Source organism: Ciconia boyciana, chromosome 2, assembly GCF_034638445.1.
Source record: "Ciconia boyciana chromosome 2, ASM3463844v1, whole genome shotgun sequence".
Lineage (NCBI taxonomy): Eukaryota > Metazoa > Chordata > Aves > Ciconiiformes > Ciconiidae > Ciconia > Ciconia boyciana.
Genome location: NC_132935.1, coordinates 133241796 through 133313884, shown reverse-complemented (window position 1 = coordinate 133313884; position 72089 = coordinate 133241796). Strand labels below are relative to the sequence as shown.

Sequence of the window (72089 nt, the reverse complement as noted above, 5' to 3'; positions counted from 1 at the left end):
GGGAGAAGGTTCACGAATGCAAAATTATTGTTTTATTTCAGGCAGGCAACTGAATATTGCAGCACTGGCATTCACAGACTCTTGCTGATGCTCTAACTGGCTGCTCAGCTTTAATTATAGGCAGACATGGCAGGAACATGCATGAAAATGAAATCTTGGTTGTAGGGGTGGTTGGAGAGCAACTGTTCCAGCAGCAATCACTAGCAAGTGGCAGCCACCCCTAGAAAGATGACACCTTTCCAAAGAAGCTGGAGCCAAGAAGCCAGTAGGATACCTTGCAATGGGAACATGGGCACAGAGAAACGTGAGCTTTTCCTCCACACTACTTACTCCTGGTGGACAGTCAAACATCACTCTGGGAAGAAGGTGTTTGAGAGGGAGATGAGATAGCTCAAATCTGAAGGTCCACTGAGCCAAACCACTAACTTTAGCATCGACACTTGGTACATAGGCAGCTATGTACTGGCTTGCACAACAGCCTTCTCATTTTGTGTGCATGGCTTTTACTATCTCCCTCTGCATACTACCTAGTAAATAGCCACCATGCCATTTATGTTTACTACAGCTTTTGACAAATTGAATCCTGGCAAACACAGACACAATTCTTCTGAAAAAGTAGAACTTTGCCCATTGAGGAAATTTCCTGGCCATTTCTGTGGCACCCTGCAGGCTCTGCTGGAGGGATCAGGAGAAGGAGATCCACAGTGTCACACAGCTTATCACATCAGTATGAGTTCAGATAATGCCTAAAGGAACATTACTCTACTAAGAGCATGCTTTATGAATATGTATTGTAGAGGTGTACTGCAATGTACACACGCACTATGTACTCACGGTAAACAACGTGGTGGGATTTCTTTGACAGATGTACAGCACTGCCATCAAAAACCAGCTCCTTTCAACATGGTGTGGAGGTTGCAAATAAATATCCCATCTCACCTCAAGCATTTGACATACTGCCAATCTTGAGCAGGCATTATTATCCCCAGTGCTGTATTTTTAAAACAAGTTTTCAAAAGCACATTGCCATCACATTGCCAAGGTTCACAGTTCATAGAATCACAGAACCACTGAGGCTGGAAGGGACCTTGGGAGGCACCTAGACAGCCTCTTGTTGAGGTTTCTTATGACTTTGCCCAGTCAGGTCTTGAAAACCTCCAGTGACAGAGATTCCACAGCTTCTCTGGGCAACCTCTTCAGTTATAACCATTTTCAGGTTTCCTCTTTAAAAAAAAAGACTTAAAAAAGACTTTCCTATTCTAGGCAACAGAAAACATTTTTTCTCCTGATTTGCTGAAATAGTTTCAATAGATCTGACAAGGGTCAACCAGTCAGGAGCAAATTCCAGCAACAGTTACATAAATGCCTGAAAACAGGCATGTTTAGAGAGGGAATGCCGATGCTGAGCCACAGCTGTGTCACTACAGGTATTGCCAGACTTAAGAGAGACAGTACTGCATTAGTAACTCTCATCTGAACAACTCCAGGTCAGTTCTAGTTGGATGAGATGTACATTTAAATATCTTCACATCAAAGAAAAGGGAGAAATAATTACACCTACGTCCACCACTTTCATTTTTAAACCAGTTAATGCACTGTGGTTGTCTCTAAACAAAATGCTACCTCCAAAAAACTTTGCACCAGATATATTTTTTTTATAGCAGGCAGAGCAATCCCTTCCTCCTGTTGTGAAGGAACAGATCGTTCAAGACAGGAGCCTGGGCTGCGCTGAAGGCAGTTAAAATTACAGCCAGTTCCCAAAATAGATATCAAAAGCCCAGCAGGCTCTTCTTCCCTCCATGGCTGCCCACGTCGTGGGAACCATTCCACCATCGTTACGCTCGTTAGCTCTTCTCCCACCTCCCCAGACCCAGAGAAGGATACCCTGCCTTCTGACCCCATGCTTAGTCCTGCCCACACGTTCCCTGGTCCCCCAAACTGGCTGGGTTTAGCTCGAGAATTTAGCCCTGGAGAGTGTCCGCAAATTTGTGTAGTTAATTTGCATAGAAGTAAAGAACTAAATTGGTATCTGGCTGCTTTTTTGTTTCCAGACCATGCATGCTGAGGAGAAGCTCAGCCCTATGTAGGGAAGCAGATTTTAAGCCACCGGCGTGTGAGCATGGAGCCGATCAAATAGAGATTCCCACGTTCAGCAGATGGCAGGTAAAATACCCCATGCACTCATCCAGGCTGGTGATAAACAGGCAAGCTCTCCTCATCCTTCAGTGGGCACAATTTGTGTTGGCACAGTCCTCAGGCCCCACAAAACCATTCCCTCTCCCTGCCTGCAGTATTGCAGTGGGGCTCCAGCCATGCCTCTTATGCAGCTAACCTTTTCCTGGGTAACGGGGATACTTTGGCCTCCAGAGATATTTTGCAGCACCCAAAGGCTTAGTAGCACTAAACACCTCGAGGGTGAAGCACCATGGAGGCGATCATGACCTGAACCTTCCACTGTGGTCTCCTGAGTTATAAGGCCATGCCCACAGTCACCCGGCTGGCAAAAAAATCACTATGGATGCAGCTGGCCGGAGAGAGCAGAACTTGCAAGGGAGCTTTCTGCTTTGCATCTCCTCCAAGCTTTTCATTAGCATTGCACAGCTTGGTCTGAGGACAGAGCTGGAAGCAAGTTGTGGCCTCCTGGTCTCAAGGACACAGACCCTTCAGATGCTGCAAACTCACCTTCAACAGCAGTTTGTTGCCAGGGGATCTGCCCAATTCCTATACGCGCTGCAAGAAAATCCCTCTGTCTCCCCCCTATCTTTTTCAGTGTGTTTAGAGTGTCAATCCTGAGGCTACCAGTACCCAGGTGTCCTCTCCCAGCTCTCTCCAAAACACCAGTAATGAAGCAATCAGGACAGTTCAGCAATCAGCGTCTTGATATAATCCTTCCTCTTTGACGGTCGGTAGGAAATAAATCATTCACTGGAGCCTGCTACAAATACACAACACAGGCACAGATAACATCCCTAAAAAAGGATGTGAAAGAGAAAGACTAATCAAGGATTCTGCAGCTATCAGAGGAAGGTATTTTCTATGGCAGAGAAAATACCTCATTTTCCTGAGTATCTCCCATGCAATTTTACATTCATGCAAACTGTAAACGTAGAGCCTGGAACCCAAGAGATGTCTAGAGGTTCTGTGAATTTTCAACATCATTAAGCGTAGGATTAAATGAAATTGGAAGCAAAATACAAGCTTTCTGGTGTCCAGTATGTCTATTCTTACATGAAGGTTAGGTGAGGTAAAGGAGAGATAGAAGTGGCCAGGAGAAAGGCCATATAAAATTTCATCTTTTGACATAATCTAAATGGAAAAGCTGGAATGGAAATCAAAATAGTGAAACATCAGCCTCAAAGCACTTATTGATAGCGATAGGTTTAGCTTAGAAAAGGATTCTTATGCTCCAGATATTTTTGGAGGTACTTTGCTGATGTATGAATGCATTACAATACTTGCTTTAACTTCCTCCACCACCTCTTAGGAGAGGATGAAGCCTCCCCTGATGATGGATCAAACCACACAGAGGGTCTGGATTAGTGTTTTGGAAAATACAGATTAGGCTTTTTGTGATGTTTGAGGATGAGCATTACCGATTCCATTCTAGCTATTAGACACACCTATTAGAGCTTGACACATGCATATTCACATTTAAATTCCAGTTCAGTAGGTTTAGAAATCTATCAGCAGTGTGCTCTGTCCAAAGCATGCTGCCTGTTGCTGAACATTTCCGAAATATGCATTGATTTCAAAAAGATAATAAATGTATTTTTACTCCAACTTTTAACTTCTTCACTCTGCAATTTATCTCATCACTCCTCTAAAAAAGCTAATGAGACTGACAGCTCATTATTATTTTTATTGCCTTTTTAGTGATGATAGCATTAGAATTAATCACCTTGAGAAGACACAGGGATATTCAAGTTGCAGGAACTTTATGTTTAAGGTTATAATTTTGCTTTGAAGCACCATATCCGAGGACTTCAAAAAGAATTTTCCTCTGCAGTAAGGAAGGGATGGAGGAAGAGAAAATAAACAGCTGTAACATTGCAAGTTATGATAGCTGATCTCACAGTATAAAAATACCTTGGAGGCTGTACCTGAATTTATCTTAGTATTTACTGAAGCCAAACCCTCTATTACCAAATATTTAGTAACTGCAATTTGCACATGACTGCTGAATCTTACATCACTGACCATACCTTCTTCATCATACTTTTTCTGTCATACCTTTTGCACATCATGTGTTAAAGGCAAGCCAATTGAGATATTATAAAAGAATTTGATAAGTCTTTCTGCTCCCTGGGCTCTCTGCTCTTGTTCCCATCAGATGACTAATGCACAAGCAGGACTAACCGAAACCAGTCTCTAATTAGCTAAGCTAATTAGTTCCAGTAAAATAAGACCCAAACCTGTTCACTATTGTAGGGGAAAAAAAAAAAAAGTAATTTCACTTCCCACTCCTAGTTTCCCCAGTTAAAACTGATCTCATCTCCTTGTATTTACACACCTGATAGCCTGCCAACACTCACACACCCTGGGAGGTTAACAGAATCAAGAAAACAGGGAAATCCATGGGCATCAAATAGGCAGCAAATATCCAAAGGGATGCTCTCCTTCACAACACATACATGTCTGTAGCTCACCTATTAGTTCTTTCTAATTCCTGTGGATATAGAATGCATTATTCTGATATTATTTTTGCCAAAACCAAGCCTTTACTTTTTTTTTTTTGCCTACATCAAAGGAGATTCAAAGTTCTTAAAAACTGAATGTTATAAGCCTAGTTTTCAGTCATTACTTAGTGGTCAATTAAAAACAAAGGCACAGAACATCTGGATTCTTTGGGAGTTGTCTTACCTCCAGTAATGTATGTGTGATACAGACTGTGTTATACCAGCCCTTCCCCAAGATACCTTCCACCTTCCGATGAGAAACAGGTGGACGGACTCACGAATAGCCCAAGACTCAGTCATATCCAAGACTGCTACCCAAGGAGAGACCCTAAATTGTACTTGGGCAGAACACCAGCAGGTGCAGCAAAGGCTGGCGTGCACGGGGGAAGGCAGCAAAGGCAGCTGGAGCCAGGACATGGAAGAGGAGCGGTGGGGAGGGAGCCCGGGAGGTACATTGCATGGGTCCAGGTGTCCAAGGGAAGGCCGTGCCGGGATTGCGGGGACTGGGCCAGACTGGGCGGGTGAGTGGACACGAACAGGAGGCGTCAGACAGAAGATTGCTTGGTTGGTTGGAGATACCGATGATGCCTTCGGAAAGGCCGGAGAAGGGAAGTTCCCAGAGCAGCTGAGCTTGTCCCCAACGGTTTCGTCCCCATTGTGCTCTCTGCTGCGGCCGGTTGAGGTCATTCCCCCTTCCTCTTCCTCTCCGCTTTTGTGGTGAAGTGACATCTTTGGCTCCAAACCGGACAAGGGCAGAGCAGACTATGTGATTATTTCCTTCCCAGGGCAGGTCGGGTCTCCGTCACGGAGCATAAGACTGGGGCTGTCTTCAGACTTTTCAAGGCCACCAACACAGAGGTGATGAAGGACGCACAGCGCCTGGTGCTGGAGGAGCTGCTGCGTTGCTGCTAAGCAGCTTAGGCAATTTTTTAGCCCAGCACACCATCCTGCAAAAGAGGAAAGGGGAAAGGTGTGTTCACAAGGGAAACACTGCCCTGCGGTCAGGGGCTGTCCCCATGGTTTGAAGAAGCAGGAGGCACAGCTTTCCAGTACACGCAAGAAGCCAGCTCAGTGTTTCCTCTAGTTCCCCTGGTTTCTCTTCAAATATTAATTTGGAAATCCCGTATTCCTAACACATGTGCTTCACACTCAGTAAAGAAGCCTTTACAAGAAGGGAAATGGCAGCCTGGCTAGCTGGGAGATGTGGGGCTTAGTCCAGAAGAAATGGGTTGGTGATTTCAGGCCAGCTTTATCCTCAGCCTGACAAAATCTGTTGCTTGTATTTAGCATAAACCCAATATCGTTTAGGCTGCCTTGGCTGGATCTGCACGTCTGTGTTTTGGGCTGTGCTCGTAGCACAGAGCAGCCACACAGTCCCGTGTTCACCCTCGTGGGGTGCATTTCGGTGGTGTTTGGGGGGGCTTTGGTGGGCACGGACTAGGTTGCTTTCAGAGGAAACTTAACCAGGTGCTGTGATCCAGGTGTGCAGAGAGGAAAATGTACTTTAATCCTTACTGGGAATGCAAAAACCCAAATGGGGCATTCATCTGAAGAACCAGACTAACCCTGCTTTGGAGTAAAAGGGCAAATTGCTTACAGTGGAGGTGCAGGGGCCCCAGCACTGACATCTTCAATCCATGGGTCCACTCCTGTGACACACACACCCCAAACTGGACAATTCAGAGAAGAGGGAAATGGACAGAAATCCCTTTCTCTCCTTGTCTCTGCTTTGAGTTATGGCCTTGAGAACATATAAAGGGCAGTTCGGGTGGTGCAGTTCAGGGGCAGTAAGTACGATATAGGTAAGTAGAAATTTCTGGTGTATGTGACTGTTAACCAGCCACCTTAGTTCAGTACAAATTCAGCATAAAGCAAGCAAAAAGGAGTAGGGATTAGGGACAGAAAGTAGGACATGTTGCATCCTGTAAACAGTGGTGTTAAGGCACTTGGGACAAACACTAAAACCATCATATGAAAATATAACTGCTCAAAACAAAACAAGACCTGACAATACGTTTGATATACCAGAAAGAAGTCTGCTAGAGAATTCACGATATGAGAGGCTAGGAGAAATAAGGATACACTATAATTAGCTAATATGCAATCAGACTATGTGATGCCTCTTGCATCCAGAAACAAAATTTTAATCAATCTTCTCCATATTACACATTTATAAAGCTTTTAAAAAGCTTAGCAGTTCAGTGGGCTTTTGTAACTATAAATCATGAGGTGTGTCAGTGGCACTGCAACCCCATAAACCAAACCTCGCCTGTTAAATGAGCAGAATCCCAACCAATCTGACGCGCAATTTAACTTGTCTGGTGAAAGCCTCCAATCTTTCTTGTTCCCAAGTTATTTGGAGGCGATGGCCAATAACCACAGCTCTGCATGCGCAGATAAAAATGTGACTCCGAGCGATCCATAAAAACGGATGCCTACCGAGCTGCCTTTCCTGCTGCGTGCAGCACGTCCGCCCCTCGCCCGGCTGTGAAACCATTGCCCAGAGCAGGATGTGAAGCCAGCCCTGAGGTCGGACAGACGCCGGCAGGCACCCCGCCACAGGCCGTGGCCATTTCCCCCCCTGGACAGCTGCATCGTTCTCGCCAGGGCCAAGGATTGTTCAGACACCGGCAATCGGCGGGGTGATAAGGTTGCCAAGCCCCAAAGCACTGCAGGGAGCCTTGAGGGGTTGTTCTCCATGGCAAGCGAGGGCTGTGTGCCGGGGAGAGGAACAAACCTCGCAGACCTAGACAGCGCCCAGGAAGGACAAAAGATTCAGCCTGGAGCAAAAGCGCAGCTAAATCTAGCTGTATTTCAAGCATCTCAGCCACCATGCTAAAAATATCCGACACACTGCAGCAAACTGAGCCAAACCTTTTCTGAGGACTGATGGTTTTCTTAGTTACTTCTTTCTTTTTTGTGTTTCTGTGAGAATTCGTGGAGTTTTAAACACCATTTAAATGGAAATGTCAAGTACTAGCAAACTGCGGTCATGGCACCTCACACAATGCAAGGTAAAGCTGGTTCCCCAGCATGTTGCTGCCTGAAAACCCTACGGCACTGTAGGAGAAAAACAGTAATCAATAAAATACTGTGGCGTGTGGCGCTTAAAACAAAAGGCAGTATTCTTCAGAGAGCAGCGCTTAGAGAATAGACTTCTTCCGTGAACATGCTGGTACTCAGACCTCATTAAATAAAAGCACTATCAGATTAATTAGTTAATGTCTGGTAAGCCCTTTGAAGAAATATGGTATTGTGTATACCAGTGCCAGCTGTTATTTATTTTGGGGTAGCGGGGCATATTCTGTATTTGACTGTGCCAGTACAATCCCCTTTGGCTTCAATCGTGAGATCTGAATAAAGACAGGGCATAAGATCAGGACAGGATTTGGCCTTTAAACTTTAAAAATGCTGCTTTTACCATCTGCCATCTCCTCCTGACTTTAAATTCTACCCCAAAGCAGATAAAACAAACTTTTCTGATGCAAATGAGAGAGGTATCTTACACGCACAGAAAGCAGTTCTCCCTTGTCTACAATTTCCATGCAAGCCATAAAACAGTACAAGATACTCTGAGAGGGAAGCAAGCTCAGGCAGCTCCGAGACACACAAAACATGAAAATGGCAGAAGTACTACAGAATAGAGGTATGGACAACAGGAGAGTTATTACGCTGAAAGACGCATACCCCAACTACGCTGGGTCCTAACGGTTCTGCACAAAAATCAGAGTTAGACACATCTGTGCCAATGTCAAAAGATAAGACAGATAAACACCCTAAAATGCAACCCATGCAGTCCCATAAGTGTGCTTGAGAGGATTGTGTTGAGGCAGGAAAATACTGGCTAGAAAGCTATCAATAAATATAAAATCTCCTAGAAAGATAATGTTAGATATCACCTCTAGTCCTCCTTAGTATTTATACCCTTCTTTAAGTTGGTCTTCACATATTTCTTAGCCAAAAAGTTGAGTGTGAAGCTCTCCAGTATACCTATACAGCAGGATGCCTAAAGTCCAAAACAAGTGAGGCATCCCTAGGAGGGATGATGGGCTTTGGGTTTGGTTTTGTCCTCCAGAGAGGTACTGTAAGGGTGGGAACAGACAGACACCTCCTGCCAACAAACAAACATCTGTCACCAACAGTGGTCCCTGGCCACTGAACACAGTTATGCCTCTACGCTATAGAGAAACCAGCTGTGCAATTCATCTAAGGAGGACACCAGCTAAGTCATCCATTTAACATCTGCACGCAGAGAACGTTTGGAAAGCTCAGCCCCCCTGACATTTCTGTTCAGACAACATGTGGCAGGCATCTTTCTGTGTGTGAAGTCAGAACAGATCTCAGTTCTTTGGAGATGACACAAATAATTACACATATATAATTATATATCTTATTTCATCATAATTATAGATGATACCTTTATATACCGCAGATTATGTCAACTGTTTACTGCTTAGAGCTTGCTGTATTTGCAAGACAAGTGCATAAACTAAGAAAATTAATTTAATTAGCATGTGATGCTAGTTTTAAATTCTATTCTTTAATAACTCCAAGAAAGGACAATCTGATATCAGAGAAAGAGGAACTTATTTCAAGATAAACCAGTATAAAAGATTGGCCCTGTACAGAGTTGAATTTTAATATCCCGGGATTAATAATCCTGAAGGCTCTACCTGCATGTAAATACACCTCTCTGTCCATCCAACTGTGTAATCACTCTGCAAAACCTCAAAGGAAGCAGGCTTGGTTTTTTTTTTTCTGAACAAATGCAAAGAGTGAAACCAATCAGATAACTCAAAAAGGCCAAACTATGAAAAATAGATTTCATTACCGAACCAAAAGGCAGGACCATTCGAGAATGCATGCTTCCAATTTATTAACTCGGGAGACCCAAAAAGTCTTTCTTATACTACGTTAACTCTCTCCATCCATTATTCATCACAGATGCCAAATTAGCCAGTTTTCATGTCAGATCGCTCCTAGGCAAGCCGCAGCAGCCCGCCGTGCCAGCGAGGGGGCAGGGGGCAGCGGGGCTGGTGCGGCACAGGTGGGTGCTGAGGACAAGGGGCCACACCAACCCACCTCCACCCTTCTCAAACAGGAGCAGTTATCCCGCGTGAGCAGGCTCTGGGGCACAGCACAGTAGGTCTCCTGCCTGCGGGAGTGGGGACAAGTTTTGCTTCTCCCCAAAAGACGAGCTGTGCCATTTCGGGCCCCGATACTAGCCTACCATTACAAAAAGCACCTCCTTGTAGGATTTTATCCTAGGCTTCTTCATATTCTTGCACCACTAAGATGTTTGGAGGAAACTCAGAGAGGGATAGGAGCAAATAAAGGAACAAAACAGATTAAAAGGCTCCAAGGATACTTTACTATTCTGTCAGATAAAGGCACATCCTGACACTGTGCCTTCTACATGCCCCATCATCTTTACTCTGTCCCTACGGCCTTGGGTATTGCTTGCCCCATATTTCTGCTGGTGCCTGCACCGCCTGCACCCCCTGCTCCCTTCCTCTCCCAGCAGCTATCATTCTCTTTCTTCCCTGCAAAGGACTTGCAATTCCCCCCCTTCATTATCATTCTCTTTCTTCTTTTCTTCCTCTTCCAGAGTATCATTTTTTAAAGGCTGTCCTGGGAGGCTGGGAAGAACTAAGACTGTGTGTGTGGGTGTGGGTGTGGGTGTGGGTGTGGGTGTGGGTGTGGGTGTGTACGTGTGTGTAGCATTCCGCACTCTCAGGGGCAGCAGAAACTCATCAACCTTCACTGCAGGCCGAGAGGGTACGGAGTGGAAGAGCGCACACCCTTGGGGGTGTGCAAGGTCCCACAACGGAGGCGGGGGAGCAGCAGCAGTCAGGGACTGAAGCCCCCGGTGAATCTACCCCAGCATCCCAACAAATCCCATGTCACACGGTGTCAGTTCACAACCCAGTGCCCTGGATGGTGCCAGCCTGGGAAATAAGCCAAGTGGGACACATGTTGGCTGGCCCATTTCTTTGCTACTGATATTTCAGAACAGGCATTTCCCAGATAATTTTAGTTTGCTTTACCAGTTGATCCCAAGAGCAGGGGGAAAGTCTGTTTTTTCTCTTAACAGTGTCATACAATATTGTGTTGAACTGCATACATACAGCCGGAGGGAAAACTAGGCTTAGCAAGTACTTCTTCTTGGCAACCAGTTTTTAAACAGATGTTCAGCTGTCGTAAGATACATTGTGGTAGTGGGCTGGGCCCTAGTACAATGCACAGCCAAGGATGTAGCGACAATTGTACAGGATTAATTAAACTTCCTGAATGACCTCACTTAAAGGCTCTGCAGAGACCAGATAAGAATCGCACAGCTTGGCCAAGAGCCTTAAACGGGAAACAAAAGGGAGGGAAAAGGACTTTCCGTAAATGTGCACTTCTTTCTCTGGTTCAGGTCATGGACCAGCACCTGCGGGGCCTGGCAGAGAGCGGGGCACCACTGCTGCTCTCACTCAGTTTAAACAAAGAGAGACGAACAGGTCAGATGTGCAAGCAGATGGCCATGGGCAGCCCTGGGACCTTACAGCCGCGCACAGAGCAAGCTCCCTCTCCCTGCTTCCCCAGCAGCCCTGATGCCCTTGCCCCTTGTTGCATTGCACTTACACAGCACTTTCCATCCGTTCCAGGATCCCAGGGCACAGAGAGACCCACCAACACAAAGCTAGGGGCGCCTACGCTGCAAATAATGTAATTTCCTAGCTCGCTCCCTCAATCCCCTGATCACCCACACCTCATAAATGCATCAAAAGCTGGCTCAGTCCAGCTGACAATAATCATCCCACAGTCTGAAAGCATGGAAGAAACCATTACAAATTTGGCTCCTTTGTCCTACCATCCATCTTCCAATACTACCCTAGCTGGCTTTGCAACCTGAAAAAACTGGCCCACTTGCCACTTTGCAGGATACACAAGCCATACAACCTGGTGTCATGCTACCAAAACAGCATCTGGCAGGCTGCAATGCAGCACTCACTCAGGCACTCTGAACTGCAATGGTACTGCAAAATAATGACATCTTGGGTCATGAAGGAAACACAGATACCAGGGAGCTAAACAGGGCCAGGGCATGAACTTGAGCACTGCCCATACTGTTGAATTTTCAAGAAGCTCCCTGGCCCGGTGTGTGTCCCAGGCAATGCTCAGGCTCACTTCAGGGGACACCACAATGTAGTGACTATTCTTAAGAGAGAAGATGGCTAAGGCTACCTTGTTCTGGAGAGAAAGAGCTCATCCATCAGCTGTGCAGCATCCCCTTCGGATGGCCAGGACATGGCCCATTTTACTTGCTCATCAGGGTGACCATGCAAGGCCCAGAAGATGTCCCCTGGTGCTGTTCTCTGGACATGAGCCACTTTACATGCCTTCACCTGGGAATGAGGGATTGCTCCTGGGGGCAGATGCCCCTACCAGCGTAGATGTAGCCAAAGGTATTCAAGTGCTCAGCTTCCTTTGATTTCAGGCACACAAGTACCTTAAAAAAAATAGAGGCTGAATTTTACCATAATGCTGGGAGCATGATTTCATGTCACAGTTAACATCATGCTCTACTGGGATGGTCCTGCTCTCCACCACCCTCACATCAGTTTTGGTGGCTCCATTTTCCATCACGCCAATCAACTTACCAAGCAAGGGCATGATCACTAGGTGCCAGGCTAGGGAAGCAGTGTGGCATGCAGCCAAAGATGGTGTGAAGGAGAAAGGGCAGCAGACGGATTGTCCTAGATGTAAGAAGTGCGACTGGAGAAATAAGTGAGATTTGCAGTTCCTAGGGAATAACATGGCTGCTGTTCTTCTCTGCACCAGTGTTGTTCGCTGTATCCTACAAGGCCTGGAGAAAACATGCTGCTATAGAGCTTGGTCTGCACACCTTTCCCATCAGCATCCTGCTATGTGCACCAAGTGCCAGATGAAGTCCTTAGGCTCTACTCACACAGCCCTGCTGCTGACCTTGAAAGGGGTTTTGCCCATAGAACCTATGGAAAGAATTCAGAAAATTAGCCACAGAATGGAAAATATTCTCCTACACAAATTATATTTCTCAATGTAGGAAATACCTTTGGCCTTTCCTACCCACAACCCTGAACAGGAAATCAGTGTGTCAGGAGAGTGATCACAGAGGAATGTTTGGTAATCTTAATGTTTTTAATATTACACATATATCTAATGTATTTACGTGTTGTTCTTACTGTGTTATATATAATACAAAGGGTGGTGAAATACTGCTGGAGAAGGTAAAAGACTAGAGGAGTTAAATAACTTGCTGAAGTCCCACAGCAAGTTGCTGATAAGAATCAAGAACAGAATCCATGTGAAACAGCAAAACAGAGGAGAATCCAAAGTGATTGGCAAGATGCCTATCGATTTCAAAGGGACCACAATTTAATCCCTGGAGTCTTGACTTCTAACCTGCCCTTCTTGTGGCACAGCAGATTATCAGCTGAGAAACTGCTCCGTTTTAGGCTGATCAGCAAGACCATGCATGTGACATGCATCTTGACAAGCAAGTTATGATAAATGTATTTTTAAATACAGTTTAACAAAATAGGTCTAGTAGATATTAGAACCATCAAAAATGTGGTGAAAATGTTTTCCCAGATTTACTTGCTTTATGTGATCCAGGATCCAAGTCGCTGCTATTCTTACACAGCCCAAAAGTCCAGAAAAATTATCATTTGCTTCAGCAAAATGCAGTAAGTTTTCTTCCCAAATAAGGAGTTCACCCCATGGAATTTAGACTAGCACATTCAAATAGGGTTAAACACTTTCATTTAATCTTTAACATGGGTTTAATTACTGTATGGCTTGATCTCCTGGTGTTTTCTCTTCACAATTAGACACCACAAGGAGATAATCAAGGACAAGAAGAAAGGGAGAGCTGTGGATGTCACCATGCTTATTATAGGGCATCTCTCCTCAGTAAAATAATAAAGAAAATAGCCAAAAAGTCATGCTGCTTCTGTGGCAAAATGAGATGAAGAGGAGAGCCATCCGTATTTGACAGCGCACATCTTGTAGGAAGGCCGTGGCTAGCCTGGGTACCAAAACACCCCAGCCCTTGAGCACCTCCAAAGCATGGGTAATAAAGCCAGCCTTTCTCTCCCAGACCGACCCTTTCTGCAGCAAGAGGCAAGCACAGAGCTGCCCCTGGCAGCTCCAGAGAGCCCCTTGCTTTCTCCGTGCCCTGGGCCGGCTCTGGCCCCACATCGGGAACGCGCGAGCCAAGCTTCCAGCAGGAGACAAGGACAGCTGGGGACACCAGCAAACACTGAGCCTGTTCCGGAGGGCCTGATGGGCAGCACTCATTGTTTTCTTTGCACAATGAGAAAACAGCAGTATGACATCTTCTGCGTGGTCAGAAAGTAACCATGTCTGTGCCCTTTGTTGTTTGCTGTTGAAAAGATACTGTTCTTGGAAAAGAACACTGCAGAATACACATTTTCTACTTTGTTTTCCACATATGGGGCTCAATTTAGCTTTAATTCCTTTAAAAGCACGTATGCAAACACACTTAGCAACCTTGTGCAGATTCCCAGCTGAATGCTTTCTGCACAATGCCCAGGCTTTACCTGTAATAACGTCTCTTAACTGGAAAAGTAATTATAGGAAATTAAAATTATTAATAATTAAACTAAAAATCAGTTGTTAAAACCAGTACATTAACCTGCTTACAGTGGAGGAAGATAGCACGCTCTTTCCCATGGACGGAGAACCTAAAAGAGGAGTCCAGCTCCTGAGCAGACGTGTCTCCAGCGGTGCCAATGCCACTATAAATTAACCCCCGTAAACCCAAGGTTAAAAGGGTGATCTATGTCCTGCGGTAGAGCAATGGTTAGAGGCCCTCCTCAGCCTCGAGATTCAGGTGGAAACAGCCCCAAGGTTCAGAGATCCTTAATTCCAGCTCAGGCCTGTGATTGAAAATAAAAAGCAGAAGCCTTTTTCTTACAATAAAAAGCGTCCACAGTTTAAACAATTGTTGTTTGATCCATAGGACTTACAGTGTACAAACATGATCCTTCAGGACTTATTCAGACAAAGTTCTCACAACCTCAACAGAGGTTTTCACCAAGTGATTAAAGCAATTATTTTCCTTCAGTATTGCTTTAAAAATTATATTGATAACAAAACAAGCAACAATAAAATACATTGAAACCTCATGAAGAATTTAGATAAAAATCAACTTCATCATCTGTGCTCAAATTGTCTTGGATAAGACGAGACTTAGAAACCCTAGGAATGGCCCAGAACTCAGCATTCTCAGATTTAGGGGAAAAAGGGAAAGAAAGAAAAATTAGGTGAGTTTCTTCCACTATTGGGTTTTTTTTTTCTTTCCTGAGCTTTTTTACTTCAAAAAAAGACTAAATTGCTCAGGAAAAAAACCAGTTTTGCTAAGAGAATTCCATCCCAGATTTGACAAAGCAATTTGATGCTATTTTGGACAAGCCTGTATGCAAAATGAGTGCTTTTCTGACCTCCGCCTTTAGGCTTTTCCATCAGCCTCCTGTTGCACACCGCCGTCTCTGCCATTACACAAGCACGCACCTTCCTCTGGCTCAAGCCTTCCCTGTGCTGCAGAGCTCCAGCTCCATCCCCACGCACACTGATTTCCAGGCACTGCTGGCAATCCTTGGCAGTTGCCTTTCCACATGCCGTGATGCTCCTCCAGCAATCCCAGAGATTTTTTTAGAGTTGTTTTCACACAGGAAGGCAGCTAAGTTCCCCCGCGACTGACACTGGCACCTGCTGAGCAGCAGCCTCTCTGGAGCGTCCCATGGATTTAGTCTATCATTAGATAAGACTGGGCCCATTCTAGTCCAGAACAAAGTATTACATTCACAGCATCAGCGTGAGACAAATGAAATATTGCCAGGCTTTCTTGTGGGTGAAGTAGTTAGCTATTAGGCCAACACTTCATTTTTGTAACCTAGAAAGCAATTATTTTAGTATCCAATCCCAACACCATATGTATAATCTTTAAAGTAGAAAGCAAATTACTACAAATAGGTAAGATGCTCTCTGCAGGCAGAAGGGTATGTTGCTCAGAGTAGCTATATTCTTCCCTCACCCCAGCAAGCTACATTAACTGCTCTGATACCTCTTCCTGACAGACAATAACCCCACTAACAAGCACCTGACTCTGCCTAAGGACCTGTTAAAAGTGTCACTGTCACCCCAGTGGGAGCTCTGCTTAATGCTCCTCTCCGGGTGAGGGGGAGCAGCTCAGCACAGGCAGGCAGCTCCCTCCTCTGCTGCAACCTTCTTGCAAGGAGCCACAAGCTCCTGCTTCTCCATGTCCTACAGCGTGCTTGGTTTGTCTGCCACACTCCCTAGAGATGCTGGCAGGATACAGACCCAGTCCTGAGGAGATGGGAAGCCCTCTCGCATGTGCCAGCAGAAGTTGTGGAATAGGGCATCAAAGCTTTTAAATTGGCATCGCATAAAAGTTCCCAAATGTTTTCAATATTTCAGTTAAAGACAGGAGGGGGGTAGCAATATACTTCAGCTGCACTTCTCAAGAAGAGGCAGAAAAAGCGTTCAGCCACAGCTTTCCCAGGGTCTTCCTTCCCTTAAACAGCATGTTCTGCCCTGCAGGACTTTGGTTAGCAGCAGTGCCCAGCTCAGGAAACGTGGGTGCGGTGCAATGGACCTGTGAAAAGCTGTGATAAACACAGTACGGGGCAGGGGGGAAACCAAAAGAAGGTAGGAACCAACTGGATTTTTATTCTATAGATATTAGTTCTGCCAGCTAGCATAAATTTAAAGAAGAAACAAAACAGCAGTCAGTCAGAGGGAAACACCTGCAGCTCTTTGAGAGTCCCTCAGCTTTGACTTTGAACTTCTTTTGTTTCACCAGTTTAAATTAAGCAATTAGTCAGTAATGTGCTGCCAATTTTTTTAATGTGCCTCCCGAAGAAATGTTAACCATGAGCCTTTGATAAGACCATGGCACAGAAAGGGCACACAGGAGATGGCTCTGAAATTTGTTGTTGTCACATTTAAGGGACAAAAAGCATTTTCTCTGCCACAGGGTCAGGAAAAGCAGAGTATTTGAATCAGATTAGCCTGCTGGGTACCTAAGAAAGATAAGTGCATGCAGAGTGTATTGACCACATACTGTTCATGCGGGGGGTTGATAGAGAACATATGTGAAGACTTGATGGTGCTGGAAGGATCTGAAGACTCCCTCCTCCCTGCCAGTAAGCTTTCTTTTGGCTGCACAGTTTGAACCTGGTTCAGTCCCTCTACTCCTGTGATCTCCATCACCACACCTGGGCAACCAGTGCTAGATTTCCCTCATGAAAGCAAAAAGTTTTACATAATCTGTCTCCTGGAAGCGTTCATCTCAGCAGTCCTTCTCCTCCCGTGGGTGTCTTCTCTAAATCCTGCTGCTCTCTCTGCGTTCGTCAATCCCCCAGATAATTCTGCATGTGCTTAAGTGATGCCTGGGAATAGGAAACTTTCTCCAGTGGGGAAAGGGAGAGAAAAACAGAAGAAGTTAAAGCTCATTTTAGAATGTTTTTTTAATGTCTGGATGATAGAGTCCACCGAGACAGCATCGACCTGTATATTTCTTAGGCAGTAGCTAGCACCAAAGCCTCGGCTCTGTTCCTCTTAGACCAGGGAGCTCTGTGGAGCAGAAGACTTTTCCCATGAGACTCCACTTCCCAAGAAGGTTTATTTCCCCACAGCCTGAGATCTGAGACCACATGCCTGGAAGAGGAGAAGGGAGCCTTCCCCTCCGTCTTAACCCTTCGTACCACGCAAACCACGAACCTACAAACTTCCCTGACCTGGTGTATTTGCCCCAGCTGCACATCACACTAACCAGGACACTAGGAAGGCCATGGGAATATTTCATGAACATTTCTAGGGCATGTACCGTCATGTTTATGAATTGAACATCCTCAATACCTCACATCAAGCAGAAGCTAAAACAGGCCTCAGTCACAGCATGTGCTGTATCTTACCGTATCATAAACCCCACAGGGCCCACGCAAACAAAATCAGGCCCATTCAATGACACCTACGTCCCTTTGATATCTATGCGTCAACAAAAGTCACTCAGTCTTCTGCCTGCATTTAATCCACTAGGTTCATTTTAAAGCCATCTTTGAATTAACACAACACAGCTGCAAATGCAAAACCTTAAGCTTCTCTGCTGAGGCTTTAAAGGCAGCAAATAGCATAAGTATAAGGGGAGTGACAATTTCTAGCAGAAAGGACTTTTAAAAACCACAGGTAGGTATATTTTTTGTAACTTAAATTTTTTAAAAGCACATAAGAAACAAAGATCAAGCCGGCATCACATGCAATCACAAACTAAAACTGGCCAAAAACCACAAAAACTGAGGCAGAGGAATACAAAGTTATATCTCTGCATGTCTGTTTTACCTCCCTGCAAGGCAGAGGAGCTGCCGCTGCCTCCATCACCTCCCTCCACCGCCTCTGCCCACCAGCAGGAGATGGCCAGTGTGGGCAGCTTTGCCGGGCTGGGTCCGGAGCAGCTCCGGGTGGCCTCAAGCAGAAGTGGCAGACACTTTCCTCTGCCCCCTCGCCTCCTCCATTTTCTAGCCACTGTGTTTTGTGGTCCTGCATTTGGCTTTACGCCTGTAGACCTGGCAGATTTCACCCCAATGCCCCAGAAAGGTTGTGTTGCATCACGCCTGCAGGCCCTGGGCCAGGAAGGATTAGCAGGGGGAAGCAAAAGATTTTCCAGAGGAAAGCCCCTACAACCAGCCTTTCAGGAAGAAAGCCAGGCTTGGATTTACGTCTGTGGTCCTAAGTTAAGAATAAAGGGAAACTCCAAGTGCTGCAAGAGCAACATTTGCAGGGTGAGCATGCTGCACCCCTGCTACGCTGCAGGATAGCTAAGTCACCTCCGTAATGACACCCTCTGCAGCTCTCAGCCCACTGCTGAGGGGCTTCAGTTCTCCTCTGTCTCCTTCTGCTGGTGTCTGGCTGAGGTGAGACCAGTCCTGAAAGCGTTGGGGCACCATGTCCCCCCCGGGACTCTCTCATTCCCCATGCACCGATGCTGAAATGCCTGTCTAGCTTGCACACCCCAGGAGTGCGGCACTTCCCTTTATGGTCTGCACCAAATCTCATCCACTTTTGACAGCCGTCTACAGGATGAACATTGCCTAGTTTAGCTGGAGGACAAGATTTCAGCACAAAAAGCACAGTCATTTGTAACTGAGCTGATTGATTTGTACTTGTCAACATGTAAATGGTTCAGAATACCTACACAGGTCTTCCTCAACACCACACGCAGCAAAGGGCTTAACTGCTTGAAAGCTTGTCTGTTGGGTTTTTTTTCCCCAGCTAAACTCTGGGTATTGCCTACTGTTAGAAAAATGACTTCTACAGCTCTGGACCATATGGCTGTTATTACTGGGATTAAGGACTTTCAGCCATCTGCTGAGCCATCAGCACCCATTCCCTGCCTGTCCCCTGCCCTGGCTCCACCGCTGCAGGCTGCTCTGGCAGCGGATCGTGAACCTGGGAGAGGAGGGATTTCTCTACCCAGCCTCAGAGCTGTGAACAAGGTGAGCTGGCTGTGCCACTAATTATTGATTCAGGATGGGCCAAGCTTCTTGGGAAGCTGAGAAACCTCCTCTCTGCATATGAGATGAGGCTGACACCAAAGAAGGCTAAAAAATTTGGCCTTGTTAGTGAAGATGCCATTCCTCTCTTGCTCCATTAGTGCCGCTATTCCTGAATTTTAGGCTAATCACAAAAATCTGAATTTTTGCAAAGCCTCTTTTCTTGTATTGGAATGTACAATGTCACCAACACACCTTGAAATCTCCTGGAAATGTGAACTTCTGGCAAGGAGGAAAAATCAAGCCACATGAAGATTTTATTGTTATTTTTATAAAATTCTAGATTGCTATAGTTTGCAGGTGAAGAGTATTCCAGTTCGCACATGGAAATCAGGCTATCGATAGGAGCTGTTATTAAATAGATTGTACACAACACAGCCTGAATACAGTCCAGTCAGCATTAAAGAAAAAAATTGCTAATGAGGTGAAACAGAAGTACCTCAGCCTGGCAACACGGAGAGCCACAACTAATGAAGCACCAACGTTGCATCTTGGGTGATCAATCTCTGTAACTTTTCAAACTCTTTGTTCTACATTTAAATATTTTAATATTAATTTATTCTAATGTCATCTCAAGTGAATAATGAATGATAGCAGAATTGTGGTTTAAAAAACCTCCAACAACAAAGAAATACCAGACTCTTCTAGATCAGCCTGCCCTGGTTATTAAAACACAGAATACCAGTTTTAAGCAGAAAACCTCTCTATAATGGACTCCCCAAAGGCTATTCAGCCAACTACAAGAATTTTATGTTTACCTTGAAAGCAGTCATTAGTATAGGTTAATGATGTCTAAAAACATCCCTAAAACCTGTGGTTATGGGCTAAATAACTTCTATAGACTAGAATGAATTCAGTAGAAAATACTGTAATAAGAACAAGAGCGTAATAAGTAACAATTAACATACAGGCAAAATGCACCAAAAGTACAAACAGGGCAGGATATTCCTGAAGGCCCCTGCATCATTTTTTTCCTGACTGCAGCGATTCTTCCTACCCCTCCAAAATAGAATAATGGATGTTTCTTAGCATTTCTACATAACTCACTTCCAAAGCAAAAACAACCAACAAATCCTGAACTGCTATTTTGGATTTTCTGAGGCAGTTGGAAAATGTCAGCCAGTTCTTATGTTTGTCCTCCAAATGGTGTTTCCGCTTAAATTAGTTTATCAAAGCATAGGGAGAAAATCAGTATTTTCTTTTTTCAGCCCTTGTCAGACACCCTCACTCCTGTAAAAAACAATACCAGATTACAGTGATTCCCCTTTGCATAAGAGGTCAAAAAGAAATTTAGAAAATAAAGCTAAACAATTATTTTCATGGCCTATTTCAATTACTACCTTGCTGAAGTTTAATTATACTGTTATAATTGGGTAGAGGGCTGGCCATCATATACTTTTAGATACTAAAATGACTTGGCATAGCATATGCAACACTTTTAATACAGGGTTAGCTTGCCCGTGACCATCAGAAGCGTGCTGTCACAGGTTCACAAGCTGACATAAGCTGGCATGGCCATGAAAAGAGAGTCAGACTCTCCTGCTCCCGGATGCCACCGTCATCGCTCTGCTGCCAGCGCTACCATCCGCAGCGGACGAGGCTGAAAAACTGATCCAGCTGAAAATGAACTAAAACAATTGGTCCCATAACCAGTACATTCCCCCATCCAGCACAATGCCATCTGAATCTGGCTTTTTGCTTTTGGAGCACCTTGTCCCTTTTCGTTCATTGAAGAGGGCAGTGTCTCCGTTTCCACTGTAGGCTCCAATTCTGCATTGTTCTCCATGCCGCTCTCATCTCTCCTTCCTCTCAAGGATGTTGTCGAGATTAAGAACCATTTGTGTATCTGCCTGAAAACTTCTCTCTTGATTATTTCTTAACTCTATCCACTAGTCTAAGACAGATATTAACTCTCCCTCCAAAGCCTGCATCTTTTTTTCTCTGTGGTATAGAAGAAAGTTGTTTTAGACAACGTATACATACTGTAGAGGAGATTTTAGCCCACAGTGCATTACCACCACAGACAACACTTAAGGTACCATCATTCCATAAAGGCCTGATGAAATCCCATTGCTATTGCTGAACAACTCCAGACAGGGAGGCCTGCTTGCTTTTGGCATAATGAAGGAGTGACTGACACATGAAAGTTTGCAGGATCTATGAACAGGCCATGAGCTACTTTTTGAAAAGAGTAGCTTAGTGAGGACATTTCAGCTCTGGAGAATCTGGCCATATTCAAAACTCCACAACCCAGCACATGTAGTTCCAGTTCAGACAATGGTCCTGTTGTATGTTATTAATGTTACATTCAGCCATCTTGATTTCTTCCCTGAAAATGGAGGATCTTATTTTAAAAAGAAAATTAAAATAAACAGTGTCATTAATATAGGCGATGTCTCCAATCTTCACAGCAGTATTTCCTTGATCTTAATTCAGCACTTTGTGGGTTACAATTATTTTTCTCTATCTGTCTTCCCAACATCAAGTAACGAGAAACAATTTTAGGGAGGCAGAGGGAGTGAGAGGAGGTAAGATACTGCCTTTAGGAGTAAAAAGAGATGTTCAGAGAATGGGAAATCAGTCTGAATTTGGTTGTCCCACCAGGTAGCAAGCTCCACAGGCTGGGTCCTCGTGCGAGAAGTCAGGGAACCTGTGCTTAAGTGTTTTCTTAAGTGTCAGTTCAGTGCATGAAGTTCCCTTGAATATTTTTTTTTATTGATGAGTTCACATCATCCTGGCATCAGTATTTCCGGTCCTGTGGCCAGACTGTTGTCACTGAGTCTACTAATTTCATCCATGAATCTGTGACAGCTCCTTCCAATGAGCATTGCATTTGGTGGAAAGGAGGCAATGTGGTCCAGGAAATCATCTTCGTTTATGAACTGCTGCCTCCCTAAGGGAAGAGTTGTTTCTGGTTTTCTCTCCATCATGGCCGTGGTGGAAGACTGTACATAGTCCTTCTATACCAGCCTGCTTGCATGACTACAGTGTTAAACAAATCACACATTTTGGATGAGGCCATGGGAACTGCTGGATTGCCTTGTGGCTATCGCTGCTGACTGTAATGTAAGATTGCCAGGTTTCGACACCGGTTCGCAACTGCTCAGGTTCTTTAACAACAAAATAATAAAGACAGGTTTCAAAGATGAGTCATTCAGCCAAAGCATCATCAATGCATTAGCGTTCTGAAAGGTGAAGAGAGGTAATCAAGGAAATTGAACCAAGAGACAAAGGGCTGCAGTCTGGCACTCTCTTTCCTGCATGCAGCTGAAACAGCAACACCCCTAAGAAATCAGTATTCAGTAGTGCAACCAGAACTACCCAGCACAACAGAATATCATAAATATCCAATGCATAGATGGCTGAGGCCTTACTACTGCAACTCTGCTTCTGCAAGGATCAAAGCACTCTGAAATGGATCAAATGAATAATTAATAACCATTGCCTATACCCCACCAGCATGAAATTGCTAATTTAATTCTAATCAAAGTTAAGTCTCGGTTTTCCAAGACCAGACTTTTTATAAACTTTACTGAAAAATCCCAATGTTCTAAAGACGTTTTTCCAATGCTATTTACAGTTTGGTTTCCATGACATCCTGAAAGAGTTTGTTCTCTTCACTGGTTGCCTCACAGAGGTGAATTACACAGCAGTAGCAATCTGCAGGATGCATGACCATAAACACAGCAGTCAGTCAGAAATGCAATAGCTGCCAAGCAACTTGACCTAGCAGTATCTACAGCTTAAGACTGGAAGTACAGTATGTTGGCAGAAGCTATAGGAGGACATATATGAGACTAGAAAGCAAGACAGTGATGTATAGTTCACACACAGATTCCCTTCACAACTTATGTTAGTTTTCATCTCTTCAGACACAATCTTTCCTGTTCCCTTATGTGCACTCCCTTTGTAGAGGCAGAGTTAACAAGGATCCTTCGCAGTTTGACCCTTTTCACCTCCCTGGCACTCCCCCAGGGTCCCTGGCTTTAGCACTCTCCACCACCAGCCAAACAAGGCTAGATGCAACTCTCCAGAACCTGTCAGAGAAACATCAAAAACTCAGCCAGCAGAAATCAAACAAGCCATGAACCAGAAGGTTATTCCAGAGGAATTCTCTATGGGGGTGCCTGGATTATCTTAATAGCTTTGTTGGCTTAAACACAGTTCACAGAGTTTGGCAGTTCTGAGTTCTGCCTCCCCAGAGGAAGCCCATAGGGACCTTGTTCTCATATTTTCATTGCTTTTTTACTTTGATCCAAGGACAGAGGCATCTAGCCAATAGGAAATACTAGGTTCACAGAGCTAGTAGAGTTTAAGTTTTCTGAACATGGTCCTTGGAGTTTCTGTCCTGGGAATATGGCAGCTTCCCATCATATCACAGTGACCATCAGTAAGATGCTGACCTAAATCTTAATCTACTCTTAATATTACTAACATCTCAACATCAGAATGAGTTCTAGCACTAATCACACATCCTTGGAGCTTCTGACCTTTGAGAATTAAATTATTTGAAAGAACATGAAAAACATGGAGAAAGCAGAAATAGCTGCTTTCCCAACTGAAACAATCTCCAAGTAATTCATTATGTGGGGGGCAGCTCAAAATTATGTAAGAAAAAAAGGTAAAAAAATTGAACACTTTCCTGAAATAGCCCAACATACAACCTTAAGAACATTTACAGTAAGCAAAGTATGTCAATGACAAACACTGGGAGTGAACATGCTAGCAGGATCTGACCAAGGACCTCTCCCCTCCCACAAAGCACTGGAGAAGCATTTCTGAGGGCTGCAACCTTCCACCTGCACTTTCTCCAGAAATTTGAGAGCCCAGCAGGGGACTGCAGGTGGGAAACTGCACTGACTGGGAGCAGAGAACTTAGGACAACAATAACAGTGCTGTTTTAATGACTTGGCCAACGCTACTGAAAACGAGAACAACTGCCTGTATTTGTTTGTATTCCACTGAAGGCACACAGCACATTATGTGGCACATTAGACTTAAAAGCTCCCAGTGTACACAATGAATTATGCAGCAGTGTTTATTGAACAATTTTACTAATAAGCCATCTTAGATTTAAATAATAATAATTTTGCATGTTAGGTATACAGTAAAAATGATTCATGCATTCTAAGTGCCTGGAGCAAAGCATATCTTCCTTAGCAGGAGGCTTACTGGGAGCCGACGCCTGAGGGTTTACCAGCTGTGCAGAAGAATGGGGACAGAGGAACAACATGCCTCTAGTTCCTCCTGCCATTTCAGCCATCCGAAAGCCAACCTTGTGGTGGGAGCTCAGGACTGTAAATATTACAAGTGTGAGGCTTTACCACCGAGAGTAACCAGTGGCCTTAGCTGGCAGCTGCAGATCATTCTTTTATGTATACCTAGTGCTAAATGTAGCCAGAGGTAAGCAGCAGCTGATGAAAAACAAGTAAGAACTGCGAGATGGTGAAGTGACAACACATTGATTTTGGGATTTTGGTCCCATTACATGGGGATCGCCCAAATATTCCAAGAAGTCCATCAGGAAGGAAAACCACTGCTGCATGTGCTTTAGGGTCTTAATGATTTATGTATTAGTATAATATGTAACATTATAATTTGCTGCAATTATATAATTACAGCAATATTACAAAATATTATAATGCATAAAATTGGTATCATAATGTTGCATAATTATGATCTGCAATATAATACATGAACTGATTTGTATACTATGTAACATTACATTAAAATGTTACATTCTGGCATTTCCTATGCTCCAATTGCAAATTGCCAGTTAAAGCATTCCCTTAAATTCCCTATCCACAGCTCACTTCAACTTTCCAGCTTACCTTAATTTCTTCTCTGTCTTCATCACATAGTTTCTGCCTAATCTGGCTTGCTCTCCACCACAATGTTTTTGCCTTGGCACACGTGGTATTCAAATCTGGTCCTGGTGGATTATAAACCATTTCGAATTAATGCAGAATTGTTAGAGAACATAATCACAAAACTACATAAAAATAAAGCTTCTCCACCAGTTCAGGTCTAGCTTTGTCTTTTCTGCTAACTAGAAAATAATAATCTTTCAGAACCATTAGTGGAGCGTAGAAACATCCTTTAGTTTGAATAATATACTGTAAATTAGCATATCTGCATACTGATTGTTGAGCATATCTGGAACCAATGGATCAGCTACAGTCTGTAATAGTTGCCTTATAGCTCTATTAGTCATGATAGCGATCGAGCTTTGCCCTGGATCACCCAAGGACCTGCAGCCTCCTTTCCAGCTCTGCTGTCCGCTTTGCACACTCCTAGCCAATCGCCCAGAGGTAACAATCGCTTCTTTTTTTCCTATATTAATTTAGCAATAATGTCTAATAATTGGGTAGTTGTTTTGTACTCTGCCAATTTAAATTCAAACACATCATCTGTATTGCCATCACCTATGGACTGTGTTTCAGTTTTAGCTAACTTTAAAAATATGGTCATTTCATGTTTCCCCTTGAGTTTGCAGAGAATTATCTATGTAAATAAGGGAGCAAATCCCAGAGCTAGCCAGAAGTTTTGTTAAAACTTTTTTCATGGGTAGTTGAAAGGTTTTAACTTTTTACCAGAAATTTCTGCTATTTCTAGGAAATTATTATTTTTTCCTCAAAAAAAAAAATCAGGCAACATTCCAAAGTACAATTTAAAAAACTCAACTTTTTAATAAAAAGCAAAGTTTTGACTACAAGAAATGAGAAATTGGGATTTCCTGCAATACCAAGTTGGATTTGTAGCTTGGGAGGCTGAATCTCCCCTCTGAATGAGAAATTGCCACCAGATGACACTTGTCATCGAGTACTGCCAACACAGGACTCCAGTGGTGGCTGAGCCAAACAACTAGACAGAGGTGATGCCATCCAGCCACAAAAAGAACAAGCCAGATTCATTTCCAACAGCATCTTCAATGTTTCTGAAGTTTTCCATTTTAGTTTTAACACAGAAGTAGATTTTATATAGAATTTTTTAATACTCTACCGTATGAATGGCTTTTTCTTTCCCCCTCACGAGCTCCAGGAACTTCTCCTAGCTGAAGGTAGAGCAGGGAGCTCAGCAGCTCAGAGTGCTCAGCAGAATAGAGCACCGACTCTGATCATAAATGATTCAGCATTTGACCAAAAGGTGTAGCTGAAAAGACTAACTTTGAACTTATCTCTGCTTAATTTAATTTGCATTCAATGCCTTTCGATTGGTCTCTGTTAATACAGCCTACTTGGCATTTTTGTCAAGTAAATCTTCCTAGTTTTTTTCCCCTCCTCCGTCACTTATATCCCATTCATTGGAAGAGAAATGGACAAAAAATAGTTTTGAATTTATGCAGAAGGTTTCTTTCAATCCCCTTTAACTCCTCTTCCCTCTGTTAGTGTAATGTTTTATGAATTTTGGCCTAGATTTTGTGACAGGCTCATGTCTTTCAAGGGAAAGATTTCCCAAGCCTGTTTCCATTTCAGTATGGACCAGAGGGCTGTCTTGCTCACTGTTCGCTCTGGGAAGCTGTGCTCACACCATACTAATCGCCTTGGATAACCTGTTCTGATGAGATGGGTGATTCAGGTTTCTGACCTTAAATACTTTAAAGAGGCCAAATTATTGTACAACACTGAACGGTCATCCTGTGGAAAATCAAACCCTGAGGATATGTTTGGCTGAGTAACTCAGTTCATCAGACAGTCGTGAAAATTTTGGTCATTGTGGGCTGGTGTTTTAAATAGTGACTACTGCTTAAATAATACTGTTTAAAGTATTTTTATAACTATTAAATATTTAGATTCCTATCTCCTTACCATAACCTCACTACCTGCTTTCTTGTAACCTAAACGTTTATTATGCTTGTCTACCTTTAGCAATAGGTGGCATGCTCCGGGTTTGCTTAGACCAAGCTTCGCCTTCTCTTTGAATCCCTTCGGCTGCCGGAGAGATAAACCACTAGCTCACAAGGCGTTCTTGACTCTGGAAGGCAGGGGAGGCTCCCACGGTGACTTTTCCCACGGAGAGCCCTATACGTTGCCATAGGGAGAGCTGCATGCAGAGGCCCCCGCTCCGGCGGCACGGCCGGGACGGCGGCGGGCGGCTGGCTCCACCTAGTGCCCGCTGCTCCCCCGCCTCAGCGGCCCGGGCAGCGCCGGGCGGAGCGGGGCCGGGGCCGGGGCCGGGGCCGGGGCCGGGGCGGCGGGAAGGCGGCAGGGAGCGGGGCCGGGGTTTGCCCCGGGCGGGGGGAGCCCGGTGGAAGCGGCAGGTGGTGAAACACCTTTGGCCCGGCCGCAGCTTGCCCTCGGCCTGGTTCCAGCGTGGAGAGTACAGGGGAGCACAAAGATGCAGCTTCACAGAGAAATGCTCTGTAATTCAAAAAAGAAAATTGAAACTTAAAATGAGAACTAAACTGGATTTTTTAAGGGTCAGGATTTTTAAATGAAAAAAAAAATACTATTTCTAGATTGAGGCGTAAGAAACGTACTTCAAAAAACAAGTTCCCAAACAAATAATCGAAAGACTGCTCCTCTGACAAATGCGGGGGGGCTTTGGCCATGGTACCACCGAGCTTCAGGGCTGGGAAAAGACAGAAAAAGCCTCACCATCCCTGGAGGTATTTAAAAGACGTTTGGATGGGGTGCTTAGGGACACGGTGTAGTGGTGGTCTTGGTAGTGTTAGGTTTACGGTTGGACTCGATGAGCTTAAAAGTCTTTTCCAACCTATACGATTCTGTGATTCTGTGTGGTGGGGCTGGAAAGCAGCTGCCATGGAGAGTCGCTGCTGACAGTAAGTGGAAATGCTGGCGGCATTAGCCATCTGCTCCGGGGCTGATAGATGGATCCTCTTACCTGGATGGCTTAAAAGAGAGCCTACGGCCCCATGAGGAGGGGGGCTGGAAGGGTCCTGTGTCAGAAGGCCTGTGAAAGATGTAATGTAAAACCTGCTCTCCTCCATCTCCCTAAGGACGCCTTACTGACTGCCATTTTGGGGAAGCTCTGCAGTTCAGCTTTGGGAATCTTTTCCTGCCATAATTACACAGAGCTATATTATTAGCCCCTCCATTAAGTACATATTAGCTCTTTAAAAAAAGCTCTCAGGGGATTTAATAGATTATTAGAAGGTTTCTTCATCCTTTATTTTTTCTTTAATTAGCTGTTATTCACACAAATTGGGCTAATACCAAATGAAAAAATATTTTCATGGAATTCACCACAGGCAAACTAAAACATCTTTTCGACATTATTTCTGTGAAATTAGGGCTATTTTGTCCCTATTCCTGGTTGCTTTAGCATCTACCATCTGTGCACAAATTTGGCCTGATACAACTTCTTAGTATTCCCCTAAGGGACACCGGAGGCATCGTCCAGCAAACCCTGATAACACCGTTGTGTGGACGTGAGATACACTAGTCTGCACCATGCCCATAAGCTGGTATAAAGCAAATGTGTGAATTCAGTCATTTCCCCGGTTCCCTCCTCTGAATGCAGCCGAGCACATCATGGCTGCTGGCACTCCCATACCACGAAAGGGTTTGTGTTTTCTGTAACCAGTAGTTTTCTCTGATGTCAAAATACTTCTTGTTGAAAAGATGTGGTGGTATATATATCGCTGTACAATATGCATTTTTTTCCCTTAAAACAAAGTCTGGGTCAGGGTCAGTGTGTTCAGAACTAGGGGGTCTCTACTGCAACAGGAGACAGGCAGGAAATCAATGTCACTTCATATCTTTCTACCAATTAAGGCTCCTCCCATAAAGGTTCATATAAAATCCTGGTTATGAGTTAGGATTTGTATAAAGCTACTAAGGATCAGCAAGCCAGCTGCTTCATCAGTTAGCAGAATTTAACAAGCTTTTGAGAACGCTCTTGTTAACACTACACTGCCACAGTCCACAGGCAGAGCCAGCAAAGAGCGAGCTGCTGCTGCTATAACACCCAAGGGTGAGCTACAGCAGCTGTACCAGGTAGCAGGTCCATACCTGGGAGAAGAGGGTTTGAAGCCCTTGCTCCACAGCAAGCACTGTACAGCCCCAGTGGGGACCTGCGATGCAGAGGAGCCTCTACACAGCTGCATCCCAAGTATCCCAGCTTGCCACCACCACCACGTGCAGAGGCAGGCTGCAGGGACCCATGCAACTCTGCTCAAGCTCCTGCCACCCTCAGCTGTCCTCTGGAGAGCTATCCTGGCCTGCAATGGCATGGCAGGAACTGGCACTATGGCTAGCAGCCATTTGGTTTTGTGTTAGAGGATGAGTGGACTGAACCTACTGAAAACCTACAATATCCCCTGTACATAAGAACATACATTGCAGCTCTGCTTGCAGATCAGAAGATACAGCACTGGGCAAGACTAGCATTTTAACCATAGGATTCACACTGAAAGTACATACTATGATTTTGCATTCATATTTCTGTCCACCACTAGTTCCTTTACCACCTCATGATATCTTTTACAGTGAACTGATGTCTCAAATGTCCCAGTTCCTGCTTCACAAGGGACTTTTACTTTATAGGAAAGCCTGGAAACAAATTTGGCTTGCACTGAAATGACTCAAAAGCTCCCAGTTAAACTTGATAAGAGTTGAGGAGAGTTCTGAACCATTCTGATATGCAGGAACCAAATGTGGGAGAAGGGGCCCATGGAAGAGTCAGACAGCTCCCAGCTGAGCTCAAATGCAAAAGGAAAGCACACAGAAGCAGAGACAGGCTACCCAGAAGGAATATAGAAACTTTGCTTAAATTTGCAGGAGTGAAGCTAGGAAGGTCAAAGCTCAGCTAGGTTGGAACATGTAGAGGTCATGTTGCTCAGCAAGAAGGACTTCTGTAAGCGCACTAGCAGCAAAATGAAATCTAAGGAAGACACAGCCCTGCTGTGTAGTGGAGCAGGGAACCTAGCGACAAAAGACACAGAGTAGGCTGAAGTACTCAATGCTTTTTTTCTGGCCTTAGGTTTCAACAGGAAGCTCTGCCATCTGGTCTCCCATTTCCCTGATCCTACTAGCCTAGTCTCTGGGAGCATGTCAGGAGGCAGCAAGGGGAGGGCTGCTCCACCAGGGAGGGTGAGCCAAGGGTAAAGACAGCACAGGCAGGGATCTTGCCATTGGGGCATGGTCCCACAGCCCCTGGGCAGGAGCAGTGACAAAAACAGGTCCCATCAACCATCCAGTAATCATCAGGCAAAGGCAAGGTAACAAGTCAGATCCAAATAATGACTCATGACCACCAGGAAACAGGACTGGAAACAGGTCCTACAGCTGCCACATAGCTCAGGAAGGGACTCATAGTCTGAGTCTGAGCTTAAGAGAGCTCCTGGCCCCACGGTCAGTGGGTGTGTGGGTGGAGGTCCCAGGTGAGAGTGGTCAAGGCAATTACAGCCTATTAGTGCACTCAGGGCCTCAGCAGAGTGAAGAGTTGCTCACAGCTGAGGACAATACAGTTAAGGAGTACTGGAGCCAATTGGATAGACACAAGTCCACAGGACCAGATAGGATGCACCTGAAAGTCCTGAGGTAGTTAGTGGGTGGCCCCTCTCTATCATCTTTGAAAGGTCATCGTGACTGGGGGAGATGCCTGATGTTTAGAAAAAACACATCACAGCTATGTTCAAGAAGGGTAACCCAGGGAAATGCAGGCCAATCAGCTTTGTCTTAGGTCCAGGGAAGGTTATAGAGCAAATCCTCCTGGAAATCATTTCCAGCCACATGAAGGTCACAACGATGACTGGGAGAAGTCAGCATAGATTGTTCAAAGGCAAATCATGGCTGACTAACCTGACCTCCTCTGGTGAGATCCCTGGTTCTGGGGATAAAGGAAGGGCAAGATCGCAAGTTCTGGGTCTCAAGAACCTTTTCCAAGGCACAGTGTTTCCTTTGCACAACATAAACATATTGAAAGACTTCATCTGTGCTTTGTCTAGGCCAGCTTCCATAGACCATCCCAGACAATTTTACTAGATATATACACTCCTAAACTGGGTTAGACGAGGCATCCTGGTCCTGCAGCGTAACTGTTTCTGTGTTTCCCCTTGAAGGTCTTGTGAGGTTTTATTTTGTGTTTAAAGTAGTAAACTACTTGTGCCAGTTTTCTTTTTATTGCCTTCATCTGAGCAGCAGAGCAGAGAGGGAGGTGTTGTTGGCTTGGGCCAGGAAGAAACTTGTAGGAAGTGTCGGTGCTGAGACCTTGGGTTTCACACAGTGTGTGTGGCATCAGGACGGTCTTCTTTCAGTCCAACACAGCTAGGCTCAAGGAAAGCATAGTCTCTCTTTCAATGAAATGTATGAATCAACCTTAAAGATTTTGTCACCTGAAGACAATAGGTTGTTACAGGAGTGTAGTTCAGTGGGAATATCTTTGGAGTAACAGAGGGGATAGTTCCTTTGGGGTCTACTGCTGAGCGAAGGAGTCACTCATGGGAATGAGCCCAACTGGGATCCCCCCAGCGCAGAATTCCTGTTTGCTGTGCACAGCTTTGCACTAAGTCCTGATGCTTTCCCCAGGTCTATTTCTAAATCTCACCAATGCACCCCAGACCCATAACAGATGGAGACAAACAATACCTTAAATGAATTAACTTGTTCTTCTAGTGCCAATGCAGATCCACATTAGACTTGCAGCAGCTTTAGTAGAGCCACTTGTTAAAAGAGGAGACAAGAATTGCCTTTGTAAAATCCGTATCGGAGCATTGAAATTGGATGGTCTCTTTGCTAAAGGAATGGGATATTCATTCATTAAATAAAACACAATAAATTATGTTAATGGTTAACTGCACTGAGAAAAAAAAGTAATGTCTAGACACTATTTTTTTTATTCGTGTACTAACATTTCTCAGCTCCTTGAGTGTGATGAAATATTTTCCTTCACAAGCCACAATGCTTTTCAAAATGTAAAGAGTATAGCTTCTTATGTAATGGCTTCAATGTCCTCTCAAACACAGAAAACATAGGTTCCTCTGCATAATACTTCTTTTACATTCAGGGCATAAATCTGAAAGGCAAAATATACCAAAGTGGCAAATGATTTAAATAACAAAAGGAGGAAATTACGATGGATTGAAAGTAAAGTCATACTTAGTTTTATAAATGAGGAACTTATCAAAGAAAAGTGTTTCCTGCATATAGTACTTTGCAGAACAAAAATAATCAGGCTATATCTAAAATTGAACACATGCACACCATTTCCTGCAAAGCTCAAACATGACTCAAGTGACGCTCAGTGCTATGACTGAACCTCTGATTCGTAGGCAGGGTCTTGTGACTACTCATGTGAGCAGTTTTAGCATCAAAATATTCTTCTTCACAAAGTCTGTGGCCTTGGGTCCTTCTGAGAGCTATGCATGTCCTCAATATTATGGGACCGTGGCAAACAGGCACTCCATTTGGTTTCTGCTGTGACCTGGGAACAGGCTCTGTGCTGGCAGCAGCTCCAACAGAAACTGGAGGTCTCTGTAGCCTGATTGACTCTGGCCAGATCCCTCTACTCCTGAGGACATCTGCTAGCCAGGAAGCAATGATGTGCTGCATGATCCACCTGTGCCCCTCACCAAAGCCACAACACACCTTACATGCAGGCCCTTCTCTTGCCACTGTCTGGAGTGATCAGCTGCTTCAACTCCATCTATGTTTAAAAGTAGTATAGTTAAAAGAGGACCTTTGGGTTTTTTTAATGAGTCGTGGAAAAAATGAAATTGTGATGATGGAAGTGCTATTGGAGTCATACTTGTTGCACTGTACTATTCCTTCCTGTGCAGCTGCATGCAAGTTCTTCAGTGGGTTTTACTGAGATCTGATGTAGGCTGTTGTTCTCTGATGTTTAGGGAAATCCCCATATTAAAATTATTCCAGTACCAATTTCATAATTCCATGAAAAGTTTCATAAAAATGCCATTCATGTCACTCCCTGAAATCATCCTTGCAATTGCAGGATATGTGGTTACAGTAGGAAGGGGAAATGGTTTGTTAAAATACATATTTTTATATATATAAAAATATTATAACACATAATTTATAATAATATAATAATATACAATATATTGTTGTTATGTTATATGCTTTATATATAAAAATACACATGTTTTAGTGTGTATATATATGTATATAGTAGTATATATGTGTATAGACTACGGTTCATAACTGTCCCCTCAAAGCCACAGTACTTGGAATTATGTTAGGCTAAGGAACTATGTTAGGAACTATGGAACTATGTTAGGAACTTGGAACTATGTTAGGCTAGCACTCACATTTCAGGGAAACTGGTACAAAAAAAACCCCAGTTGAATAAATGGTTGAAAACATGCATATGACGTACTGAAAATAACTCAACAAAGCTTTTCCAAATGGAAAGTTATGTTTCACAAATCTGTTGGAGTTCTTTGAAGAAGTCTCCAAGCATGTAGAAGAGGTGGTGGGGTGGCTCTGTATGTTAGGGAGTATTTAAATTGTGTAGAAATCAGCGATTATGATGATAAGGTTGAGTGCTTATGGGTAAGGATGAGGGGGAAGGCCAACAAGGCAGATATCCTGCTGGGTGTCTGTTATAGACCACCCAACCAGGATGAAGAGGCAGATGAACCTTTCTATAAGCAGCTGGGAGAAGTCTCACAATCACTAGCCCTTGTTCTCATGGGGGACTTCAACGTACCAGATGTCTGCTGGAAACACAGCACAGCAGAGAGGAAGCAGTCTAGGAGGTTCCTGGAATGTGTAGAAGATAACTTCCTGACACAGCTGGTGAGTGACCCAGGGGAGGTGCCTCGCTTGACCTGCTGTTTACAAACAGAGAAGGACTGGTGGGAGATGTGGTGGCTGGAGGCTGTCTTGGGCTTAGCAACCATGATATGATAGAGTTCTTGATTCATGGCAAAGTAAGGAGGGGGATGAGCAAAATCACCACCATGGACTTCCGGAGGGCAGACTTTGACCTGTTCAGGACACTGGTTGAGAGAGTCCCTTGGGAGGCAGTCCAGAAGGGCAAAGGGGTCCGGGAAGGCTGGGCATTCTTTAAGAAGGAAGTCTTAAAGGCCCAGGAGCAGGCTGTCCCCATGTGCCGTAAGACGAACCGGCAGGGAAGACGACTGGCCTGGCTGAACAGGGAGCTTTGGCTGGAACTCAGGAAAAAAAGGAGAGTTTACCACTTTTGGAAGAAGGGGCAGGCAACTCAAGAAGAGTACGAGGATCTCGTCAAGTCATGCAGAGAGAAAATTAGAAAGGCAAAAGCCCAGCTAGAACTCAATCTGGCCACTGTTGTAACAGATAATAAAAAATGTTTTTACAAACATATTAACAACAAAAAGAGAGCCAAGGAGAACCTCCCTCCTTTATTGGATGCAGGGGGGAACATTGCCATCAAGGATGAGGAAAAGGCTGAGGTACTTAATACCTTCTTTGCCTCCATCTTTAATAGTCAGACCGGTTATCCCCAGGGTATTCAGCCCCCTGAGCAGGAAGACAGGGACGGAGAGCAGAATAAACCCCCCATAATCGGGGAGGAAGCAGTTAACAACCTGCTATGCCACCTGGACACTCACAAGTCCATGAGGCCGGATGGGATCCACCCAAGAGTACTGAAGGAGCTGGCAGAGGAGCTTGCCAAGCCACTCTCCATCATTTATCAGCAGTCCTGGTTGACAGGGGAGGTCCCAGAAGACTGGAGGCTTGCCAATGTGACGCCCATCTACAAGAAGGGCCGGAAGGAGGATCCGGGGAACTACAGGCCTGTCAGCCTGACCTTGGTACCAGGGAAAACTATGGAGTGGTTCATCTTGAGTGCGCTCAATAGGCAAGTGCAGGCCAACCAGGGGATCAGGCCCAGTCAGCATGGGATCATGAAAGGCAGGTCCTGCTTGACCAACCTGATCTCCTTATACGACCAGGTGACCCACCTAGTGGATGAGAGAAAGGCTGGGGATGTTGTCTACCTGGAGTTTACTAAAGCCTTTGACACCGTTTCCCACAGCATTCTCCTGGAGAAACTGGCGGCTCATGACTTGGATGGGTGTACTCTTCGCTGGGTAAAAAACTGGCTGGATGGCTGAGCCCAGAGAGTTGTGGTGAATGGAGTTAAATGCAGTTGGTGGCCGGTCACAAGCGGTGTTCCCCAGGGCTCAGTATTGGGGCCAGTTCTGTTTAATATCTTTATCAATTATCTGGATGAGGGAATCGAGTGCACCCTCAGTAAGTTTGCAGACAACACCAAGTTGTGTGGGAGTGTTGATCTGCTTGAGGGTAGGAAGGCTCTGCAGAGGGACCTGGGCAGGCTGGATCGATGGGCTGAGGCCACTTGTATGAGGTTCAACAAGGCCAAGTGCCGGGTCCTGCATGTGGGTCACAACAACCCAATGCAATGCTACAGGGTTGGGGAAGAGTGGCTGGAAAACTGCCTGGTGGAAAAGGACCTGGGAGTGTTGGTTGACAGCCACCTGAATATGAGCCAGCAGTGTGCCCAGGTGGCCCAGAAGGCCAATAGCATCCCGGCTTGTATCAGGAATAGTGTGGCCAGCAGGACTAGGGAACCGATTGTCCCCCTGTACTCGGCACTGGTGAGGCCGCACCTTGAATCCTGTGTTCAGTTTTGGGCCCCTCACTACAAGAGAGACATTGAGGTGCTGGAGCGTGTCCAGAGAAGGGCAACGAAGCTGGTGAAGGGTCTGGAGCACAAGTCTGATGAGGAGCGGCTGAGGGAACTGGGGTTGTTTAGCCTGGAGAAAAGGAGGCTGAGGGGAGACCTTATTGCTCTCTACAACTGCCTGAAAGGAGGTTGTAGCGAGGTGGGGGTCCGTCTCTTCTTTCAAGTAACAAGTGATAGGACAAGAGGAAATGGCCTCAAGTTGCACCAGGGGAGGTTTAGCTTGGATATTAGGAAAAATTTCTTTACTGAAAGGGTGGTCAAGCATTGGAACAGGCTGCCCAGAGAGGTGGTGGAGTCACCATCCCTGGAGGAGTTAAAAAAAGTGTAGATGTGGCAGTTCAGGACATGGTTTAGTAGGCATGGAGCTGTTGGGTTGATGGTTGCACTAGAAGATCTTAGAGGTCTTTTCCAACCTTAATGATTCTATGATTCTATGATTCTATGTCGAGTAACTAGGTGGAACCAGTTGATATAGTCCACTCAGACCTCCAAAGAGCATTTGACATTCACTTTTAAGGGAACAAAGTTTCCATGGGAAAAGAGTGAAGGACTTTGCATGGCTAAGCAATGATTAAAAGATAAAAAACCACAGAAAAAAATAAAGTCTTTTTCACAGTGGAGGAAAATCACTAACTGAATCCCACAGACATGTGTTATAGCCTGTACTGTCTAATATATTCCCATACTGTGTGAAAAAGTCCAATTACTGAAGTAGTGGTGTTCGCTGATGACACTATTCTACTTCTTTATGTTGGAAGTAGTGACACTCTGGAAACTGTTGCCATGAGAAATTGCTGAGGCAGAGAGTATCAGCAGGTTCAGAAAAGGATTAGGCAAATTCAGGGCCAATATGTCCATAAATCAGGAACTGACAGGGCAATGAAGTAGCATCACCCATTTTCCCTGTTGGAGACAGAACACCAAACTAGGCAGACTATTGCTCTAAGTAGAGAATTTCTTATATTTTATGTAACATTAACTTTTTCAGGGTAGTAAAGATGCAGGCTAAATATGAAGAACTGCAGAAATAGTCCTGAGTCACTGGGAGATCTACCATAAATAGATACTCTGAGCAGCCATTATTAGCTCTGTGTCTTTAAATAATGTTTAGTTTCCTTCTAATTGGTATGTAAACATTTTTTTCTATTGTAGACTTGGTCCCTGTATGAGTGTTGGTGCAACTTTAAGAGTATGAGCAGCAAGCTGGACTGGCACGGACCAGTGTTACCATGAAAGTCTAAATCTGATCAGAAAAGACCTGGAAAATAGAGTGTTTGCAGTGGTGATGGCCACTCTGCATCTCTGCTGGTGTTGTGGTCCCATAGCAGCAGAGCTCAACCAGGGCAAGGGCACCAGAAAGAGATCCTGCAAAAACTCTGTGCAGACAACATAGACATAGCACACATACAATGCAGGTCAGGCATCAGAAACAGCCTAGCGCAGGGGAACAGGGTCCCAGCATACTGAATTTGCCACAAATAAACGTCTTCAGTACCTGCACATACTTCCACATATGCACAGTGGGTACCATTTTTGCACTGATGAAGGCAGAGACTGTTCCTCTAACAAAGGCTGATCCATCAAAATCATGTCTCAGAAGGGCAACTGAAAAAAGTCGTATTTTCACCACACTAGAAGACTTATTTCAGTGGATCATGCCATGGTCCAAAATAGAGGAAAAAGCACTTTAAAACAAAGTTTTGTGGTCAAATGTTTCAGACAATAAAAAAAGCATAAAGTTTAGGACAGCAAAAGTTCTTGGAAAGAGATCCAATTTTGAGTAGGAGAGTCTTAGAGACAGCTAGAGTAGTCTGTCAAATCAGCAATTAGGTATGTGACAAGATACTGTACATTTTTAAAAGTCCTTTTAGAATAAGACATCTCAACAAAACCAAAACACCAGGCAGAGACTTTTTTTTTTTTTTTTTTTTGGCCAGCTTGTGGTTTCAATTCACTATTGCTTTCTTGAAATAATTGCAGAATCCATTACCACATAACTTGCTTTCATTTTCTTATATGAGCATGTTTTTCCTTGCCCCAAGTGAAACAGGATATCCATCTTTCAGAATTTCTGTCCTACCTTTTGCAATACTATTCATTTGTATGTGGTAAGAGCACAAGCATTTAGCAAATCACATTGTGGTTAAAGGAAGTTTGCAGCTTTTCTATTGCAATAGGATAAATCCTTTGTTGAGCTACAAGATTGACTAATGTGGGACACTTCCTACTTCCCCTTACTTTGATGTCGTATGTTTAAGAGAAGAACAGCAGAAATAATAACTGTATTTTACTGTTTATTTTTCTCATTTTGCCATTACACTGACTGTTAATGAGAGCAGATTTAAAGAGCACGTAAACCAGCTGAAGGTGCCCCTTCGAATCCCATGCCACCAGGCAGACTAGCCCAGTGTCATCCATGCAAAGAGTATGGGATCTGCCTTCACCCCAGTAATGACGTATAGTGATTTTCTTTTTTAAAGAAAATGCTAACAGTTAAATGTCTATGCTGGATTTTCATTGGTAACAAAAACTAGCTAAAAATCATGAAGAGAGCTTGAAAAATAAACTGATTTTGCTAAGGAGATTTTTAAAATTATATGTAACTTACTATGACAAAAACAGTATATATATTAATTTCTTAATAATTTGCTCTCAAAATTTGAGTTTTATTTTGGAAGGAAAGGAGTCACCAAAGCAGAATTTTAGGGCCTGTTTGCTCTAGGAAAATCCACGATGATGAGAAGGTAATTAGAGAACTAAATACTGACACTGCAAAGTGAAAGTTGAGCAACTAAAACTTTTTTAACTAGATTGTTTCTCCTTTTACAATTTTCAGTTTACCAACTTTTCAGCTTCACTAGCTGGTTAACTTTTGGGCTGGAAGAAGAGCAGAAAGATCTTGGCCAATGAATGGGCATCTCTGCCCCTTCAGCATGAGAGCTTGCAAAGCCTGATCTCAGAGACATCCAAGAGATTCTCCACCAAATGGGGAAACTTTGGCCAACCTGCTCCACAGAGTTAAGTTAAGAAGTGAGAAAAAAGAGGAAGTATTTGAACAGAAATATCAGGTTTTCCATATTCATTAAAAAGGACATGAAAACCAATATCACTGCTTTAAAAAACAGCTTCCAGCTATTTTGAAAGCACTTTCTTTACTTGTAAAGGGACTTTGATCCTTCAAGTGCAATTACATCCATATGTGCCCTTTAAAAAGTGCTTTATAGAGATGCTATAAAGGTCCATCCACTTCAAGTCCATGGCTACTCTCTGTGATGAATATTACATACCACTTAAAGATAAGTGAGTTAGAAGGAGATTGCTTACTTAGAAGTACATTAGCAGGCCTGGGTCACACTGGCTCCTCCTGGGTTTATACATTGCGAGATTGTCTTTAGTCCCAGGAGCGTGAACTATTTTTTCCAGGGGATTCTCACCTCGTGTGGGGTCCAGGATGAACACTGCTCAGGGGAGGAGACAGCTGCTCAGCACTTTCACTTTTTGTTCAACAGATGATCCCTCTGTCACCTATCGCCATCTGTGTCTTTCCTGAAGTTTTCTACTCCAGGAATGGTGGAGAGGTGCTAACCTCAACAGGATTTCTACCACAGCCTTCTAAAACCTCAAAAATATGAATTTATCTGAGGGAAAAGATGGCATTAATAATATTCCCATGGGAAACTGAAGACAAAGAGCTTTTCCTGAGGCCATCCGGAGCTTTTCCTGATTGGACCAAAAAATAGCAACATTTTTCTTCAAATGTTTCACTCACAAAAGTTGCCTTATTTGTGAAATAAAATTATTTCAAGACAGCTTCAGCTACACAAATGAATTAATGGGAGAGGAATTAGGTCTTCCTGCCTTCTGATACTGCCTCCATTCCTTCAGATATCACAGTTTCTTTACTAAGATGCTGAACACTGCAACAACTTATGCTTTAGGTATCTGGAAAATGAAAAACACCATTGTTGTTTTAGTTTTTAAAGCCTGGTGATTATCAGTGGCCTACAGGGACTTCTTATGGCAATCAAGAAATCGCCAGTGGTTCACCCTCTGTAGTACAAAAGGTAACAAAAGGATCACACCTGAATCTTTCACTACTGGTGGTAACTTCCAGTGCCAAGAAAAAAAAGTCTTTGAGCAACTATAGGAATTAATGTGTCTCTACAAGTTCTTCAAACTAAGGTCTTTCATTTATTTTTGGGATTTATGAAAGGCAGGACTTGCTTGACCAACCCGATCTCCTTCTATGACAAGGTGACCCGCTTAGTGGATGAGGGAAAGGCTGTGGACGGTGTCCACCTAGACTTTAGTAAAGCCTTTGACACCGTTTCCCACAGCATTCTCCTGGGGAAACTGGCTGGTCATGGCTTGGACGGGCATACGCTTTGCTAGGTAAAAAACTGGCTGGATGGCTGGGCCCAAAGAATTGTGGTGAACAGCGTTAAATCCAGTTGGCGGCCAGTCACGAGTGGTGTTCCCCAGGGCTCAGTATTGGGGTCAGTTCTGTTTAATATCTTTATCAATTATCTGTATGAGGGGATCGAGTGCAGCCTCAGTAAGTCTGCAGACAACATCAAGTCAGGGGGAGTGTTGATCTGCTTGAGGGTAGGAAGGCTCTGCAGAGGGACCTGGGCAGGCTGGATCGATGGGCTGAGGCCACTTGTATGAGGTTCAACAAGGCCAAGTGCCAGGTCCTGCACGTGGGTCACAACAACCCAATGCAATGCTACAGCGTTGGGGAAGAGTGGCTGGAAAACTGCCTGGTGGAAAAGGACCTGGGAGTGTTGGTCAACAGCCACCTGAATATGAGCCAGCAGTGTGCCCAGGTGGCCAAGAAGGCCAATAGCATCCCGGCTTGTATCAGGAATAGTGTGGCCAGCAGGACTAGGGAACCGATTGTCCCCCTGTACTCGGCACTGGTGAGGCCGCACCTGAATCCTGTGTTCAGTTTTGGGCCCCTCACTACAAGAGAGACATTGAGGTGCTGGAGCGTGTCCAGAGAAGGGCAACGAAGCTGGTGAAGGGTGTAGAGCACAAGTCTTATGAGGAGCGGCTGAGGGACCTGGGGTTGTTTAGCCTGGAGAAAAGGAGGCTGAGGGGAGACCTTATCGCTCTCTACAACTACCTGAAAGGAGGTTGTAGCGAGGTGGGGGTTGGTCTCTTCTCCCAAGTAACAAGCGATAAGACAAGAGGAAATGACCTCAAGTTGTGCCAGGGGAGGTTTAGATTGGATATTCAGAAAAATTTATTCACCAAAAGGGTTGTCAAGCATTGGAACAGGCTGCCCAGGGAAGTCATTGAGTCACCATCCCTGGAAGTATTTAAAAGACGTGTAGATGTGGTGCCTAGGGACATGGTTTAGTGGTGGCCTTGGCAGTGCTAGGTTTACAGTTGGACTCAATGATCTTAAAGGTCTTTTCCAACGTAAATAATTCTATGATGCTATGATTCTATGATTTTTCATTTTGAACTAAGCATGTCTCTCAATATTAGATTTAGGGTTCAGTTGGGAAGGGGTTGTTCTGAACACCTTCATTTTGTGTCCTAAACCTTGGAGGGCAGCTGCTCTATCCCTAATACGCAGTGTATAATTAGTACCTACATGATTATAAAATACTTCAGAGAAGGCAACGTTTTAAAATACTCTGAGGACTAACCCAAAACAAGAAGATACAAAAAGAAAAAAAAGAAGTTTTCAATGTTGTTTCAGTTTTTAAAAGTGTTGAGAACATTCTGCAAAAGCAAATCAACCCTTGGGGACCTCTCTTCCAGTGAAGGTGGTTACAGTACGAGTAGACTTTCAAACAATGTCCCCTCAGACCTCATTCCTAATCTGCTTCTTCCGTTTGACATATCATTTCCAGCAGTTAATAAAGCTCTGAGGAGAAATAAGCCTAATTGTTTGTACATGGCCCCCCACGGTCTCCTATTTGATTGTGTCAAGTGAGAGTCATTCTGCTGACGCAACTCCCGCCAGCAGGCTGTACAGTATAGCAGTGGCTCTCCTTCCCTCATTTTGTTTTCCCTCTCCACTTGGCAGAGGTATGCGTGTGGGATTTCACAGGGTTGTCTGCCAACTTTGAAATGAGAGATGTGTCCAACTACTATTGGTTGCTCTCAATTTGTAAGGGCTAAAACAACATTATTTGAAGCTTCAGATAAATACCAGGAAGGAAAAAAATCTCTGCTGTTGATTTACTGGAACACATTATCATCAAGACTTGAAGGGAGGGAATTTGAAAGGAACAAATTGCATGGATTGCACAAGCTATTAATTTTACAATTTGATGAACAAGCCCAATAACGCATGCCCTAATGAGAGAACGTAGGTAACAAACACCACAAGTCACAGCCGTCATGTCTATCTTAAACCAACCTCTGCGTAACTTCCCAGACTAACCAGCTACTACAGTTTCTCAAATAACAGTTGAATTCACCCCTTCTCCTCTGTCTGTTGCTTCCAAAATCATTTCCTTAATACAATCAGAGCACAGCTAGTAAGACTTTTAGGGATTAAACTCAAGATCATTACAATATACCTAAACTGGCTATTAAGAGAATATTATACAAACCCTAACAAGCACACAAAACTTTTTTTGAAACATAAGCTGGAGATTGCATTTCCTATATACAGTATCTCACCTCCTTAATATGGTCTATCAGCCAGGGCATCTTATTCAAAACTCATCGTAGGATTTTTGTGGGTGTTGGAGCAGAAGGAAGAACAAGAGGTCTATTAAACACTGAATGCTGGACTGCAAAGCAGGACTTTGCACTGTCCTGGTTTCAGCTGAGATAGAGTTAATTTTCTTTATAGTGGCTGGTATGGAGCTAAGTTTTGGATTTGTTCTGGAAACAGTGTTGATAATACAGAGATGTTTTAGTTGTTGCTGCACTAGTCAAGGACTTTTCAGCTTCCCATGCTCTGCCAGGTGCACAAGAAGCTGGGAGGGGGCACAGCCAAACTGACCAAAGGGCTATTCCATACCATATGACGTCATGCTCAGTATATAAAGCTGGGGAAGAAGAAGGAAGGGGGGGACATTCGGAGTGATGGCATTTGTCTTCCCAAGTAACCGTTACGTGTGATGGAGCCCTGCTTTCCTGGAGATGGCTGAACACCTGCCTGCCCATGGGAAGTAGTGAATGAATTCCTTGCTTTGCTTTGCTTGCATGAGCGGCTTTTGCTTTACTTATTAAACTGTCTTTATCTCAACCCACAAGTTTCTCACTTTTACTCTTTTGATTCTCTCCCCCATCCCACCAGAGGGGAGTGAGCGAGTGGCTGGGTGGGGCTCAGTTGCTGGCTGAGGTTAAACCATGACATGCACAAAGACTAAGTGCCAGATGTATGCATCTTGCTCATCAAAATTAGCAGCCAGAGAATTCACAAGATGTTTAAAGCACATTTATAGAAAGAAGACTCTTTCTAAAAAATCGCTAGGCAGGTTTTGTAGCAATATTTTGCAAGGTAAAAGTAAAAATAACTCATAAATATTTTAAGATAAGAAAAATGTTTCAATTGTTTTGGCCAACAATGAATTCTGCTATTTAAATAAGACTCAGGAAATTTTCTTTATTCTTAGGACTTCATGGGCAGTTATCACTGAGCAGCCAGAGAGGACCTCATATAAGTTTGATAGAAAGAATTCATCCTGGCATAAGACTACTGATTAGCTGTTAGAAAGGTAGTAGGAGTCCATGTTTCTATTTTTAAAATCCTAGCCTGTTGATCCAAAAAACCCACGCCATTCCTAAGAAATGCAAAATTCTCTGAAAGACTGATAAACTTATTTTTTAAGAAAGTTTTCCTCCCAGTGGTTTTCCACTGCCAAAAAATAAGTAATTTTTCAAACCAAGTAACTCATTTGGGGATAGTTGCTTTTGAATTATATCGGAGACCATTTTACGTTCCTTGTACTCCAGATGGTCCTAAAAAGCTACCTAGTACAACTCTAGTACAGCTAAGAAACTCACCACCTTGCAGGTGCTTTACCATTTCCCCAAACCGGGGCTGTAACCCCATGCCCTTCATCTACTGCCGCCTCCTCACCCCAGCTCCAGCCCCATTGCCCCCACCTCTCCTGGCTCCCCATGCCCTTCTCTCAGGGCAGAGGCATTGCAGAGCCCACGGAGAGCAGGTGTGGGAGTATCTTGTGGCTGTCCTCCAGAGAGCTCCCCTGCCTTCCCGGGAGATGTAGGATGAGCCATACATTCTGTAGAAAATACACACATTTGGTGGGGAAATTGAAACTGAACTGCTTAAGAGAACCGTTTGCCCAGCTCTGTAGCAGAGGAATAAATTAAACCTGTGGAGGCTATATGCGAAGATGGCTGCTGGTCTTGGTCGTCTGTCTGCATGACAGTCTTCCACAGACAGTTTAGTGTTTGGTGCATTTCATATCCCTTTATTTTGTCCATGAATGTCAATACAAAATACTGTTAGTACCAAAGATCGACTGTAAATTCCAACAAAGGGGATGTTGTAATGTGCTTCTCCATTCCCCGCCCGATGGAAAGACTACATACAGTATTGTTGTTCTGTACTAGCAGCTTTTTTTTAACATAAGATATAGGACAAGAGTCAGACCTTAAATCCAACAAGGTAAGGTCGATATTTTAGATAGCTATATCCTGCTATATCTAATCTTTTAAACTAGTCATGGCAATACTGAGTTTAGGATAAGTACTCAATTAACTCCCCAGCTTTCTAGGAAAGTTTTGCACTTTCTACTGAACCTTGTGCTACCATGAATATACTGCCAGAAGATGCTCAAGAGAGCTACTTCAAAATACAATTACCTCAGTCACTACATTTACTGCAAAAATCACCATTATGGGGTCCTGGTGGAATCCTTTTGTTACTGCCTTCAGTTTCTAGTAACCTCCATCCTCGGGGCCTTGAAGGCAAAGAACTGGGAGTTTTTTACCCATGCTAAGTAGAGGTTGAAGAGGGTCAGTCTGGTACTCTCCTGGCCTGTCCACAGATTAGAGTGTGAACACATAGAGTTCTCGCCCTCTCATTTCCCTGCAAAAAGTGCTGAACTCCCCTTCCAGAACAGGCACACACGCAGTGTGCTTGTAGATGACTAATACTATATTCCGTGTTGCAAATGTGCTTTATTCTATTGTCATTATTTTTTCCACAGTCAGCCCAAGAGTGATCCTTTTACTATTTTATCTCATAGTACCGGGATAGTTTGGCAACGATATCACTCACCAACTGTCGATGGTTTTTGCTTTTTCTCCTTCTAAAGAGAGGAGACATTTTTCAAGTGTCTGTTTTCCAAAAGCCATGGAGTTGGGGGTTTTTTGCCAAAGAAATGGTGAGTCAGGCTGCTAACAGATAGTACATGCAGATCTTTTAGAAGCACATTAAGCTGTTCCTGGGAAATAGCTCATGACTGACTTCACAGCCTGACACTGCCAGCGCAGTCCAAACAGAACACCCATTAGCGCATGAATCATGGCAGAACAACAGGTAGCTCAACACACAATGTTATGTCACAGTTACATCAATGTTCAGGATGATAAAAGAGAAAATAAAAATAAAGAATCAGAATACAACTGTATTATTCAGCCTGATTAGAAGCCAAAATATTGTGATGAGCCAGCCAAAAAGGACAAATGCATTCACAGAATCACAGAATCACAGAATCACACAGTTTGGAAAAGACCTTTAAGATCATCAAGTCCAACCATAAACCTAACACTACCAAGTCTACCACTAAACCATGTCCCTAGGCACCTCATCCAAACGTCTTTTAAATACCTCCAGGGATGGCGACTCAACCACTTCCCTGGGCAGCCTCTTCCAATACTTGATAACACTTTCAGTGAAGTAAAATTTCCTAATATCCAGTCTAAACCTCCCCTGGCACAACTTGAGGCCATTTCCTCTTGTCCTATCACTTGTTACCTGGGAGAAGAGACCAACACCCACCTCTCTACAACCTCCTTTCAGGTAGTTGTAGAGAGCGATAAGGTCTCCCCTCAGCCTCCTTTTCTCCAGGCTAAACAACCCCAGGTCCCTCAGCCGCTCCTCATAAGACTTGTGCTCTACACCCTTCACCAGCTTCGTTGCCCTTCTCTGGACATGCTCCAGCACCTCAATGTCTCTCTTGTAGTGAGGGGCCCAAAACTGAACACAGGATTCGAGCTGCAGCCTCACCAGTGCCGAGTACAGGGGCACGATCACTTCCCTAGTCCTGCTGGCCACGCTATTTTTGATACAAGCCAGGATGCCATTGGCTTTCTTGGCCACCTGGGCACACTGCCGGCTCATATTCAGGCGGCTGTCAACCAACACCCCCAGGTCCTTCTCTGCCAGGCAGCTTTCCAGCCACTCTTCCCCATTCACACACACACATTTCCCCTGCTGCCAGTACTGCCCAGTGGGGTAAAGCCCAGGGAAAGGTAGTAAGTCAGAGAGAAAGATCACAGCATTCACTGCCCCTGTAAACCTTTGGCAATCAAAGAGAGACTATTTGCTGAAATTTCATTCTGCTACTGAAGAAAAAGAAAGTTGGAAAAAAGACAGTGCACATGGGAAGGGACTAAGGTAACCACCGAACATTATTAGGGAGCATTTTCGTCATTCCCTGGAAGTATTTAAAAGACGTTTGGATGAGGTGCTTAGGGACATGGTGTAGTGGTGGTCTTGGTAGTGTTAGGTTTACAGTTGGACTCGATGATCTTAAAGGTCTTTTCCAACCTATACGATTCTGTGATTCTGTGATTCTGTGATTCTTGTCTCTGTAACTGAGACTTACCTGGGATGAGGACACTAGGAATGCTTGGGAGCCTTTCCAGGCCCTGTGCTGCCTTGGTGCATGAGTTGCTCCACTGCAACTCTGATGGAGCAACTTACTTCCTATCTGCTCACAGAAATACCCACCTGCTTTCTGTGTGCCAAACCTAGCCAGGTATCTTAATGTCCACTACATTGAGTAGAAATACCTGAGTATAATTTATTCTAGAGAAACTCCATAACACATACAGAAGTGGAAAGACTTGCCTGTTGGTGGGCAGTCCAGTGACCAGGTAACGTAATGCTTCTGCTAGGTCACCGCTTCCAGAAGAGTATTCAAAGGTGCCACTTCCAGAAGAGTGGAGTGAGAAAGTCTTTCCTAAGAGGGTGAGTCCAAAATAATTTGGGGGGCTATTGAAAACATGATTTCTGAGGGGTAGGATTCACTGGAAGAGACACCATGAGATTTTCAAAACTGAAGTCCAGATTGCCAGAGTTGTGTTCTTTTACATAGTTAATCTAATACAAAACCTAGATCCCTGCAGGATGGTTACCATTTCCTGTGCATTGAATTCCACACGATTTTATTTCAGAGTCAGAATAGGTAAAAAGCAAGAGCTGTACCCAACTGTGTGTACAGGATACTCTTAAGGACACTGAGACACAGTCCCCATCACTACTGAAAAACAAACACATGTGACAAGAGTACACAGCTTTCAGACCATTGCAGGAAAAGGTCATCCTATTTCAGAGGGGATGTTGGTGTATGTAATTTCTTTTTCATTTCAACTGATACCAAGCCAAACATTATAAAAGACTTAGTGACTGGGTCCTTTCCTCCAGCATACTGCTGGGAAGCTGCAGTGTTTAGAGGCTGTGATCTCACTGACTCCACGGAAATCCAGCAACAGCATCAACAGCTGAAGAGATGGCAGCGAACCAGGCCAGTTTCACTCAGAAGTTTCTGCTGCTGGTGTATGCAGAGCTGTCAAAACCCTGGCGAGAGTCACCGAGCCGACATGAGAACTGGGGGAGTTTCACACCAGTGCCCAGTGCTGGGGAACCAGCACCTTCCCAGCCCTCTTACCCCAGAATATGCTTTACTGACTTTATTTTTCCATTAACCTTTGTTGTTGGCCAAGAAGAAGAAGAAGAAGAAGCCAGATTTTCTCAGTGAGAATTACCCATAAGGACAGAAATGTCAACGTTTCAGCAGCAAAGACCAGCAGTGCGACACGAGGCCAGCCAGTGCTAATGCAAGGCACGCCTGGATGTACAAGGAAATTAGGAAAGATGACAGCTTCAGGGAAAAGATGAAGAAATAGAACAACTTTCCTTGCTGAAAGGCCCAAAGCCCCCAAAACCAGTCTGAAAAGCTATGGTCACCTAGCGTGGTATGTGGTAAGGAGATAAGAGGGAGGCTGGAAGAAGTGATACTGGGATGAAACAATCAGCCACACTCATAGGAAAAGGCCACGTTCCTCTTTCTTCCAAACAAACCCAAAACACCCGTAGGGTCTTGTCTAGTTTTGGTTGGTGTCTATGACCCTGTTACATTGCTGCAAAATAATCATTAAAAAAAAAATAAAGAAAGATTAGGCTTGCACTGACAGACTTGTGAATACACAGCCGTAGAAAGGAATGTGATGGTGCTTGTGAGCTGCAATATAGGCTAAATATCTTCCAACTCTAACTCCTATAACTTCTTTCAGAGTGCTGTCTCCACTTCTGTTCTAGCCTGAAAGACCTGGAAACTTATTAAAACCCCACTTGTCTGAGATACAGTCTATGTTAACAGAGAAAATTCACAAAGCTCAGTAACTTTTAAAAGCTGTAGGGAGCAAGCGTGGCTCGTAGCAAACCCTGAAGCTGGAAGAATGGAGCATAACATTTAATGCTATGACAAAATGCCTATCACAATCCTAATGAATATGTGTTTAAACTCCAAACACCTGTCGGTCAATTATAATAGAGTGCTGTGAATATTAAGAAGAGTGTTTTTGTAAAGAGTCCAATTGTAATGAGTCCCGCCCTGGGTGATGCTGAAAATCAGCTATGTAATGTGAATATGTAATATGTGAAAAACCTGCTATGTAATTGCAATGTGCTCTGCTGCTTTTCTGATTAGAGCTGGCAGGGACCTCTCTTAGCCTATGCTACTAGGGCAAAATCTGCATATTCACATTCAGCAGATGAAGCATCAATGGTATGGTTATTTCTTTAAGAAACTTTGGTCATTGAAACACCATCTCTAGAAAACAGGCAGTGAATTACCCTTGGGTTCAGGTTCATTGCATTTTGTGATGAACCTCCAGGCCTGTGGTTTTCTTACCTTTAATTCTAACCTTAGACATATACATTTAAATTGTCACATGGCTTGACTTATCAGTAAAGACACGTGCATGCAAAAAATCAGTTAAATACTTATGAAGATGTATATAATTGGTAATGTGGGCATTTGAAATTAGCATTTGGCCTCAAGGATTTTCATGTGGGCTTTGACGCTAATTCATTAGGTGTCTTTGGACAAGACAGCTTGCATTTTGAATTCCCTGCCTGTACAATGAAGAGAATTACTCTAGTTAATCTACTAGGGACTGCCGGTTTGATTAATTATTGTAATATCGCTACAGCTAGCAGCCACAGAGTCAGCCAGGCATGGCTGTTCCTTCACACACAGGAGGCACTCCAGTTCATCACAGTGTCCTTCACAGAAAAAGGAAGTGGGAGAGGACCCTGCACAATCCTGGAAAGCTTTGAACAACGGCTCTTGCCCTCGCTCTGGGAGAAGTCACCGCCGTGTTAGCTTGCGTTTTCCCTTTAGCAGGTTCGCTGTTATACTGACTAGCCACGGCTCTCGAGGCACTGAACACCTTTGGCTCAGTTATTCAGTGGGTCATCTTCAGCCTGTGAAAAATCAGATCATAGAGCTTAGGAAATTGGGAAGGGAGACAAGGGGATAACATTCCCTTTCTTCTCTTCACTGGCTTCCCTGGAAATATGGTAAGTGCCTCCAGCATTTCGGCCAGCTGCAAGGCTTGTGGCTTCTCTGTTTCGTTCTCAGCAGGTACATCTGGTTTCTGGTCAAGGGATGGCCTTTCAACTTCCCTTTTTCCTCTGAAGCGAAACAAAACATGGACATCTGCAAAGTAATGAGAATGAAACCACTTAATTCACTTTCAGGGAGGCTGAGCGAGGTTTCCTGAAATGTAACAGGATGTGAAAGCAGCAGCAGCACTTTGAGCAGAGCTCCGTGAGCCTCTGCAGCCGCACCACGTCTTGCTGCAATGCCAGGCTGCCCGGGGAACTTCTGTTCGTTCAACACACCTCTCCCAATGACATCTTTCACTAGTTCATTGCTTTGAAGTTATTGCCTCTGACATCCAATGTTTGGCAAGGGCAGTCTAATCTGAAAAAAAAAAACCCACATTCAAAAATCAAATGTTTCTTCTTCTGTCCATCTTTAGGATATTTGGAAATTTCACAACAATTGCCAAATTTCATTCACATTCCCCCCATCTTCCTGACCAGCTAACTTTACTCCAGACCTTAGATACAGTAGATTCGACGCACATCCAGACATCCATTCATCCCAGCCTTCTGTTTGCAGCAGTGTTGTGACAGCTGTTCCTTGTGTCAGGACCGGCCAGCTGGGGAGAGCAGGGGGATGAGATAAATACGACAAAAGGGCTGTTGGGACACCAGCTTTGTACAAAGGAAATTAGGGATTGTGTTACAAGGACGGCTAAATTGTGATGGCTCTCCAACGTGTATACAAACGCTTATTTTTCAATAACGATGATTTTCTATTTGTACTGCTCTGCATTTTTTTAACTTCTAATCAAACCCTGGCCACAAGCCTCTAACTGAAAGTAACTTTGCCTTCCCCCTCCGGTGTCAGAAGTGGCAACACCTTCCACAAACACAAGCCTCCAGACTGCAATGTTTGGCCAGGCTGTGGTGCCTTCAGGTGCCTGCTGCATGCTGATGTCCTGCGGCATTAGCTATGTTATTACGGGCGAGCTTACAGGCTTCACTGGATAGCCTTTCCACAGAATCTTAGCCAAAAAAAATAAAAACCCAACACTTTTCTCTCTGAAACATGTGATAAATAGAAAAATAAATCACTGCCCTGTGTTGGCACCTGGTTTATTAAAAGCAGGATTTGACCCTCATGGTTTGCTTTTGAATCCGACCTGCTTCAGCACATATTGTTCGCTGTCGCTGAAAAGAGGTGCCTCTAGCTCCGTGCCCGTGGAGGTCGGTGTGCTCCTCAGTGGCCTTGCTCTTCAGATGAAGTGAGGTCAGCCCAGAGATGTTACAAGTCCAAAGTGTTTCATAACACTTGAGTGAGAAAACGCGGCTCAGGACCCAGATTCCTGTCCCGGCTTGGTCGGGGCTTGGCTGCAGGCTCTGGAAAGCTTATCCGCTGATGTCAAGAGTGATTTAACATGCGACAGTGCGTAGAAACTGGCTGTGCAAGCTGTTGCAACATACAATATGAGCAGCAAAGGCAGCAGGAGTACTACAAGCACTTTGCTACCACAGCAGTTCATGCCAAAGAAAATGCCCATAAAAAGCACCTACAGCCACCCTATGGCAGAGGTTGGTTAATAAAATGGATAGTAAGTGGGATAACTGGAGGTTGCCTAAGGCAGGAGACAGCAGAAATCAGAAGCAGGTTTGCTGTTTCTTCTCTGGGTTAAAGAAGGGATTAATCACAAGGGGAAAATGCCTTGTAATACTGTGACTCAGCAGAAAATGTTACTTGCTTGGAAGCAGCTGGAGGACACGGCCAGGACGCAGCAGTGAGTCAGGGAAACCTGGGATCTGGGCTGCTGCCTTCACCCTTCCCTCCAGCCTTCATTTAACAACCTGAGCATCTGGGAATAAGGTGATCACTTATAAAGAGATACCTCATGTTGTCTTGTGTAGTTGGTATGGATTTGGACTGCACAGCACAAACAGAAGTACAGAAGACATTATTCCCCTTTTTGTGAAGTGCTTTTTGGCACTGGTCTTTCTACGGCAGCTCCTGTGGTGTGGTCCTAGCAAAATAGGATGGTGAACCACAGATGAGCCCTCCAACATGTACAGTAGTCTAAATTCATAGTAACGCAGACCTGGATGACTAGCTTTTCTACAGGAAAAAAAAGGTGAGGAAGAAAACCTCATATCACAGCAGCCCTATACTCTGTGGTGTTTTTAGGGGAAGATCCCTCAGAAAAGAGGATATACCTTCTAATAAATCATGTGTTAGCTTTTCTGAGAACCACCGCAAGGGCGCTGGAGCAATGAAGTGTGTTTCCAAGATGGTCACCTAACTTGACCTTTCATCTCATGGAGTCAAAAGAAGATAAGAATAAGTCTCATCCCCAAGAAAGACATTGCGAGGGTAGGATGCTATCCAATTGCTCTCTCCTGTCTGATTTACTTAGGCGGTGCTGCAGAGCAATGAATGGTATCCAAGTACCTCAGTACTAACTGAGAACATGAGTTAAAAGAGTTTTTCAGACTTTTAGGCTGTCCTGCTCACCTTTTAGGAAATGTTAATTTTCCCTATAATTCCACCCTTCAGATGGACCTACATAGTGTTTTTCTTTTCACCATTTGATGTTACACAACAGTCTGGAGACCCCAGCCAGAAGTAAATCTCAGAGTCAGTGGCAGTGTATAACTCACCAGGAAGCTGACTTCCCCCCCCCAGCCCCGATTTTATAACCCAAGATACAGACAATAGGCAGCAGGTAAATAGGAAAGGGAACCTAAGTAAAATAAATAGCCTAAATAAAACCTAAATAAAATTAAATAGCAGACAAGGGAAAGGTGATACATGGTGACAGTGAAGGCGGGCATGATTACATGACCTAGTCACCACAGAGACCTGGATAATTACAAGCTGTTTCTGGATCGGCTGTGTGGCAGACAGCATGAAAAGGTAGGATTTGGTGAAGACAAAATGATGCTCTCCTGAATTCAAAATAGTGCAATATGCAAAACTGTGAGGTTTTTTATTTACTGGATGGATTCATGGATTTACTACAAGTCCATGAAACTCAAGCTGGGATCTGCAATGCTATTTTCATCAGTCACGATGAACAATCACTCTTTCCTCGTTGCTGTTCTTCTTTTTTAAGCTTCGTTGCTCAGCACTCTGACATCTTCTAAAACATTAAAATGAGCAATGCTGGTGGGTTTTTCCTCTCTAAATTTCTGCTGACAAACCCTGGCGACGTGTTAGAATACACTGTTGGTGTTGGGCCACTGCCAGAGGATGAGCCAAGAAACCGGCTGCAGGAAGCTTCACCAGTCCTTACAGCTGAAATTATAGGAGTGAGTTAAATTCAACTTTGCAATCATTAGGCGTGACTGCATACACACAGATGTAGCCAGGTCAGGGTCCTGGCTCAGGCCCGGGTTTCTGTCCTGCCTGAGCGGCACAGTTTCCAACCCAGGCTGCCAGAGGTCATCCAAGGACCACCGTGACTTCACTGGTGTCTCTCCTGGGGACAGCTCTGCACATGAGCTCAAAGCTGCCCGCATCTTCTCTTAGGAGTCTGAAAAGTAGCCCTCTCTTCAGCGCTAACTGAAACAGAGGCTACAGCTCGCCACGTGTTAAGGAAGGGTCTATGCCAAAACAAAAAGATAGCAATAATCCTACCAGTCCCACATTGTTTATTCCCGTCCCTGTTCATCTTCTTCCCCCTCTCTTTTGCCCCCTCTCCATCAGCAGCACAGGCATGAACCAGATCTGGAAACTGTTTCAGCTGAAATCCATATCTCACCATGTGTTTCTGTTTGTTGGGGGCTTTCTATTCGATTGAATGCACAACAAAATTCAGTTTAAGAAAAAACTTACAAGACTATTCACCAGTCTACTGACTCACTTGCATTGCCATTCCTTTGCTTTGGTCCAATGTACAACACTGCTCCCCAAAACCTCAAAATGAACTGCAGGAAAGTACCGAGGAGTCATTAAAAAAACCTTGAACATCTCTACAGAGAGTTTTGTTTGCTAGGTAGTTTGACATTCATGTCCCTGTGTAGTTCCTCTCTGTCACCCAAGGCTGGTGTATGTAGTAGATCATCACAGGCTCACTGATGCCAAAGGCTATTCATAAACTCTGACAAACATGCCGGGCTGGAAGAAAAGACTGACAAGCCATCTCAGAGGTTTCTGGGCTGTAACAGGGTGACAAGGAGCTGAAGTTATACCAGATGTCCCAAACAGCTCTAGTCTTTTCTTTCACAATTTGATGTGAGGGGCAATCCTTTGAGGTCTTTCCTAAGCATGGTAGCAGTGCCCGGAGAATGAGTTTGTGGTCCAGTGGGGGAAGGACGCAGGCAGAAGGGCACAACAGCAGAGCAGCAAGCCATAATGCTCAAGTTTAAAAAGGGCAAACCCTGGTGAGTTTAGGCTCTGGTCAGCTCCTGGTCTCCTCCCGAGGGCAGATCGCCCACACTCTTGGGCAAGTCTCTCACCTCCTCATCTGTGAGGTTTATGAGGTTGTGCCAAGGAGAGTGCCCTAAGGACACCAGGGCTCTGACCGCCAGGACCACCACATCAGCCTGGACAGCAGCCTGCAGAAGAGCAAAGGAAGCACCCTGGCTTCAGAAATTCGATCAAGAGCAGCTGTAACACCCATGGGAGATGGCCCCATCACGGTTATTTATGCTTTTGAAAATCTCTTCCTACCCATTTACTAATTCCCAAACACACTAGGAACATTACTTAATGGAGAATCCCAGACTCCTTCACACAACAGAAGACTCTGAATGCAGCTAAGAAGCAGAATTATACTTTTCTTGAGGACTTTTCAGTTCTTGAAAGTTATATGACTTTCATTAACCCTTACAATGAATTAATACTGTGAATAGCAGAAAGAGAAAAGAAACATTTGAGATTTTATGGAGCAAACCCCAGCTATACTAGACTGATGCCAGCAAAGATGTTTCCTCAGTTGAAGGGTGGCCTGAGGTCCTTATGCTTCTTGACAGGGTGTTTAACTTTGCGGTGCCAGTAATGTTCCCTGCATATATTATACTGAAATAAAATAGCAAATCTACCTGTCTTGTGTTTTCCTCCTTAGGCAATTTATCTTCAGGGAGAATTACTACAAGCACGCTGAGGGCAAGCATTTCTTTACAGTCTCATTCACTTTAGAGCCTCATGAGCTCCCAGGACTTTATTAAGAGTTCCAGTATGGATGGTACCATTATTAGAGCCACAATATCCTCAGAGTCTTTATGGTGGGCAGGACTTTCACATATAATAATAATAATAATAACAATAACAATAGCAATAACAATAATAAAGCAATTGTCAAGCCTTGTGTTGATAGATAGGAGTTTGCAAAACAGCTAAATACACCCCAGAGGCTCAAACCTAGTAAAGCAAATGTAGGAAGAAACAAATACTTATTATATACTTAGGCTTTTGCTCTCTGGGATGCTTGTTTAATGCATGGTATGAGGGTGGCAGTGCTGTTATTGTATCCTCCTGATAGGATTCATGCTGTGAAACCACCTGGAATATAGAACAGAAGTGGACAAATGGGATTAGCTAATTGAGTTCCCTTCTTTAGGAAGCTGGGAAATAGAGTAGAAAGGTGGTGAGTTTGTCTGAGGAGGCTCGAGTGGATGGGGGGAGAAAAGAGGTGAGGATCCTCTCACTCTTCCCGTCTGTCGGCAGAATCCTCCCTGGCAGCCCCTTCGGCAGCACCGCGCACGCCGGGATGCAGGCTGGTGCAGCAGCCTGCGCTTCCACTGCCATTTTGTCATAAGGGATGGGGAAGGTATTTTTCTTTCCATTTTGGAGCAGTAGTAAAGAGAGCGTTTCCTTAACTGACTTGCACTGTGGCTCCTGTATATTATTTGCATCTTCAAGTTCAAAGGAGAAGGCAATGAAAATGTTTGTCAAGGTAAGATCCATTCAATGCAGGGCGTGAGGCATGTCGCTTTTGCAGAGTGAGGGGCAGAGGGACATGTTTTAGCAATTCTAAGGAAGTCCAGGAAATAGTTCTTGTAAACTTGCCTGAAATGGTAGTGAAAATGGAAGAAAGACAAAGCGTTTTAAAGCAGGAAAACTTTAGCTTCTTCCCTTGCCAAATTCTTCTTTTCTCTAACTGTGTAAGCAGCCAGGCCAAAATGAGAATAGGGCTTGACTGAATTATTTGGAGGGGTTTTGTCTTTTCTTTTTTTTCATTTCATTTTTAAAGTATGCATTAACTTATATTTCTAGATGAAGTGGAAAGAATAATAATCAAAACTTGTTTTCGAAAAACACGCATGTGAAATACAAGTGAGTTTGTTTCGGTTTTTGCTTTTCTAGGACTGGGGCCTGGAAATTGCAATTTCTTTTCTCAGAAGACTTAGAAAGCAATTCACATGCCAAAAGCAGTTACCAGTTACAGTTTATCCTGTTTGTTTTTCAAGAGAATATGAAAAATACGTTTTTAAATGGCAAAAATCATTTACCAGCACTAACCATTTAATTGCTAGACAAGAGCCATAGGCAAGTAACACTATTGTGAAGTCTGTAAAAAGGACAACATGAAAAATTAAGTATTAGGTGGCTCATTTAGCTTACAGCTGTTCTGCATTCTTATCGAGTGGTATTCTATGTCAAAGAATGACAGTTTTAATTTCCTTTGCTGATTGCTCTGTTTAGATCACTTTGACGCAGATTATTGCTTTTACAAAAACATAGTCCAGCTGGAGGGCAAACATCTCTCCTAACAATTTTTCTTTCATTTTTTTTTTTCTGTTGTTCCTTCACTGTGTGTAGCGGAGGTGCAAAGTCAAGTTGTATAACTTGGGTTTGTAATAGCTATTTTGATATTTTTAGGCATTCAGGTGTAAAGTCTGGTCCCTAAATTACAGGGCTGTAATTCTAACTTAGTCTGAGGAGAATGATTTCATGAGGTAATAAATGAAACGGCGACTGGACTAAGCAGGATCAAGAAAACATTTAAAGCATGGATTTGGTTTCAATGGATCTCAGGCATCCATTTTAACTTCTGTGTGCATTTAATTTTTGTCTTGAATAGAGGCTAACTGAAGCACGAGCTTCCCTGACCTTGAGGCTATGGAGACTGTGCTTACTGGAGCCTATGCTTACAACCCAGGTAATTACACTGAAGTGACTGGTGCTTGTTATAATGCCTGTCATCCAGAAAACAGTGCAGCAAAATCTGACCCAGAAGCTGAAACACCCATTCAAACTTCCACACCTGGCAGTGCACCCTCGACTGGCCCCCATTTACAAGGGGATTTTGTTCACTGTGTGCCATCTCAGACCAGACTCTCCTGAAAAGACCGTGTGCAGCCAGATGCTCCCAGCATTTCAAGCTCCACACCATCCCCCACCTTCTTGTGCAGGGAGACTGTCCTGCATCCATCATCACCAACAGTCCTTCCTCTGAGACCTGGTCAAGGGAGAAGAAAGGACCGACCTACCACGGACCATTGGTGTTTCTCCAACAGTGCTAATGAAGACTTTGGCTTCTCCAATGCAAGCATGGGGCAACACAATGGAGAATGCATTCGGTGCATTAGGTGATGCGACTAGGTCTCTGTTGGGTCGCATGAGAAGGACAGGTCCCAGCACTGGGTTGCAAACATGGACTGTGCCTTCCGGTGGTGTGCCTAGGCTACAGGTCCTTGCTACACTGCACCCTTTGGCTACTGTGAAGTGCCACAGCTGTATTTGGCACAACTGGTCAGAAAACCAAAGAAAGGCTCTGGCAGTGCATGGCAAAGGTGGTAAATACAGGTCTGGCTTGGGGTGATTACAAGGTAGGAGCCAAACGAGTCAAGTTATCACTCAATGCAGTAGATTGGCTCAATAACTTCATGCCCAGGCTTTCCCATTTCTTAGGCAGTTTGGCCAGGATTTGCTTGCTCTAATTCAGGTGTCAGAAACTTTACCAAACATCTAATGCTACAACTGTGCTAGTGAATTAAGTGTGACTAAAACCATTCTCAGGCACTGAAGCCCATATTCACATTATTAAACCATCTCACCTTCCAAAACAGAATGGGTGCTCACAAACTGCCTGTTAGGAGTGGTGATTGATTGGTCCTAACTCCCAAACCATGCCCAAAAACTGGAGAGTGATATTTTCCCCTGAAGTGGGACCAAGTATATTCTGATAACCGAATGACATAGAGGTCTGAGCCTCCTTGCCCAGGGACACCCTCTGGCATCTTCACTAGTTGCCTGCAATTGATTCATTTCATTCATTCTTCTCTTTCCCTCAGTATTCAAATCTCTCCTTTGCCTGAAGCAATGCTGGCCTCTCTCAACAGTGAATGCATGACAGGAACACAACTGCCATCTGTAGTAATTATCCTTGCTTGTTAGATGTGTCTGAGGTCCCTCAGATCCGTTCACCATGCAGCCCACATGAGGCTGGTGACGCTGCCAATGGCTGATTCTGTTCATATAGTGCTTGGACGAAACCTCCCGCTGTCCCTGTGGGCTCACTTCCAACCTGATCCCCAGGCACTCCCTCCCCTTTGCTGCCTCCACGCACACCAACTTCAGACCAAACACCTTCCTCTCTCTTCTCTCCATAGAGGACCATGCACCAGCCATAACCCTTACCTCCTGAGGTGGCACTGGACTTTTCAAGGCAGTCGTAGTCAGGTCCAGCACTGGCTTCAAGCCCCTGCAGAGGAGTCCTTGGCATCCCAGAGCTAGTACAGCTTTCCTTTCACTGGTTTTTGAATGCACTTCAGCAGCACTGTCTACAAACTACGTTGCATCCTCCACTAAGACAGACAAGCCACAACCAGAGGGCACAGGATGGAGGACAGCCAGTCCACCTGGAAAAGGTGGGTCAGATAGGGGAAGGTCTTTGGGATCCAAAGCAGGAGATAGACGTAGAGCCCACACTGCAGGAGATAGATAGATCCAGAGAGCACTTGTGACTAAGCGCTACTAAAGCTGAAAGATCTTGGAAGGGGCAGTAGCAAGGATGTATTCAAGAGGTGATCCTCAAAGACTGGAGGGTTCAGAAGAGGATGCAAAGCAAATTTTTAGCCACTCAGAGTATCAATCCCACTAACTATAACTGTGGCGAGAAAGACAACGTGTCCTGACAGGAAATGTGTGCAACTTAAAGACATTATCTGAGGCAAACATCTGCAGCTGACTGAGGTCATTGCTTATGAGACAGCTATTCTGTGTTGACCATAGTGGAAAAAGGAAACAAGTGTGCGAGAGAAGCAGAAGAAAGCATTTGAGAATTCCTTTTCTGTACAAGGACGGACACAATTCGGTTTTCGCTTGGCCCCTCTTGCAGTGTCCAACTGCCAAGCTAGCATACTTCTCTATTGCCGTGTCCTTGGGTGTCAGGCAATCCAACCGAAAGTGCCTGATGCCTTCCCCAGAATGACGTGTCTTCCCTCAGCATATGCGTAACTGCCCCGGGTCTTTGAGCCACTGGAGAGATGCCAGCCCATGTACCATTGTCTGCTTCTGGGCTACGAACACTGGGCATTTCCAAACGATTCAAAGACTTTTGCCAGGGGAGGTTTTTGTTTCAATGTTCAGACCTGTGTCCCTGCCCATGGCCATGCTGGGAGAGCAGGACATCTGCCACCTCAGCAATCAGCCCCCTGTACATGGCCACACACACACATTACATGCAGAGCTCACAACGCAGGCTGAGAGCGGCGATACTGGTGTGTGTGCTGCAAGCGACCTGGGCCACGCTGAGCCACCCATGCGATGGACACGGTCACCTGAGAGGCAGCAGACTGCAGGGTACCAGGAGACAGAAAGCTGTGCCCTGGCTCTCAGCGCAAAGCTGAAGCAGTGCATCCACGTGCAAAATGAGAGAAAAGCTGCAGGGAGAGGATGCAGGATTATACGTCTTGCATGTATAGCTGTCTTGCACCTCGCAGGCATACAGACGCCAAGACTTGCAGCTTTTTAGGGTGCATCCCATTGGCCATACCAGGAGAATTGCATCATGACTCAATGAAGGTTTATACTTACGTTTTCGATTCATAGCTTAGGGCAAGCTGAGCCTTAGTCACTGGAAATCACACAACTCATTGTATACCTCTTCAGCATCAGAAACAGCGGTTGCATCTCAATCTACAGATTACCAAAAGCATTTGAAAATTTTCCTTTCAGATACAAACGAAACCAGTGAATAAGATATCCTTTCACATGAAAATATCTTTTAAATTGCTCAGTTTTTCCCTTGTATGTTTATTTTTTGCCTGCCACTTCAATGTAAAAAAAAAAATACTGTTTTAGAAAATATGTTTCCCTGGGCATCCAATTATAATACTTATATTGAGCTCAGTAAAGTATCAGCCTGGTCCTTGTGCATGTGTTTTTGTGTTAATAGTAGGTCTACTGGACTAAGAGCCCAATTGCCTGCGTTTATTTCAGTGAATTACAATGGCAGAAAACTGAGTTACAAACAAGAGAGGGATCTTTCCTGCTAGTCTCAGAGGTGGATGGGCCTGTTGAATCAATTGCCTTTTTCCCCTACAGATGGTCCTACCAATTTGCATAGGCTCATGGGGGAAGACGAGGAGTTAGGGAGAGAGGGCTGAGTCAAATTGTTGTTGCTGACTCTGCCCAGGCTAGTGCCCCATCTTTTGCAAGCTCTATAACTCCATGATTCAAAATGAAAAGTCAGGTCAATTTTGCTTCCCCACTTCATTTCACTTTCTAAATGATTTAGGAGAGGCTGTGCCATTGCACCTGCCAAAGAAATTTGATTTTCCAAATCTCTTTAGCAAATCTGGACTTCTCCTGTCATCCTCTTTCTCCTTCCCTTTAATTCTCTTTCGATTCTTTCCTTTTCCCCTGACTCCTTTTCTATATCCTCATTCTGCCTCAGCTGTACTCTCTTTCATTGAAAAATAAGATTTTTCCCAACACTCGGCAGCTCTTTTTGTTCATTACTTCGCCATTCTCAGCTCTCCTGCAAAATACCCTGAATCTTGTGAAAACTACATTGAGGAAATGAGTGACAAAGACAACCAATAAATAATTTGCCAAGTTCCTCTGTATCAAAAAATGCTGAGAAGGCATCATTGCTGCTGCTAAGCTGTGAGACCCAAATACTAAAAGAGATGGCAAGACATGTTCTGTCTTGTCCCTGCATGTCTTCCCTGTAAGGCTCACAGCCTGGAAAGAACACCCTGGTCCTCAGGTCTCTTTCCTGCCTACCACCTACATGTACAAAATAATCCTGTTGTAAAGGTCTGCCTTAACAGCATTTTGGGTTTTGAGGACTTTTCCTTTCTTTCCTTTTGCTTCTCACTAGTGTGCTGTGAAAGGTGTCTCAGAGCTTCTTCGTTCTAATGGAGCATGGCATCATTCAGGTGGAAGGCACCTCTGGAGGTCATCTAGGCCACCCCCTTACTTAAACATCCAGTTCAAAGTGGGATCAAGTTGCTCAGTGTCTCATCCAGTCAAGCTTTGCACACCTCCAAGGATGGAGATTCAACAGCCTCTGGGCACCTGTGCCAGTGCTTGACCAATCCCACTGCGAAACTTTCTTCTGGTTAGGAAATTTGTTCCATGGTTAGGAAGCACTTTCTCATTTGAAACGCACATTTCAATTCACAGCTAGGTGAGTCCCATGTGTTCATTGGTGTCCTCTCTGGTATTCACACTGCTAATAGGAAGCAGTCTTGGTGTCCTCTGAGGCTTTGTTTTGCTAGACTAAACACAGTGTCCACTTCCCAGCTCCTTTCCAGCACAAAGCTCTCCATCCCTCTGACCACTCTGGGCACCCTTCAGCCTCAGTCCATCTTTGTTTAACATAGGCAACCAGAAGCATGAGCAAAATTTAAATGAAATCTCACAAACATCTTTGAATCAGGGCAATAAGCTTCCCTCTTTTCTGCTGGATATCCCTCAGCAGGCCATTCTTAGCAGCACATCCACCGTATACACCAGGGTCCTTCCCTTCCACAGTTATTTCCATCCAGCACATTCGCTGCCATCGCAGCACCCAGCTCATGAATTCCTTCCTCGCAACGTACTTATTAACACTTAGCAGTGCTCTCTCCCTTTTAGCCACCTCCATGCACACCTAATCCCTGTTTTCTCAGAGCTTGCTCATCACTGCATCCCACAAGGCTCCATGAAAAGGCTTCACTGAAATTCCCAGGAAGGAAACATATATTTCCTTTGTGTAGGAAAAAGCTTCTCAAAGACTCTATTGGGCTGACACAATCCAATATTGTAAAGTCATGTTTCATTTTATCCTGTCCACCTCCTAACCTCTATTTGTCCTTTCATTCAAAATTTTCTTGAGAGCTTTGCATACTATTGCAGCCAACCACATAAGACTGCCTGGGTCACCTCCTCTCCTCACCTTCTTAACTAAAGGGCCCAGGTTTGCTTTTCTTCATACATGTGTTATTGTCCTCATCTGAGAGGTTTGAAACTAAGAATACTTGCTACCAGGGCTGTGCTTCCATGTACCAGTCCCTCCAAAATTCATAGGCACATTTTGCCCCACAATAATCCAGCAGTTTTCTGGAAAAATGCCAGACTCGCTATATCTTGAACAGCAGAATGGGCAGAAAAATGAAGACATGCTTGAGATCCAAAATGACTTATGATCATCCCAGAAGTGTGCAAAAACAGACAAACTGAGCAATAGTTGGCAGTATGTTCATCGCTGTGGAGGCAGTAATTTCTTCAACTATATCTCTATTGTCAGAGCTTATCCGTTAGGTCATGGGGATCCAAAATGCTGCCATAGCTCTGCATTTTCATTTCTGGAGTTACTAGATGGAAAAACAGTGAGGAGAAGAGGTGAAATCATGGATGAGGAGTTAGCTACCAATAGGAGAGATTTCAATTTCCTTCTAATCTCTCTCTTTGTTGAGACATGTCTATTTATCCCAGTTGCGTTATTCTTTTCAATCAGCATTCCCAGCAAAAGTTACCAGCACTGCTGTTATAGTACCCGTAGCTAAAATAGTTTTGCAATATGGGGAATATAAACAAGATGGATTTTGTTGGCCTCCTCCCAATTTTCTTGAACTCTTCTTGAACACTTCTTGAAGCGGCAAAAATCCCTTGGTACAAGAGGTGCCTATACAAGAAAAACTTTTCTCCTGTAATCTTTAAGAAATCTACATGTAGAAATAGATTTTTAAACAATTTTTAATATAATACTCCACATTTAAACAGTTTCACTTTCTAAGTTCAAATACAGTTGTGAATAAAATCCCTGATCCTCTGCTCAAAACATACTATAAACGTCCTACCGCATGTCGAGTGGAAATTCTGAAATTTCATCCTAGCAATTTAAACCAGACCTAACTTTTTCATCTGCTCAGTCTCTTACAAAACCATCATTAAAAAAACCCCAAAACATCACACAAGAAAAAACCGCCAACAACAATAACCCCAACTTTCTGTTGCAGCTCAATGGTAAGAACACTAAGCTTAAAAGCTAAATTTTGTGGCCACTGCTATTTAGTTAGGAAAAATGGTACCTACATGGTATGAATTGTCAAAAACTAGATTTATCAGTACTGTAAACTAACTGTAATGAATAAAATGCAGAAGACTGGAAAGTTAGAAGTCAACAGAGAGAAATGACGCAAACCATGCGAATGTGAACGGTTATTTGTATTAGGATAAGACTACATTATTTACGTAAAACTGACTATTTACTATGCCTAAGCATGATGTTTTATGCCAGGATATCACATGTCTTTTTCTCCTGGTGCTCCCTTGCTCACTCTGTAAAGCTTTCGTTTATTTTCAGGAAATATTTAACATATTCCTGTCATGTTGCATAAAATTCTGCCTGAGAGAAAGGTAACTACATCTGCCAGCTCCGTGTGTGCTGAGAAATGTGTGCTGAAGCTAAAGGCTTCAGACAACATACCTTCACAGAATCACAGAATCGTGTAGGTTGGAAAAGACCTTTAAGATCATCGAGCCCAACCGTAAACCTAACACTACCAAGACCACCACTATACCATGTCCCTAAGCACCTCATCCAAACGTCTTTTAAATACTTCCAGGGATGGTGACTCAACCACTTCCCTGGGCAGCCTGTTCCAATGCTTGATAACCCTTTCTGTGAAGTAAAATATCCTAATAACCAGTCTAAACCTCCCCTGGCGCAACTTGAGGACATTTCCTCTCGTCCTATCACTTGTTACCTGGGAGAAGAGACCAACCCCCCACCTCTCTACAACCTCCTTTCAGGTAGTTGTAAAAAAAGGAGCTGTAGTTGTAAAAAAACTTAAAAAAACTTTGCCGTAGCACAGCTCTGGTCTGGCAGACATCCTCATCTGTTTCACTGCTGTGCGGGCCTAGCATCACCATCAGCGTCAAGAGGATTACGCAGAAACACAGGGCTAAGCACCTATTTGCAGATCCTCCACATCTAAGACAACACTGTGAAAGGAGCTGGAGAAATGGAAATGCGAACAGAGACACATATCTCAAGCTAGCATTCACAACGTGACCCTTTGGTGAACATTCAAGAACAATTCCAGGCCACGTGAAGTGCCTGAGGCCGTCGCGTGGCTCCTTTCAGAGCCAAGGCTAAAACTTACATTAGAGACCATCCCTCTACCAGAGTTTCTCCACTACAAAGTGGAGTGTGATCGTAGTTGCTGTCTGTCCCACAGCAGGGAGAGGAGCCGATTCCTCCTCGCTCTGGGTCTGTAAAACACCGTGTTGAGTTTTCGGCAGCTTTGCTATGAATCAGCTCAAGGGAGCTTGAACCCAAGGGGTGGGAATGCCCCCAGATGGCTAACCAGCTCCGGCTCCCCCTGCTCCTGACACTGTCAGTATAGCTGACATATAGTACAGCTGACTATACTATAGTATAAATACTGTCTATAGTATAGGTATGGGGTATAGCTGAAGAAATGATGCTCCTTTTCCACATCAGGAAGAGGACAGCTGTGTCACTGAGGATGTTATTCAAGATCATGGGAGCTGTGGTTCACAAAGTCTGCTGCTGTGGCTTCTTAATTATCTGCTTTGTGGCAGCGCTCCGTGCCGACCAGGCCCTGCAGCATGACGCAGACAGGCATCGATGCCGGCAGTCCCTGGCCCTGAGGACCATATGTTTGAGGTGTAACGTCATCCACGTAGCATTGCTACCAAGCTCCAGAGCAAGGGACATCATGAGCCAATGGTCCCCCGTAATGGTCAGTTACATGTCACCTAACATACAGTAAGTTTGTAAATAGCCACCTCTTCAAACGTGCCCAATTTTAGCACAAAAACTCCATTCTAGACTCTCATTTCTAATTCACTTTCTGGTCAAGACAAGAAAGCTGAGCAGCTATCACAGCTGCCCTGCAATTTGGAGACGCCAGGAGCCACTCCTGATTTTTTAGAGCATTCCCAGCTAAAAAAGAATATTTTCTATCTGATTTACTAAAACCATTCCAGATTACTGAAGGGAAGAAAATGAAGGCGATACAAAACTGTCACTGATATTTCTTTTGCAAGGCTGCAGAGTAGCCTTGGCTTGTGGTAGTGTAACATAAGGATGCTTTTCATGTGACCTTCTTCTTCCTGATAAACTCTTGCTTGAGAATGGCAGGTTAGAAGTGCTAAAGCAAGAGGCAAAAGAGAAAAATAAAATAGGAAAGAGCAGAAGTAGAATAAATACCTGCACAAGCTGCTCCAAAGGACTTTGCCAGTGCTTTACCAGGAAAAAAAATATTATCTGATGCTAACTGAGGAAATGGCATCCCATGGCTTTTTCAGTCCAGGTCAAAGTCAGGGCTACCTGAAATTGTCTATAGTGTGATGCTGTATTACCACCGAAAGGAAGCCTACTGCATGCACTCAAAGGAACATCTTAGGCAAAAGCTGATTTTGGGGAAAAGACATTTTGGTGAAAGAGAACCTAAGTGCAAGGGGGGTTTTGAGGATACAAAAAGTATATGTATGAGTAGGGAATTAATAGCAAACTTCAGGAGTATCAAGAGACATTGCACTGTGGGATTACAGATTCCTACAGATGTCAGGAGGAGCTATTCAGGAAAAGGCCCTTATTGAACCTATTAAAGGTGTTTCAACATTTTTTTCAAACAAAAAAAAAATCACCTATTTCAAAATCTTTGAAAAAAGGTATCACTTCTGCCAAGTGGCCACAGAAAATTTATTACAAAACAAAAAGCTTGTCACTCCAGAAAACCTGGGACTTCATTTTGGAATTATGAAATGTCATGGTCCCATCGTGTATTTTGTGGCATTTAATCACTACACTCTTCTTATTACTCCAGGCTATGTCAAGTTTACTAGTGCTTAAGGGGCTAACTCAAAGGAAGAAGTGGCAGAACAGGCAGAGTGACTTTGTCCCTGGCAAAGAAATGTCCCACGTCAATGGCAAGCAAAAGATTTCAAGCAGATGTCATCTAATGTTTGGGACCAGTAGATCCTCCTTTTCTGATGTGATCTGACTCATTTTCTTCCTTGTGGTAGCTCAGAAAATTAGAAAATATTTCTTACTGTGCTAGCCTTTGTTCTGATGGTACTACTTTTAGAAAAGTTTTCTCAAAGCTTGATCAGAAGGAGCTGAGGCTCAGAAGAGAGTGAAAAAATAGTACAGAAAGTAGGAGGGATGGTAGAAGCCATTTCCCACTTCGTCCATTTGTCTTTCCTTTTACATATAAGGCAGTGCCAGGTTCATAATGAATTCAATAGAAATGTTGCCATTGAGTTCACCCTCTTACAGTAATTTTGCCATACCATTGAGAGAGTTTTAAAACAGCTTTCCCTCTGTGTGACACTGATCTTTCCCTTTTAAGAAGCAGTTATTTTCATCACCCCTGTGACCGGTTCTCTGAAACAATATGCAAAAATTTGCTCAATATGGACACAGTAAGGAAGATGTGAAACATGAAACAGAAAGTAATGGGATTCTAGGATGTTAAAGGAGCCTCCCACACATTTCTTATCATTGTCAGAAGCCAGAAAACATCAGCTTTGTTTTGCTGACCTTTTGCAGGCTTTTGGCTCTGCAGAGGTTCTTAGTAGACCCAAGAGCACTGGAAGCTCTGGCTACACCATGTGTCCACACAGCAACGCTCCTTTCAAAAGCTCTGCTTTCCAGAGGTTAGGAGCTCATGAAATTTGCAGTCTTTTAGATGTGCTGGGGTCTTGCAACCCCATCACATTGCTTAGTAGAAAAAAGTGTCAGCTGTGGACTTACCTATTCGGATGGCAAAGCATGCACTGACAGTGGCCTGTGGCTGCAAAACTCTTCAGCTTGACTCTCTTTGGTCTTTCATCAGGCAAGAGGAGTCCTGTCAAAATCAGTGGAGTTACAACAGCATAAAACATGTACAATGGCTTTCCGTGGGCAAGGGGGTAGGGTTGGCCAAAAAGACCGTTCAGGGAATAGCAAATATGTCCAAAACATAGTCTGGAGCTGAAAGCAGGTGGGGAGACAAAAGTCCTCATGAATTCAAATTGAATTTAGCTACTAGTTTTGTCTGTTAATAAAAAGTAGTGAACATGTCAATGTCTTAAAACTTTCCCTTTTTTTAGCTGGTTTCAAGAGTATGTGCTGCTTTGGACATGTGAGGTGAATGTTATTTTGAGATGAGGTAAAACATTTTTCATGTTCAACACAAAGCCACAGTGATTTTCATTATTTGTTATTAGTACAGTCCTAGGAGCCAGGCATTGCAGCTGGCTCCATCATACTGACACAAGCATTCGGGCAGACACGCAGTGACTCAGATCACAGAACAGATCCCAATGAAAACTGCTTTTTATTAAATTCCTTTGGTGGCTCAGTTTCCAACTAGATCCTCTCCCCATTCTGACACAGCTGCTCAAACGCCAGCACTGACACACATGGGAGGTGGCGAGAAAAAGTGACTCGTGGCAGAAGTCAGACTATGGACTGGCAGTGACACTCTTTTTGGTAGCATCTTTCCCACATTGATATCAGCTCATAACAGTTGTGGAACCACATGCTAAATGTCAGGCAGAAAGCAGCAGATTTCACTAAATAGGCATGTAGCACCAAGGCTAAATGGGAGACATAGCATGTAGCTGATAATTGCATAGCAGTCTCCAAGGAATGTCTTCCATATGACTTTTAAAAAGTCCTGTTTAAAAAAAAAATTAGTAGAAAATAAAATTTTAGAAAGTAGCAATTTCACAAAATGTATAAAATATGCAACTTCACACCAGAAATTTTGCATAGACTATTACAAACACATAATGAAAATACTGTGAAATGAAACACAAAAGTTTCATTTATCCTTTCTTAAAAGTGCCTGTAATTCTGACCAAAGTCTTTGCTCTCTGTTCACGTTTGCCAATGGTTATTGTATTCACAGGGAATAAAGAGAATACACTTTGCTGCATTCACGTAGACATGCTTTGAAAGTCTAAGCACTTCATCCTGACAAGTCCAGACAAGCAGTATCAGAAAAAAGTAGACCACAGAAATCCCAAGATTTGAGCATTTCTAAATAACAATGAAGATCAAAGTAAGAGCAGCAAGGAGTGACGCTTGATGCTGCAGAGCTAAAGTACAAAGGGAAATACCCAACGTGTTCCCTCTCTACACCAGAATTGCCATTGTCACATGTAGCTTCAGGCGTAAGGAAGAGCCAGGGGTTTTTCGGATCCGAGCGGTTCAACTAGACTGCTTCTGGTTTTTAACTTTTGGTTTCACATGTATTTTTAACATCAGCAGGGGAAACGGAGTACATTCTGTGTTTGGGACGAGCGATACCAGGGGACTTTACAGCGAGCAGTGCCTGACTGTGGCAGGCAGAGCGGCGGTGTTCCCCTGCCAGGCACGGGCAGAGCCCCCGCCGAGGAAGGGGTAAGCACGAGCTGGTTTGTTGCATGAGGAGCTCTTGCACCAGCCTGTAAGAAACTCCAGGGAGAGGAGCTTTTCCCCTCGGAAAGCAGGCCTCTCTCCTGGGCAGCCAGGACCCTTTGCCAGGGAGGATCCAAGACCCAACCCTCCTGGGTTTCACCATACAGACCAGCTCTTCCTCCCAAAAGGCAGCCCATGGAGGAAGCGAGGCCCTCACCCCTGCCCAGGCTTACCCAACAGCTCTGAGGTCAGAGTGCTCCCTGGGAATCACTTTCTTTTTCTGCCCAAGGGCCAAATTTCTCGTATTACATATTTGGGCAAACATCGCCTGGAATTCAGGTCAGCCCACCAAGGTGGCACGTTGACTCCTGACCTTCTCTTTCTGACAAAAAATGGTTCACTTTAAGAGGACGGATTGGAAAACATCTTGGCCAAGATTATTCTTAGGAGTTGGGGGACTTTCCTGTAAAGTAGCAAATCTGGGTTCATAATCCCTTTAGATAGGGAAGGGATATGATTCAACATCTCCCACATCCTGGTTGAGCAATCTAAACAAAAAGCACCAGACCATCTAATTGGCCATCTGAAGGAAAAATCTAGTTGGACCTAGACTACTTGAATACTCTGGTGATGGGATCAAAGTCCTTATACCCAGGCTGGCCCCCAGGATACTTTTGCTTCAATAACAGCAGTGTGAGAAGAGTGAAGACTACAGACCCAGCACAACCTATTAATCCTATTATAGTGTGCTGGCATGTAATTAGAAAGGGCTCCCGCTATAGTAAGTAGGTTCCCTTTCACAAATTCAGTTTAGAACAATAAAGGAGTTTGCGAGAACTCACCCAGAAAGGAAGAAAGACACAAAAAACCCAATGTGTAAGGCACTTTCTGAGTAGTGATATTCAGGTTTCTCAGTAAGATTGTAAGGCCAAATGTATGACCAAAGTCATACAAAGTTTGCTGTGGCAAAGTCCGCAGCAACTCCACCGTGTCACTACAGGATCCTTGAGCTAGAAAACCTTCATGAAACCACACAACAGTTATTGCTGGCGCTTAGTGCATATTGGTTTTCTAGCTACCCATCTCCTAAGAAAAATTTCCAACACATATAAACTGCTAATGAAATGTTATCTCCCGAAAGGAACGTACTGAAGCCTTGCATCTGATTCTGGCAATGGAATTACAATACTTTTATCAGTGGCCCTGTTAAGAAGTACTGCCACATTAGAGCATATGTAAAAGATAGCCCTCAGCTGGACAGTCTACATGTCTCATTATACTCAGATGGGATATAAATTACATCTACCCACATTCAGCGGTATTTCCCTATTCTAAGCTCTGATGCAGAAATAAAGCTCTCCGAAGCATGAGAAGTACTCTCTCTTGCATCATTTTGCATACAGTGGCAAAAATAACCGCTGATACCACCCAACTTCTGTTCTCAGTGTAGAAAGAAACTGCTGCTATCCAGGAAAAAATACAAAAATATTGTTAAGTGACTTGGGTTATGTGTAGGTAATTTACAATGTCACAGAAAAGCAAACACCAGGAAAAGCAGAACGAGAATGCATGACTAAATGTCAGGCTGAGTGAGACAATATTCTGATAAAGAGATCAAGGGCACCAAAAAATTAGGCATGAATGAAGGTAAACACATCTAGATCTACAGGTGTATCATTGAGCAACACATCAAACTTTTTGTAAGAGTGAAATAGATCCCATCATTACTGAACTGAACTAGACTTGGTATGCATTCACAAGTGTGATTACTTTATGGATAAACATTGACACTCCTTTGGTTTCCTTTGGCACCGAGCAAGCTCCTCAGAGAGAGAACTTGCCTTTTGAATGCTTTGTAAAACACAATCTACATCTAATGTACTATGTTAAAAATAGCAAACAATGAAGATAACAAACATTTATACCATTTCATACCTTTTATATACTCAGGCTCCTCACTGTGTTCTCTTTTCAGCTTCATCATCTTCCTGGTGACTGAAAAACCTCCCTCTTCGCCTTTGTCATACTACTTTTCCGAATTTTCGTCTTTCATGCTTAGAAGAGAGCTCAAAGGGAACCAAGAAGTTCCTTAAACACAAGTGGAATTTACAGTCAATTTATTTCTAAAAGGGGACAGAGATTTTCTATAGAAGCACAACAGCCCAACAGTAATTTCAAACACAAAACTCATAAAAAGGGATCCTTGTAAAAACAGGGTGTTGACATAGCGGGAGATGATCACAAACAAGCCAAATATAGTTAGCGTGCAGGTATTGTGCTTGTGAAAGACAAAAGACCACTGGGGTATTTCTAACTCAGCCAGTTCTCTGCTCTGGTGCCTCATGCAGCCCTACGAAGAAGCATCAACCACCACACCAGGCATGCTGCGCCGTGATGGAGACAAAGCAAGAGCTACCCTCCTTCCATGAGAAAAGTTTGTGGAATCGCTTCCTGATGCCGTTTATCAGTGCAGCCACAGCAGCAAAGGGCTCCTAGTGCCAATCTAGGTTCACTGGCAAGTGTTACAATATTCCCATTCCGGAGTTAAAATGCCTGCAGTCATTTTGATTTGAAGGAGATGTGTCCAGTTAAAGTGACCTGTAGTATTCAGATATCCCCCAAGAACAGTTATCTCCCAGACCTCTTTCACCGAGGTCTGCATACCTGCCAGCCTGGAAGTTGACTAGAGAAGACCATGGCATGATTTCTCTTCTCAAGATTAAGCAGATAAAGCTGAAAATCAGGACATAATTTAAAGCTAACTAAGAATTTTTCCTCTAAACCTCTGATTTAGCTTAAGGCATGGAAATTAATGGTATTTGCATATGATACACTCAAGAAAAAGAAAATTAAGTCTATTACTACACATCCTAGTCTTGTTTAAAAATTATGCAAGTCTGCCTTTAGGGAAGAAAAATGAGCAATCCTCAGAGCTTTTCACCAAAAAATCCCCAAACGACTCTGCCGTTCCCTGGCAAACAATCAACAGAGAACCACAGAACTTGCAAAGCCACAAAAGTAAAGGGATGTTAGTCAAGTGCACAAGCGCTCTTTGGTGACGTGCAGCTTCTCAAAGCAATGTTTGCTTATGAGAAACATGAACACAGGATATTAATGACCTGTTCGACCTGTTCACTTCAAATACAGCACAGGGCAGCTTGGTTTAACATTCACACATTCAAGCTCTTAGTGGAGCCAGCGGTGACCATTTATTTGAAAATTCATGGGCATAAAAACATTCCAGTTTTTGAAGGTTGGAATTTTTGATGGAGACTGTTGAAGACGATACTACTAATGCTTTGTGTCACGAAAACTCTAGAAAATGTAAAGGAGAGGCACATAAACATTTACAGTTTGACACTGTAATGTCAGTGAATGCTCAATATAAAGATCCTTAAAAGAAATGAGCTCTAGAATGGGTGAAGTGTTCACATCTTGATGGACTACAAAGAACTCATCTCCACTTTTTACAATATCTGTAGGAACTAAAGATCCCTCATTCCAAGCTTTGAGGGATTCAACCAAAAATATGTCAGGGGAACTGGACATCAGCTTTCCACCTCACTCAAGATATTTGAAAGTTATTTCTTTAGTCATTGTC

The 72089-nt window shown here is 43.9% G+C and overlaps 1 long non-coding RNA gene across 1 annotated transcript; it reads right to left on the bottom strand.

Annotated features, from left to right (window-relative positions):
- Window positions 1–48385: 48385 nt before the first annotated feature.
- Window positions 48386–51084, bottom strand: LOC140647109 (uncharacterized). Its single transcript, XR_012040671.1, has 4 exons — window positions 50812–51084; window positions 50216–50317; window positions 49995–50076; window positions 48386–49809 (listed from the first exon to the last, which is right to left on the bottom strand). It is a non-coding gene; the product is annotated as an uncharacterized lncRNA (long non-coding RNA).
- Between the last annotated feature and the right edge of the window lie 21005 nt (window positions 51085–72089).